Source organism: Lynx rufus, unplaced genomic scaffold (genome assembly GCF_022079265.1).
Source record: "Lynx rufus isolate CCGP_SWC_20201006 ecotype Redwood Valley unplaced genomic scaffold, mLynRuf1.p SCAF_41, whole genome shotgun sequence".
NCBI lineage: Eukaryota > Metazoa > Chordata > Mammalia > Carnivora > Felidae > Lynx > Lynx rufus.
The window spans coordinates 1,726,509-1,798,597 of record NW_025814858.1 but is presented as its reverse complement, the minus strand read 5'-3'; the positions used below and the strand labels follow the sequence as shown (position 1 = coordinate 1,798,597).

The 72,089-nt window shown below is 43.6% G+C and overlaps 1 protein-coding gene across 1 annotated transcript; it reads left to right on the top strand.

The window, feature by feature from the left end:
- The first annotated feature begins 28,127 nt into the window (after window positions 1-28,127).
- On the top strand, window positions 28,128-28,862 carry LOC124525411 (uncharacterized). Its single transcript, XM_047097790.1, has one exon. The coding sequence runs from the start codon at window positions 28,128-28,130 to the stop codon at window positions 28,860-28,862; it is 735 nt and encodes a 244-aa protein (XP_046953746.1).
- Window positions 28,863-72,089: the final 43,227 nt, after the last annotated feature.

Here is a 72,089-nt window from a genome sequence, read left to right as displayed (position 1 = left end):
ACTACTTTGTTTATCCGTTCACATGTCAGTGGACATTTGTATTATTTCCACATTTGGCGTATTTATTTCTTTTTATGAGAGAGAGATAGTGAGAGAGAGAGAGAGTGAGAAGGAGAGGGGAGGGTGGAAGGAGAGGTGGGGGAGAGATAGGGAAAGGGAGATGGAGAGGGAGAGGGAGCTAGAGAGGGAGAGGTAGAGGGGGAGGGAGAGAGAAAGAGAAAGAGAGAGCAGAGGGAAAGAGAAAAAGAATCTTAAGCAGCCTCCATGCTTAGTGTGGAGCTCAATGTGAGTCTCAATATCACGACCCTGGGATAATGATCCAAGCAGAAATCAAGAAATCTACCAACTGAGGCACCAGGTGCTCCTTAGCCTATTGAAAACAAAGCTTCTGTAAACATTCATTTTTTTCTTTTCTTTTCTTTACGTTTCTTTACGTTTCTTTTCTTTTCTTTTCATTTCTTTTCTTCTCCTTTCTTTCTCTCTCTGTTTCTTTCCTTCTTTCCTTTCTTTCTTTCTTTCTTTCTTTCTTTCTTTCTTTCTTTCTTTCTTTCTTTCTTTCTTTCTTTCTTTCTTTCTTTCTGTCTTTCTTTCTTTCTTTCTTTCTTTCTTTCTTTCTTTCTTTCTTTCTTTCTGTCTTTTTTTTTTTCTATGATCGTATACTTTGATCCCTCTAGGGAAAATATTTGAGAGTAGATTTGGCTGAGTCATAGAATAGGTTGCATGTTCAGCTTTTTAGGATACTGTCAGACTGTTTGCCCGGGTAGTTTTATCACTTTTACATTCTCATCAGCAGTGTGTGAGAATTCCAGTTCTTTCATATCCTAGCTAACTCTTCGGAGCCCTGTCTTTTGATTTTAGACATCTTGTAGGCATGAAGTAGTAGTTGATCTCATTGTATCTTATTTATCTCATTGTAGTTTATATTTGCATTTCCCCTCATGATGGTGAACACATTTTCATGTGTGTATCTGCTGTACATATGTCTTTTTTGGTAATGTGTCTTCTCAAATCTTTTGCCTTTTTGTGGATTATTTAGCTTCAGAATATTGAATCTTGCGGACTGCCCGTATGTTCTAGATATAAGTCCCATTTCACATAGATGATTGGTAAATATATTCTCCCAGTCTCAGTCTTGATATTTCAAAGTCTTTGTTCTTTGAAAAGCAAAAGGTTTAGTGTGATAAAATCCAATCATATTTTTTTCTTGTAATGAATCATAGTGTTGGTGGTGTAGCTAAGAAATGTTTGCCTAACCCAAGATCATAATGGTTTCCTACTTTAGGTACTTTAAAAATGTTATCCTACTGTATTCTAGGTTGCATTGGTTCTGATGAGAAATCTTTTCCCTCCCGTTCCCTGGATTAAAGCAATTTGATTGTGGGGTGCCTTGGTGTAATTTTCCTCATATTTCCTGTCCTTGAGGTTCATTGACCTTATTGGAACTATATATTTTTAGTTTGCATCAACGTACCAACTATAAATTCCAATTAGTTTCATTATTTACTCAAATTAGTTTTCTTGTCTGTGTTCCCTGGAGATACAATTACATGTATATTGGATGGTTTGCAGGCATATTTTGTCTGTGTGTTTCATTTCAGACGATTTCCATTGCTATGTCTTTAGGTTCATCAACCTTTTTTTCTGCACTGTCTATATGCCTTTAATTCCATTCAGTAATCATAGACCAGATTTCTTATTTTAGTCATGGCTTTTGTCATGCGAAGTTTGGTTTAGGTCTTACATACCACTTGCATGTCTCTATTTAACATGCCCATTCTGCCCTATAAGTTCTTGGATATACTGATAAAAGTTATAATAACTATTTGAATGTTCTGATGTATAAATTATATCATTTGTGTAATTTCTGGGTCAGTGTCAGTTGAGTTCCCCTTCCTTACGTGTCTTATTCTCCTGCTTCTTTGCATGCCCGATAATTTTTTATGGGTTGCCAAACATGGTCAGTTTTAGCCTGTCAGATGCGGGATACTGTTAGATTCCTAAAATATCCTTGCCTTTGTTTTGGGACATAGTTTAGTTACTTACAAATAGCTTGATCCTTTCAGGTCTTTCTATAAAGATATTTTGGGCAAGGCACAGGCACCACTTAGTTTAGAGATAATTTTTGTCCAGTACTGACACAAAAATCAAGTATTTTCCAAATGGCATGTACCTTGTGAGGTCTTCCACACTGGCTGTCAGGCGGCATTATTCCTGACCCTGTATGGCAGTGGGTATTGTTCCTTCCCCTGGTCTCAGTTTCCTCATACACAAGAGTTTATCAATATTCAATTGAATACTCAAGGCAGACCATCTGTTGATCTCTGGAGTTCTCTCTGTGAACAACTTTCTCTTCTTTGGTACTCTGCTCTGTGAAATATAGCAGTCTTCCTGAATCAGTGACTACCCCCTCCACAATTCAGGGAAAATGGTGGGCTATGCCAGCTTCCTCCTCTCTATACCACAGACTCAAAACCCTGCCTAGTCAATAAGCTAGGGCACTATAGGAACCATTTCACTTATCTCCCAATATCAGGGATTACTGCCCTTCACTGCCTGATGTCTGATGTTTTGAGAACAGCTTCTTATACATTTTCTCTACGCTTTTAGCTGCTCCCATAAGGAGTACAAATCTAGTGTTTGTTATTACATTTGGCTGGAAGTAGAAGTGTTAACACCAATTTACATTTTAGTATTGAGTCTACTTCTCTGGCTTTGTTCTTTTATCTTTCTATTCTCCTTTGATGACACATTTAATGTGGACATATGGAGAATGGCCATTGCTAGACATAGGGAGAAACTAGGGATGAGCTGGCAGATTGGAAGTATAGTTAGAAAAGAGAAAAAAAAGGAAAGAATGAGAATATGCAGTCAAATCTTGAAGAAAGGAATTGATGGCGATTGTCAAAGCCATGTGAAATCCCAGCTCCCACTTTAACACACATCATATGAGAATTGAAACTAATGTCTTCGACTTGGAAACCTTAATCTGCAAGTGAGCTTTACTAATTTTTACTGGTCTTCATAACTCCGTAACAAAGGCCGAGGTTTGGAATTTCTCACTTTTGTTTCTCAGAGAGAAAACACACCAATGTCACCCAGAAAGCAGTGCTTGGGTGAAAACTCGACGTTTTGAATGATTTTTTTTTTTTACTGCTTTGTTCAAATGATCCTTTAGCAGTGTTCGCCTTGGAAGAGAACAAACTGTGGCACAGAAGAAAACACACTGGACATGGAGTAGGAGTCTAGGGTTGTTGTCTAACACGGTCATAAACAAGTTATGGGGAAGGCACTTGACTTTCCTAGGTCTCAGTTTCCTCACCTGGAAATTGGAATAAGGACTCCCATATGAAGGGCCATTGTTAGATTAAATGAGATGATGCATGTGTCAGTTTTACAGAGCCTAACACTTAATATTACATGCAAGCATCTGTGCATTATGTCTTCTAGAGGGAGGGATTTGCATTTTTTTTTCAGTGGAAGGAAAGAGATGAATATAAAACTGACTATCAAATAAGAGGTGGATAGAGGACTGGCTTACTGGTCTACCTCCTTGTACTCTTTCAGCCCTGGGCTCCCTCCAAATTGAAGAATCAGTGTCAGAAGATCTGAGATTCCCCCGTAGGTATCTGACCCCAGACAGAATATTAGCCTGTCTTAGCTGTTCAAATGAGGATAATGATGGCTATCATCTGTGGAGCACTTGTTCCGTGTTGTCAGGTGTTGGATTAAGCACCTTGCCAATACTGTCATTTAATCTTTTTGACCCTTTCTTATTATTTCCATTTTATAAATTAGGCAACTGAGTTTCAGATATGTGAAGGAATTGGTAAGATAACACAAACACGAGTGGTGTGGCTGGGATGGGCACCATCTCTGCTCCTATGCCAACATGCATGCTCTCACCCATGTTACACTGCCTTCCCATGAGCGTGTTAAGGGTTTGGAAACCTAAGGACCACCCCTGATAAAGTAACATGGATCATGTTGGTGCCCTAGCTAAGATCTTTTTCCCTTACCTTACCGAAAACATTTTCATATTAACTGAAACACTAGTTCCTGCACAAGACAACTTTCCTCGAATTTCTCTTAACGCTATACACTGGTCAGAATATAAAAAGCAACGACTTCAGAACTTGAAAGTTAGCAATAGGAGGTGAATGAGGGAAGGGAAGCAAAACAAGAATGACCCTGTGATGGTTATTATTACGTGTCTACTTGAGTTGGCCGTGGGGTGCCCAAGACTAAACATTTTTTCTCAGGATATTTGTAGAGTGTTTCTGGGTGAGATTAGCGTTTGATTTGGTGGACTCAGTAAAGCACTATCGTCCCCAGTGAGTGTGGGCAACATTGAATCTCCTGAGGTCCCGAAGAGAACACAGGGTAGAAAAAGGAGGAATCCATGTCCCACCGCTTCTTTTCTCAGCCTTAGAAGGTGATCCCGCTTAGAGGCAGAGCAGTGGGTAGGGGTAGGGTTGGTTCCCCGGAAGTGCCTTTGGTCCAACCACCCACAGTGGTGTGATTTCCCTGCAGGACTGAAATGAGGGCCCATGTGCGGTTATGGGTCAGGGCTAGCGTTGGAAGGGCGGAGCCAAACATATGGGTGGGCCAGACTGAAACTGTCTCAGGATCTCCTCCTCCATCTCCATCAAGGCTGTTGCAATGTCATGGAGAGAGTGTGACTTCCACACAGGATTTTCCCCAATGGTAATTGGCCCCAATCCGTTATTTCTTTTAGACGTCCATGCTAGGTGCCTTTAGGGCCAGAGCCCAGGCCAGTGTTAGCGTTAGGTCCTAGCTACCTGCATGTAGATTTCCTGGTTTCCCAATACCATTTGTTGAAGAGACTGTCTTTCCCCCATTGTTTACTCTTGCCTCCTTTGTTATAGGTTAATTTACCACATAAGCATGGGCTTATTTCTGGGCTCTCTATTCTGTCCCATCGACCTATGTGTCTGTTTTTGTGTCACTACCCATACTAATTGGTTTACTTGAAGCTTTGTAGTACATCTTGAAATCTGGGATTTTGATACCTCCGGGTATGTTTTTGTCTTTCAAGATTAGTTTCACTATTCAGGGTCTGTTGCAGTCGCATACAAATTTTCGTATTAGTTGTTTCAGTTCTGTGAAAAGTGCCTTTGGTATCTTGATAGGGATTGCATTGAAACTGTAGAGAGTTATGAGTAATATGGACATTGTAATGATATTAATTCTTCCAGTCCATGATCATGGGATATCTTTCCATTTGTTTGTGTCATCTTCAATTTCATCATTGACTTATGGTTTTCACACTGCAGGTCTTTCACTTCTTTGGATAAGTTGAGTCGTAGCTATTTTACCCTCTCTCTTTTTTTGGTGCAATTATGAACGGTGTTGTTTTCTTAATTTCTCTTTCTGTGACTTCATTATTATTATATAGAAACCCTACCAATTTCTGTGTATCAGTTCCGTATCTGCAACTTTCCTGAATTCGTTTATTACTTCTAGTAGTTTTGGGGGGAAAGTTTTAGGGTTTTCTCTGCATATTCTTATGTCATCTGCGGATAGTGACAGTTTAGCTTGGTTACAAACGTAGATGACTTTAGTTTCTTTTTTCTTATCTGATTCCTGTGGCTAGGACTTCTAGTGTTATATGAAACAAGAGTGGCAAAGTAGCATATTTATCTTGTTCTTGATCTTAGAGGGAAAGCTCTCAGTTTTTCACCATTGCGATGTTAGGTGAGAACTTTTTAATATAAACAATATATAAAATAATATTTTCATGTTTTGAGGCATGTCCACCCCCCCCGACTTTGTTGAGAACTTTTACCATGAATACATGTTAAATTTTGTCATATGCTCTTTCTGCATTTATTGGTATAATCATATGATATTTACCCTCCGTTGTTGAGGTGGGATATTATGTTGATTGATTTGATGAGCCATCTTTGTTTCTCTGGAATAAAAGCCACGGACTCATTTTAGTGTGTTGTTGAGTGGAGTTTGATAATATTTTATTGAGGATTTTGAAGTCTATTTGGTTTGATATAGGTGTTGCTACCTGGTTCTGAGGTGTTGTTGTTGTTTGATGTTATTTTTGTTGTCCTTGTTGTTGTTTGCTTTCATTTGCATGGGAAATGTATCTCCATCCCTTCACTTTCAGTCTGTATGTGTCTAGGTCTGAAGTGAGTCTGGGCTAGGCAGCATATGGATGAGTGTTGTTTTTTATCCATCCTGTGACCCTAGGTATTTGGACTGGAGCACTTCAGCCGTTCATATTTAAAGTAATTGTTGACCGTTATGTACTAATTGTAATTTTGTCCTTTGTTTTCCGGTGCTTTTGTAGTTCTCTGTTTCTTTTTTTTTTTCCATACTATCTTTTTTCTCATAGATGAATTTGTGTTGTGCTTTACTTGGCTTTCTTTTTCTTATTTTTCATGTATTTTGTGTTTTGAGTTTGTTGTCACAAGGCTTACATATAACATCCCAAGGAAACAACAGTCTATGTTAATTTGGTGGTCACTAAAATATAAACACATTCCAGAAATTTAAGAAGACTAACCTTTGGGGCCACTGGGTGGCTCAGTCAGTTAAGTGTGCGATATCGAGCTCAGGTCATGATCTCACAATACGTGAGTTTGACCCGCACGTTGGGCTCTGTGCTGACAGCTCAGAGCCTGGAGCCTGCTTCAGATTCTCTGCCTCCCCCACTCTCTGTCCCTCCCTGTTAATACTCTGTCTCTCTGTCTCTCTCTCTCTCTCTCTCTCTCTCAAACAGGCAATAAAACATATATTTTTAAGTAAAATACAATACAAACAGTAACTTTTTTAAGTCCCTCCTCCATATTTTATGTGCATGTTGTCATATTTTACATCTTTTTATTCATAATTCTGTAATATCTAATTATGATTTTCCTTGGTTAACATTTCTTGCATTGCTCATTAGTGGTGATAAACTTCTTTATCCTCTGTTTGAGAAACTCTTTATCTCTTTTTTTGCAAATGTTAATGATAATCTTTCCAGGTAAAGTTTTCTTGGTCGTGGGATTATCCTTTCAGGCCTTTGAAGATACCATGTCACTCTTTCCCAGCATGCCAACTTTCTGCTGAAAAATCAGCTGACAACTTTAGGTGTTTGTTTGTTGAGATCTGTTTTTCAAATCATAGTTAACTTTTGCTTCTCTCTTACAACTTTTGAAATTCTTTATTAATCTTTAAACTTTGACATTAATTATTATGTGTCATAGAGTGGGGCTTCTTGGTTTCATGATGTTTGGAACTCTGTGCTTCTTGTCCTAGATGTCTGTTTTCTTCCCTAGTTATGGAAAGTCTTCAGTTATCTTTTCTTCAAATACTTTTTGTACCCCTTTTCCTCCTTGTGGAATCCCTATTATGTGGATTTTTGCTCACTTGATATTTCCAAAGTATCCCTTAACTTATCCTGATTAGAAAAAAAAATCTTTCTGCTGTTTGTTTGTCCTTCCTCACGCCATCTTCTGATGTGTCCTTCCTCATGCCATCTTCTACTGTTGATTCCCTCTAGTGTTCTTTTTTTTTCCAGCTATTCTCTTCTTGAACTCTGATTTTCTGTGTGTTTGCTGTCTCTTAATTAAGGGCCTCACTTCGTGCTTGTCTTTTCTCTGCAGCCCGGCGAGCATCTTGACCATCATTAGTTCATCTTCTTTATTTAATTGAGGCAAAATGCTTACCTCCGTTTCAGGTCTTTTATATTTTTTTTATTGTTCTTTCTTTTGGAGCATATTTCCCTGTCTCTCCATTTTGCTTCTCTTTCTGCATTTGTTTCTATACATGAGGCAGTGCAGCTACTTCTCCTACACTTGAAGGAATTGTCTTATCCATGATTGTCCCCCTGGGTAGACTCTGTGTGCAAGTTGGTGACATTTGCTGGCTGGCTGAGGCCGTGGCTTGCATGGACGGGGGATCCTGGGGCTTTCTACATAGCAGGCGCCCTGTCAGGATAGTTAAAGCTGAAGTGAACGCAGACTGGCGTGTCCCAGGATTCTGAGTGTTGAGGGTACCCTGGCAGGACAGCTGAAGCTGAAATGAATGCAAGTTGAGGCATGCTGGGGTGCTGTGTACAGGTACCCTGCACAGGGTGGCTAGAACATAAGCAGTCTGGGGGTCAGGATGTCCTTGATCTCTCTATGCAGACAATTCCTGGGCAAGATAGGTGAAGCTAAAGTGCGTACAAGCTAAAGGCACCTGGGGCTGTACATGCAGAGGATACCTTGCCCATATAGTTGAAGCTGAAGTGGATATAAACTAGGGTGTACCAGGACTTTCACGGAGGGTGCCCTGAAGGGGCCGTGGGAGCTGAGGTGGGTTACAGTCCAGGAATGGCTCTTTTTATACGCTAGTTGCTCTTTAAACTGCATTGATTAAGGGGAAAAAAGCATGTCGTGTGTGTGTGTGTGTGTGTGTGTGTGTGTGTGTGTGTGTGTGTGTGTGTAGGTGTGTGTGTGTGTAGTGCAATTGCGGCTGGTGTGTATTGTGGGCCTGGAACTTACTGAGGCAGCAGGCCAGCTACAGCAACTGGACCTTGCTCCGGTCTATGCATTTAAGGTGGATGGCAATGTGGGGCAGCTGGGTGGCTCAGTGGATCGAGTATCTGACATCAGCTCAGGTCATGATTTCACAGTTCATGAATTTGAGAACCACATGGGGCCGGATGCTGTCAGTGTAGAGCCTTCCCTGAATCTTCTGTCCCCCTCTTTCTCCCCTGCTCTGCTTGTATTCTCTGCTCTCAAAAATAAGTAAACAGGAAAAAATGTGGATGTAAAATGTAACCCTGCCACTCTCCCATCTCTATGACCCAGAGAGAACTCCTGTGGCTCCTCTGTCGTTGACAGAGTTCTAATGCTCTCTTGTTTATGACAGTTGTTCTTTTCAAACTGCAGAGGTTTTTTTTTTTTTTTCTTTCTGTTTTCTGCCCAAGGACAGAGGAGTCTGTTTCTGGTCCTTCCCCAACTGCCCTTGGCAACGTTAGGGGTGAGTGTTTCCTTTGTTACTGTCTCACTGTCTTGCTGTTGTCTTTTGATTTTCTATGTTATGTTAGGCACCATCTGTGCAGTCAGTCCTCAGCTCCTCAGGAGGAATTGTTATATCAATAGGTGCACTCCCCAGGGAGCTGGACAAATTGGAAGTACACCTTCTGGCTGGTTCACCAGAAAATGTAGTCAGGGAGTTCAAGCACAAGAGCGCCTCGCTCCAGGGACCCAAAAAAGGTGAGGTTTGGCTACTCATTACTGACAAAATCGCAATTCAAACGACCTAGTGGAGGTGAAACAAATGGGGAACTTATCCAGAGGCCGACACCAGACATACAGCAGACTCACATCAAAGACTCTCTGTAAAGTGCTGAGAAGACCTCCAGGTTTATGTAAGAAAAATGTGGGACAAAAAGATGTAGGTACACACAGGTGGTCACTCAGGTCAGGTTGGTCATTGTCTTGGGCTTGAGGGTGGAGTCTTATTGGCTCAGGGAGTCCTTATTGCTAGAGGGGTAATGTCAGTACCCATGAGGTGATACTTTGCTTTCAGGATCCTGAATTAAGAGATAAGCTGAGAGTGGGGAGGGGGCGCCTGGGTGGCTCACCTGATTAAGCATCTGACTTCAGTTCAGGTCATGATCTCAGGGCGCCTGGGTTCGTGTCCCACATTGGGCTCTGTGCTGACAGCTCAGAGCCTCGAGCCTGTTTCAGATTCTATGTCTCCCTCTCTCTCTGCCCGTCCGCCACTTGCACTCTGTCTCCCTCTGTCTCAAAAATAAATAAACATACAGAAAGAGAGAAGCTGGAAAGAAAAAGGGAATCAATTAGAAAGTTTAAGGTCAATGTGGAGGTAGTTGAAATGTTCTTTCACCTTGGAGGAGTTGAGTTCAAGGCCTTCCTACACAGCCATCTTGAACCGAAACGAGAATAGGGTCCCTCTGAATCCTATTTTGATTGGGGAAAGTTTGGGAGAAATCCAAGGAAGGAGACAATAAAAGAAGGAATCTGCCACTTCTGTGTACAATTCGACATAAACACCAGTACCTCCCCTGATTACAAGTGTGGCATGTACAGACAAAGGCATAGAAAAGGCCTTCGGATTGGAAAAAGTAAAAATAAAAAGTATCTCGATCCTTTTATTTATTTATTTTTCAATTCGTATTTTGGAAAGAGAGAATGAGCAGAGACGGGGAGAGAAAGAGACAGAGCGAAAGATAGAGAGAGAAGCTTAAGCAGGCTCCATGCTTAGCACAGAGCCCCAAACGGGGCTCAATCCCCTGACCATAGGACCATGACCTGAGCTGCTGAACCCAGCAGTCTGGTAGTCAACTGACGGAGCCATCAAGGTGCCCTGAAAACTGCCTCAACTCTTAAATCATGTGATTATCAACATGAAACAAATTCTAAGGAGTATACATCAGTTTTCTAGAACTCAAACATAATTAAATAAGCCCCAGAATACACGGTCAATATATAAAACTCACTTTAATTTTTATACATAAGAAATGAACAATTAGAATATGAACCGTTTTTATTTTTTTTATTATTTTTTTGGTCAAATATCTATTGTTTTATTTTTACTCTTTTAATTTTTTTGTTTTGTATTTTATTTTTTTTTATTTTTTTAATATATGACATTTATTATCAAATTGGTTTCCATACAACACCCAGTGCTCATCCCAAAAGGTGCCCTCCTCAATACCCATCACCCACCCTCTGAACCGTTTTTTTTTCTTTTTATTTATTTATTTTTATATATGAAATTTATTGACAAATTGATTTCCATACAACACCCAGTGCTCATCCCAAAAGGTGCCCTCCTCAATGAGACTGTTAAAAACTGAGAACAAACTGAGGGTTGATGGGGAGTGGGAGGGAGGGGAGGGTGGGTGATGGGTATTGAGGAGGGCACCTTTTGGGATGAGCTGAACCGTTTTTTAAAGAATCATTTAAAATCACAGCAAACTTTGAAATACTTACATTTAACTCTAACGACCATGCACAGAATCTGTACGCGAAAAGCCACAGAAGGCTGATTGGGTAAATCAAGGAAGATATAAATAAATGGAGAGATATGTCATATCTATCCATGGAAGCCTCGCTAGTAAGATGTCAATTATCAACTTGATCTAGAGATTCAACCTAATCCCAGTCGAAATCCCAGGATTTTTTTGTGGATATCAGCAAGCTGATTCTAAAATATGTGTGAAAAGACAAACGAACGAGAACAGCCAAACAGCTCTGAAAAATAACCAAGTGGGAGAACTCATGTTGCACAATTTTAAGACGTAATATAAACTTCCAGCAATCAAGGCAGTGTGATATTGAAGAAAGATGGACACACAGATCAAGAGATAGAACAGAGAATCCAGAAACTGACCCCATACACAAGCATCCTCACCCAGCTTCTGATAATGACATATAGCCAACCCAACAGAAAGAGGGATATAGTCTTTCACAAGTGTTACTGGAACAATTAAGTGTTCGTATGCAATAGTAATCAACTAACTAAGTAATTAATTGTTTAATCAATAGGTTCATTGATTAATTAATTAACTAAAAGAGGCCTTGACCTAAATTCATCAATTATACAAACATTCACTCAAGTGGATCATAGATGTGAGTGTAAAGTACAAAATTATAAAACATTCTTAAGAAAGAAGGAGTGATGTTGATTCATTGAATCATTCAATAAATACTTTTGGAGCATTTAGAACGGGACAACACAGTTTACACCCAGGATCCACTAGTGAACCAAAGGAGCAAGGATCACTGTGCTTTTGGTGCTTAATAGTCCAGTGGGGGAGACTGACAAAGATAATGGACCTAGAAACTATGGTAGAGAATAATGAATGGGGAAAAAAGTAAATACATCTTGGAGAGGATATAAGCATTGGGGGAGGGGGTGTGAAATACTAGACAGGGTGAAACACTCCACACAGTGGGCCCTACTGAAAAAGGTGCCAGTTGAATAAATACCTCACGGAAATGAGAGAACTAGCTGCTGACAGGAAGGTGATCTAGGCAGAAGGACCCATGAATTCCCCAAGGCAGGAGTGTGAACGTGTGTACTGATGGGAAGCAAGGAGGCCAGCATAGTGAGAGAAACAAGGATGAGAAGAAGGAGGAATAAAGAGGTGGAGGTTGTGGGTCACGGAGGAGAAAAAGAGGATGAGGGAGAGAAGGGTGTAAAGACTGCCAGCAATAGACAAGGTGAAGCGAAATCTGGTCATACCTGTTCCTCTGCCTCACATTACCGGCTGCAGTTCTTTTTATTTTTTAATTCACATTTACTAAACTGTGTCTACACCATGAAAAGCTAATTCTCCTTGTAGCAACTAATTGAAGCAAGAAAATGGAACATCCTAAATGATGAATAGCCGTGTTTAAATAAGTTATGGCATGGGGCGCCTGGGTGGCTGAGTCGGTTGTGCGCCCAACTTCGGCTCCGTTCATGATCTCATGGTCCGTGACTTCGAGCCCCACGTCGGGCTCTGTGCTGACAGCTCAGAGCCTGGAGCCTGCTTCAGATTCTGTGTCTCCTTCTCTCTGACCCTCCCCCGTTCATGCTCTGTCTCTCTCTGTCTCAAAAATAAATAAACATTAAAAAAAATTTTTTTAATAAGTTATGGCAAGGTATGTGGCCTTACAATTCATAGCCCTGCTAAACATTTATGACCTAGTGAAATGCTCGTATCACTAGAGGATCAAAAATGGGATTCACAGCTATGTAGCTAATTTTGGTTAATGCATGTACATATACCTCTTCCCTGACGATTATACCACAGTGTCTATTTAGAGGTGCTTACCTCCAGGGGCGCCTGAATGGCTCAGTCGGTTAAGCATCTGGCTCTTGATTCCAGCTCAGTTATGATTCCACAGTGTGTGGGATCAAGCTCCACATTGAGCTCTGCACTGACAGCGTGGAGCCTGCTTATGATTCTCTATCTCTCTCTCTCCTTCCATCCCCCACTTTTGCTCATCTCTCTCTCGTTCTCTCTCTCGGCCAAAAATACATAAACATAAAAAAGGTGTTACATATGCTTATCTCCAGGTGTTTGACTTATGACCATTTTTCTTTCTTTCTTGTTTATTTTCTAAATTTTCTGCAATAAACTTTAAGACCGCCGTAATCATAAAGTAACATTTCATAAATGATTCAGTCTAGTGTCAGTTACATAAATAAAATGTGTCAATTGGTTGGAAGGAAGATGGCGGCGTAGGAGGACGCTGGGCTCACCGCGCGTCCTGCTGATCACTTAGATTCCACCTACACCTGCCTAAATAACCCAGAAAACCACCACAGGATTAGCAGAACGGAGTCACCGGACCCACGTGCAGACGAGAGGCCCACGGAAGAGGGTAGGAAGGGCGGCGAGGCGGTGCGCGCTCCATGGACTGGCGGGAGGGAGCCGGGGTGGAGGGGTGGCTCGCCAGCCAAGCAGAGCCCCCGAGTCCGGCTTGCAAAAGCGGAGGGGCCTGACGGACTGTGTTCCGACAGCAAGCGGGACTTAGCGTCTGGGAGGTCATAAGTTAACAGCTCTGCTCAGAAAGCGGGAAGGCTGGAGGACAAAGGGAGGGTGAGCTGCGGAGCCCCTGGACGACAGAGCTCAGTTTGGCGGGGAACAAAGGCGCTCGCCAGCGCCATCTCCCCCGCCCATCCCCCAGCCAAAATCCCAAAGGGAACCGATTCCTGCCAGGGAAATTGCTCGCTCCACGCAAACACCCAACTCTGTGCTTCTGCGGAGCCAAACCTCCGGCAGCGGATCTGACTCCCTCCAGCTGCCAAAGGGCCCCTCCTGAAGTGGATCACCTAAGGAGAAGCGAGCTAAGACTGCCCCCCCCCTGCCGCCGTGCACCTTGCCTTCCCACCCCAGCTAATACGCCAGATCCCCAGCATCACAAGCCTGGCAGTGTGCAAGTAGCCCAGACGGGCCATGCCACCCCACAGTGAATCCCGCCCCTAGGAGAGGGGAAGAGAAGGCACACACCAGTCTGACTGTGGCCCCAGTGGTGGGATGGGGGCAGACATCAGGACTGAATGCGGCCCAGCCCACCATCTCCAGTTATACACCACAGCACAGGGGAAGTGCCCTGCAGGTCCTCACCACACCAGGGACTATCCAAAATGACCAAGCGGAAGAATTCCCCTCAGAAGAATCTCCAGGAAATAACAACAGCTAATGAGCTGATCAAAAAGGATTTAAATAATATAACAGAAAGTGAATTTACAATAATAGTCATAAAATTAATCGCTGGGCTGGAAAACAGTATACAGGACAGCAGAGAATCTCTTGCTACAGAGATCAAGGGACTAAGGAACAGTCACGAGGAGCTGAAAAACGCTTTAAATGAAATGCAAAACAAAATGGAAACCACCACGGCTCGGATGGAAGAGGCAGAGGAGAGAATAGGTGAACTAGAAGATAAAGTTATGGAAAAAGAGGAAGCTGAGAAAGAGAGAGATAAAAAAATCCAGGAGTATGAGGGGAAAATTAGAGAACTAAGTGATACACTAAAAAGAAATAATATACGCATAATTGGTATCCCAGAGGAGGAAGAGAGAGGGAAAGGTGCTGAAGGGGTACTTGAAGAAATAATAGCTGAGAACTTCCCTGAACTGGGGAAGGAAAAAGGCATTGAAATCCAAGAGGCACAGAGAACTCCCTTCAGACGTAACTTGAATCGATCTTCTGCACGACATATCATAGTGAAACTGGCAAAATACAAGGATAAAGAGAAAATTCTGAAAGCAGCAAGGGGTAAACGTGCCCTCACATATAAAGGGAGACCTATAAGACTCGTGACTGATCTCTCTTTTGAAACTTGGCAGGCCAGAAAGAATTGGCACGAGATTTTCAGTGTGCTAGACAGCAAAAATATGCAGCCGAGAATCCTTTATCCAGCAAGTCTGTCATTTAGAATAGAAGGAGAGATAAAGGTCTTCCCAAACAAACAAAAACTGAAGGAATTTGTCACCACTAAACCAGCCCTACAAGAGATCCTAAGGGGGACCCTGTGAGACAAAGTACCAGACACATCACTACAAGCATAAAACATACAGACATCACAATGACTCTAAACCCGTATCTTTCTATAATAACACTGAATGTAAATGGATTAAATGCGCCAACCAAAAGACATAGGGTATCAGAATGGATAAAAAAACAAGACCCATCTATTTATTGTCTACAAGAGACTCATTTTAGACCTGAGGACACCTTTAGATTCAGAGTGAGGGGACGGAGAACTATTTATCATGCTACTGGAAGCCAAAAGAAAGCTGGAGTAGCCATACTTATATCAGACAAACTAGACTTTAAATTAAAGGCTGTAACAAGAGATGAAGAAGGACATTATATAATAGTTACAGGGTCTATCCATCAGGAAGAGCTAACAATTATAAATGTCTATGCGCCGAATACCGGAGCCCCCAAATATATAAAACAATTACTCATAAACAGAAGCAACCTTATTGATAAGAATGTGGTAATTGCTGGGGAATTTAACACCCCACTTACAGAAATGGATAGATCATCTAGACACACGGTCAATAAAGAAACAAGGGCCCTGAATGAGACATTGGATCAGATGGACTTGACAGATCTATTTAGAACTCTGCATCCCAAAGCAACAGAATATACTTTCTTCTCGAGTGCACATGGAACATTCTCCAAGATAGATTATATACTGGGTCACAAAACAGCCCTTCATAAGTTTACAAGAATTGAAATTATACCATGCATACTTTCAGACCACAATGCTATGAAGCTTGAAATCAACCACAGGAAAAAGTCTGGAAGACCTCCAAAAGCATGGAGGTTAAAGAACACCCTACTAACGAATGAGTGGGTCAACCAGGCAATTAGAGAAGAAATCAAAAAATATATGGAAACAAACGAAAATGAAAATACAACAATCCAAACGCTTTGGGACGCAGCGAAGGCAGTCCTGAGAGGAAAATACATTGCAATCCAGGCCTACATCAAGAAACAAGAAAAATCCCAAATACAAAATCTAACAGCACACCTAAAGGAAATAGAAGCAGAACAGCAAAGGCAGCCTAAACCCAGCAGAAGAAGAGAAATAATAAAGATCAGAGCAGAAATAAACAATATAGAATCTAAAAAAACTGTAGAGCAAATCAACGAAACCAAGAGTTGGTTTTTTGAAAAAATAAACAAAATTGACAAACCTCTAGCCAGGCTTCTCAAAAAGAAAAGGGAGATGACCCAAATAGATAAAATCATGAATGAAAATGGAATTATTACAACCAATCCCTCAGAGATACAAACAATTATCAGGGAATACTATGAAAAATTATATGCCAACAAATTGGACAACCTGGAAGAAATGGATAAATTCCTGAACACCCACACGCTTCCAAAACTCAATCAGGAGGAAAGAGAAAGCTTGAACAGACCCATAACCAGCGAAGAAATTGAATCTGTTATCAAAAATCTCCCAACAAATAAGAGTCCAGGACCAGATGGCTTCCCAGGGGAGTTCTACCAGACGTTTAAAGCAGAGATAATACCTATCCTTCTCAAGCTATTCCAAGAAATAGAAGGGGAAGGAAAACTTCCAGACTCATTCTATGAAGCCAGTATTACTTTGATTCCTAAACCAGACAGAGACCCAGTAAAAAAAGAGAACTACAGGCCAATATCCCTGATGAATATGGATGCAAAAATTCTCAATAAGATACTAGCAAATCGAATTCAACAGCATATAAAAAGAATTATTCACCATGATCAAGTGGGATTTATTCCTGGGATGCAGGGCTGGTTCAACATTCGCAAATCATTCAACGTGATACATCACATTAACAAAAAAAAAGAGAAGAACCATATGATCCTGTCAATCGATGCAGAAAAGGCCTTTGACAAAATCCAGCACCCTTTCTTAATAAAAACCCTTGAGAAAGTCGGGATAGAAGGAACACACTTAAAGATCATAAAAGCCATTTATGAAAAGCCCACAGCTCACATCATCCTCAACGGGGAAAAACTGAGAGCTTTCTCCCTGAGATCAGGAACACGACAGGGATGCCCACTCTCACCGCTGTTGTTGAAATATGGCCTTTTGTAGCAACGTGGATGGAACTGGAGAGTGTGATGCTAAGTGAAATAAGCCATACAGAGAAAGACAGATACCATATGGTTTCACTCTTATGTGGATCCTGAGAAACTTAACAGGAACCCATGAGGGAGAGGAAGGAAAAAAAAAGAGGTTAGAATGGAGAGAGCCAAAGCATAAGAGACTGTTAAAAACTGAGAACAAACTGAGGGTTGATGGGGGGTGGGATGGAGGGGAGGGTGGGTGATGGGTATTGAGGAGGGCACTTTTGGGATGAGCACTGGGTGTTGTATGGAAACCAATTTGTCAATAAATTTCATATATATAAATAAAATAAAATAAAATAAAATGTGTCAATTAATAAATTTATTAGGTCCATTCAACATATCAAGGATAGTTTCAAACAGTCCAGTGTTATGGTTTCAGCAGGCTCCCTTCCCACCCGATTTGACGTTGTCTCAACCACTTCACTAAGAAAGATTTCTAAACTTTGACCATGTTTGAGTGTTTATAAAAGTTTCTGAAAGCATGCAAGACCTCATCCTTGCCTTCAAGAAACTTTCAATATTTGAGGGTAGAAAAAACCCAAACACCAAACAAAGCACAGTGAGACTTCAAGGTCAAGTTTCCTGTATCAGGAGAAGTCCACTGAGCCGAGGTGATCAGGAAAGCGTCTCAGAGGCATAGCACAAAGAATCTTAAAGGATGACCACATTTCTAGTTGGCAGGCAGAAAGGCGGAGGAAAAAGGGGACAAAAGCAAATGTGCGGGAATAAAGGAGAGGCAGGCATTCCGAGAACAGGGAGAACAACCCTGCTGGAGCTTGAGGTTCCTCTACAACAGTGGCCATTAAGTATTTGTGACGATGACAAAGACTGGGTAGAAGATGATGTACCTACATAACCCATCATGTCCATACTCTTACGTAAGGAGGTCTTGGTGACAGCGAAGAATTGGAGTCCATCAGTTACAACCTCAAGATGGTAATAACGAAGCAATTTGTAGAAACAAAACAATGAAAAGATAAAATTCTAAGCAAAATACTCTAAGCATATGAATTAATACCCAATCAACAATCAATTGAAATGCATGACCAACTTAAGACCCCTCTTGTGTTTCTCTGTTAATGGGGCATTATCTTCAGTTGCTCAAGAGGGAAAGAGGCTCATTGTCAGTCCTCCCCTCCTCATCGTCTTTCCTGTGATCCACTCAGCAGCAGGGGCTCTCAACTCCACCTCCAACGTATGCCAAGCCAGCTAGTTTCTCACCACCTTCTGCCTACTCTCCATTTTCGTTCTTAGCCCCATGCTGCCTTTCCCTTCCCACCAAAATCCCACTTCATTCTTCTCACTGCATCCGGAATGCAATCCAAAAATCCTGAACTGAGCAGTTCACTCCTCTGCTTAAGACAACCCTCTAATCTCCACTGTACTCAAAATGACACATAGAATCTGTAACGTGACCACCAGATGCTGGCAGTCCTGCCTTGTCACCCCTCTAATGCCATCTTTCCTCATTCTTCTTTCAGTAGGTGACCGGGACGGTCTCTTCTCCTGGTTGCTCAAATTAGACCCACGTAGGTTCCGCTTAGAATGCATTTTGTGTTCGCTAGTTTCCTTACCAGTTCTTGGTACGGGTCCAAGTTTGAATAAAGGACTTTTCTCCCCAACAAACCTTTGTTGGCCAATCCTCTAATCTACACTTTGTCCCCTATGCCATTCCTTCTCATAACACTTAGTCTTTTATTTAACAGCATTTGCCACAAGGTGTAATTACACGTGTACCATTTGTAGCTAAGGTTTGAAACATCCTGAGTATATGGAGCGTGCATGTTGCATCATCACTGTGTACTTGAACCTAATAGCACCTGACACCTAAGGTGTTCAATATGTGTATCCACGATGCCTGAAATAGGGGATTTTTTGGTATCTCCCGGTGTGCTAGACTGCAATATACATTCAAGTCTTCAATAATCTCTACCACCAAATTTAGTATACATATACAAAAAAGGGAAGGGTCACGTCCTCAAGCATAGGAGAAACACTTTGCCTCGTTGATAGCTTCTATGGTGTAGCTTACATTTTGACCTACAAAAGACCCCACCCTGGAGATGGGTGCAGTGACAACTATAAGGAAATCAAAACAAAATACAGTGTTTATGGAGTGTAATGTGCCAGGAGTTTTTCCACACGTTTTACAGGCATTACCTATAATCTCACCACTATACTGGACATAGGCGTTATACTTCCCCTTTACAAATTGGAAAAGCAAACTCGGAGGTATCATTTGCCTACAATCTAAGATCTGGCTGGTAGAAGAAAGAGATGGGGCCAGGGAATTTAAAAAATCCACAATTTTGCCCAAGGTAACCTCTGGGAAATCAGAAAATGAGTGGCTTTCATAAGTGCAGCTGCCTAGAGCTCTTCAGAGGAGCTGTCTGTGTGGCGCCGGGGCTTTGGCGCCATCACATCTCCAGGATCTCACTACCAGGAGTAACCCCCATTGTTGGGAAGGGCAAGAACACCCATCCATGGCAACTTAAGGTGTTTTAACCCCTGTCAAGATAGTGCAAACCTCCAATTACTTCATTTGGTACTTCAAGGAACACATCAAAGCACACCTCGTGGGATTTTCAAAAATCACTCTGAGATGAGAAATCAAACAACAAAAGTCATAGCAACACGAAGCAAGTAACACTTTCCAAAACACACCTCCTGAAGGGCCAGGCCGCGGAGAGGGTGTGAGCCCACTTTAATGTAGCAGTGCTCTCAGGTGCAGAGCACATAAAACAAAACAAAACAAAACAAAACAAAACAAAACAACAACAACAACAACAATGTTAAAACACACAAGGGATAGAAAACTATCCAAAATGATGAAACGGAAGAATTCCCCTCAGACGAAATTCCAGGAAGAAGTGACCATTAAAGAATTGATCAAAATAGATTAAAGCAGTATAAGAACAAGAATGTAGCATCATAGTCATAAGATGAATCACTGGGCTTTGAAAAAGGCATAGAAGACAACAGAGAATTTATTATTATTTCAGTGATAAAAGAACTAAACCATAGCCATGGTTCATTGAAAAGGCAATGACATAGAGATTGGTTTTCATCACTGATACAAAAACAGATAAGCTGGAACCTTGGATGTCCATTACCCAAGTTAGTAGTTATGCGATTGTAGCAAAAGCTAATTCTAAAAAAAAAGATTACAAAATGAAAAACAGAAAGCTAAAATATGTCAACGTTTAAATACCTAGCATGAGCCGTGCAGCTGTATAGTTGTTTAAAATTCTTGGATATCAAATAATATTATGTGATAGCCATTGTAACACGTGCAAAGTTCACCATGTCGACCTTTGCTCTTCTAAATGTCGAATCATAAGTTATTAGGCCTTATAGAATGTCTGAAAAAATGAATATTAAAAACTTTTTGAAAGTATATGTTTCTAGTGAGTTTGCTCATGTCAAATGAAGTGTGTTATTTCCAACACCTATTCACGTGCACTCTTATTATGGCTAGAGTCCATAAAAAGTTATTGCACAATTGCAATAAACATGATTATCAGTGCAATCTATTTTTTTAATTCCATTTGTTCATTTATTTGAAATCCAGAATAGAGCATGGAGAATGTACCCTGTAGGTTCTGGATTCTCTCCTTGATTCCAAATGTCTTCTTTGGGCTGCTACCATAAAGACAGTAAAACAATATTATCTGTACCATGAACATGTAAAATTTGGCTCACCTCACTAGTATTACAATTTTGCTGTTTAGCGTATGTGTTTACACATACACACGTGTGCACCGGGTGAAGTTAGATGTTTCATACTTCTATCCATATCGTGAGGGATTCAATATGTTTTAAAGAGTTAGATTCCAGTTACCAATTCTAATGTGGGATAACATGCACAGTTCTTGCTTATTTGTCACTTATTGTGCAATTATGAAGTTAACATAGAGCCCAAAGGGTAAATTCTTTTTTAACTACACTTAACTGAACATATATCATTGAAGGTCAAACTTTGGCCTTTCAAAGATGACATGAGACTGAACGCGGAGAACCCAAAAGACTCCATGAAAATGCTGCTAGACCTGATACATGCACTGACCAAACTCACAGGATACAAAATCAGTGTAAAGAAACTGGTTGCATTTCTATACACCAATAGGAAACAACAGAAAGAGAAGTCAAGAAATCAATGCCAGTTACAATTTCATCCAGAACCGTAAAATACCTAGCAAGAAACCTAACCAGAGATGTAAAAGATCTATACAGTGAAAAGGATAGAAAATGTATGAAAGAAAATGATGAAGACACAACAAAATCAGAAACAAAACAAAACAAAACAAAACAAATCATGCCTATAGAGTGGAAGAACGAATACTGTTAAAATGTCAATACTACTGAAAGCAATCTACACATTTAATGCCATACCAATCAAAATTGTACCAACATTCTTCTCCAGACTAGAGCAAGCAATCTCAAAATTTGCACGGAACAACCAAAGAACCTGAGTAGTGAAAGTTATGTGGAAAAAAGAAAGCCAAAGTGGGAGGCAGCCCAGACTTTCGCCTCTCCTACGAAGCTGTAATCATCAAGATAGTATGACATTGGCACAAAAACAGGCCCATGAACCAATGAAACAGCATACAGAACCCAGAAGGGGCCCCACAAATGTATGGTGAACTACACTTTGACAAAACTGGAAAGACAATCCAATGGATAGAAGAGAGTCTCTTTACAAAGGGTGCTATGAGAACTGAACAGCAACATGATGAAGAATAAATTAGATGACTCTCTTACAACGTGCACGAAAATAAATGCCAAATGGATGAAAGACTTAAATGTGACACAGGAAACCATCAAAACACTAGAGGAGAAAAGAGGAAAAAACCCGTTTGACCTCAACTGCAGCAATTTCTTCCTTGGCATGTCTCAAAAGACAAGGGAATGAAAAGCAAAAATGAATGATCAGGACCTGGTCAGGGTAAAAAACTTCGGCACTGCAAAGGAAACAATCGGCAAAATTAAAAGGCAACCGATGGAAGGAGTGAAGATATTTACGAATGACATATTGGATAAAGGGTTACTATACAAAATGTATAAAGAACTTACCCAAGTCACACCTGGAAAATGTACTACAGTGAAACAATGGGCAGAAGACATCAATAGACACTTTTCCAAAGGAGACATCCAGATGGCCCACAGACACATGAAAGGATGCTCAACATCACTCATCATCAGGAAAATACAAATCAAAGCCACACTGAGATACGACCTCACACTAGTCAGTGTGGCTAAACTGAGCAACTTAGGGAACAACAGATGCTGGTGAGGATATGGAGAAAGAGGAACCCTCTCTCACTGTTGGTGGGAAAGGAAACTGCTGCACCACTGCAAGCATGAAACCTACAGACATCACAAAGACTCTAATCGCATTTCTTTCCATAATAACACGGAATTTCAATGGACTAAATGCTCCAACCAAAAAACATAGCGTATCAGAATGGATAGAAAAAACAAAAACAAAAAACAGAAAAAGACCCACCTATTTGCTGTCTACAAGAGACTGATTTTAGACATGAGGACACCTTCAGATTGAAAGTGAGGGGATGAAGACTATCTATCATGCTACTGGAGGTCAAAAGAAACCTGGAGTAGCCAACTTATATCATACAAAGTAGAGTTGAAATGAAAGGCTGTAACAAGAGATGACGAAGGGCTTTCTACATTAATTTCAGGGTCTCTCCATCAGGAAGAGCTAAAAAATTTAAATGTCTACACACCAAATTCGGAGACAAAAAAATATATAACACAATTAATTAAAAACATACAGAACCTTGTTGATACGAATGTGGTAATTGCAGGGGACATTAAATTAAACACAGAAAAAAAAAAAAAAGGAACATCTCCAAAAGCATGGAGGTCAAAAAACATCCCAGTAACGAATAAATGGGTCAACCAGGCAATTTGAGAAGAAATTAAAAGATATAAGGAAACAAATGAAAATGAAATACAACAATGCAAACCCTTCGGGATGCAGCAAGGGCTGTCCTGACAGGGAACAACAACAACAAAACAAAACACAACAACAAAAACAACAACAACATCAACAACAACAACAACAAACATTGCTATCCAGGCCTATGTCAAGAAACAAGAAAAATCCCCAATACAAAATCTAACAGAACACCTAAAGGAACTAGAAGCAGGACAGGAAAGACACCCCAAAGCGAGCAGAAGAAGAAAAATAATAAAGATCAGAGCAGAAATAAACAATATGGAGTCTCAAGGAAAATAGTAGAGCACATCAATGAAACCAAGAGTGGTGCTTTTGAGAAAATACACAAAATTGATAAACGTCTAGCCTGGCTCCTCAAAAAGAAAAGAGAGGGGAACCAAATAGGTCAAATCACGAATGAAAATGGAATTATTACAAAGAATCCCTCAGCAATTCAAGCATTCATCAGGAAACACTATAAAATCTTCTATGCCAACAAACTGGACAACCTGGAAGAAATGGACAAATGCCTCCATACCCACACGCTTCCAAAGCTCAAACGAGAAGAAATAGAAAATGTGAACGGACCCATAACTAGTGAGGAAATTGAATCAGTTGTCAAAAATCTCCCAATAAATAAGAGTCCTGGTCCAGGTGGCTTCCCTGGCGATTTCTAGCAGACATTTAAAGCAGAGATAACAGGGGCGCCTGGGTGGTGCATATGGTTGAGCGTCCGACTTCAGCCAGGTCATGATCTCGCTGTCCGTGAGTTCAGGCCCCGTGTCAGGCTCGGGGCCGATGGCTCGGAGCCTGCAGCCTGGAGCCTGTTTCTGATTCTGTGTCTCTCTCTCTGCCCCTCCCCCGTTCATGCTCTGTCTCTCTCTGTCCCAAAAATAAATAAAAAACGTTGAACAAAAATAAATTAAAAAAAAAAGCAGAGATAATAGCTATCCTTCCCAAGCTGTTCCAAAAAATGGAAATGAAAGGAAAACTTCCAGACGCATTTTATGAAGCCAGCATTACGGTGATTCCCAAACCAGACAGAGACACAGAAAAAAAGGAGAATTACAGGCCAATATCCCTGATGAATAGGGGTGCAAAAATTCTCAACAAGATACTAGCAAATCACATTCAATAGCATATAGAAAGTATTATTCAACACGATCAAGTGGGATTCATTCCTGGCCTGTAGGGCTAGTGCCATATTCACAAATCAATCATTGTGCTACATCACATTAATAAAAGAAAAGATAAGAACCATAGTACACTGTCAATAGATGCAGAAAAATGTATTTGAGAAAATACCGGATCCTTACCTAATACAAACCCTCAAGAAAGTTGGGATAGAAGGAAACGACTTTAAACACCATAAAAGCCATTTATCAGAAGCTCACAGTAAATATCGTCCTCAATGGGGAAAAACTGAGCATTCCCCTTAGATCAGGAACAAGACAGAGATGTCCACTCTCACCCCGGTTGTTGAACATAGTGTTGGAAGTCTTAGCATCAGTAATCAGAGAGTAAATGAAATTAAAGGTATCATCGATTAAGTCAACGATGAAGTCAAACTTCCACTTTTTGCAGATGGCATGACACTATACATGGAATTTCCGACAGACTCCATCAAAAGTCCTCTAGCACTGATACATGAATTTAGCAATGTTGCAGGGTACAAAATCAATGTACAGAAATTGGTTGCGTTTTATACACCAATAATGAAGCAACAGGAAGAGAAATAAAGAAACGGATCCCATTTACAATGCACCAAGAGTCATCAAATACATAGGAATAAACCTAAACGAAGAGGTAAAAGATCTGTATGCTGAAAACTATAGAAGGCTTGTGAAGGAAATTGAAGAAGATACAGAGAAAGCAAAAAACATTCCAGGCTCGTGGTTTGGAAGAATAAATATTGGCGAAATGTCAATACGACCCAACGCAGTCCTCACATTATATGCAGCACCAATCACATTGCACCAGCACACTTCTCCAAGCTGGAACAAGCAATCATAAAATGTGTATGGAAACACAAAAGACCCTGAATAGCCAAAGTAATACTGAAGAAGAAAACCAAAGTGAGAGGCACCACAATGCCAGACTTTCGCCTCTACCACTAAGCTATAGCCATCAAGAAAGCATGGTATTGGCACAGAAACAAATACATAGACTTAATGGCATAGAATAGAGACCCCAGAATTGGACCCACATACGTATGGCCAACTAATCTTTGACAAAGCAGGAAAGAATATCCAATGGAAAAAAAGACAGTCTCTTTAACAAATGGTGCTAAGAGAAGTGGACATCAACATGCCGAAGAATGAAACTAGAACAGTTTCTTACACCACTCACAAAAATAAACTCACAATGGATGAAGGACATGAATGTGAGACAGGAAACCATCAAACCCTGGAGGAGAAAGCAGGAAAAATCCTCTTTGACCTCAGCGTCAGCAAGTTCTTAGCTGACACATCACCAAAGGCAAGGGAATTAAAAGCAAAATGAACTATTGGCATCTCATCAAAATAAAAATCTTCTCCACAATGAAGGAAGCAATCAACAAAACTAAAAGGCAACTGACCGAATGGGAAAAGATGTGTGCAAAAGTCATACTGGATAATTGGCTAGTATCCAAAACCTGTAAAAAGGACTCACCAACTCCACAGCAGGAAAGCAAATAAACCAGTGAAGAAACGGGCAGAAGGCTTGAATAGACACTGTTGTAAAAAAGACATCCAGATTGTCAAGAGACTCATGAAAAGATGCTCAACAGCACCCCTTGTCAGGAAAATCCAAAGCAAACCGCACTGAGATACCACCTCATGACAGTCAGAGTGGCTACAGTGAGCAAATTAGAAGACTATAGATGCTGGTGAGGATGTGGAGACACAGGAACCCTCTTGCACTGTTGGTGGGAATGCAACCTGGTGCAGCCACTCTGGAAAACAGTGTGGAGGTTCCTCAAATCATTCAAAATAGATCTACCCTAAGACCCAGCAATAGCACTGCTAGGAATTTACCCAAGGGGTACAGGAGTGCTGAGACATAGGGACACATGTACCCCAATGTTTATAGCACTACTTTCTTTTTATTTATTTATTTATTTATTTATTTATTTATTTATTTATTTATTTATTTATTTATTTATTTATTTACTTTTTATATATGAAATTTATTGACAAATTGGTTTCCATACAACACCCATATAGCACTACTTTCAACAACTGCCAAACTATGGAACGAGCCTAGCTGTCCATCAACTGACAAGTGGATAAAGAAGTTGTGCTTTATGTATACGATGGAATACTACTTGGCAATGAGAAAGAACGAAATCTGGCCATTTGTAGCAACGTGGATGGAAGTGGGGGGTATTATGCTACGTGAAAGATGTCAGGCAGAGAAAGACAGATACCATATGTTTTCATCCATGTGTGGATCCTGAGAAACTTAGCAGAAGACCATGGGGGAGGTGATGGGGGGAAAAAGTTATAGAGAGGGAGGGAGGCAAACCATAAGAGACTCTTAAATACTGATAACACTCTGAGGGTTGACGTGGGGTTGGGGAGAGGGGAAAGTGGGTGACGGGCATTCAGGAGGGCACCTGTTGGGATGAACACTGGGTGTTGCGTGGAAACCAATTTGAAAACAAAGTACTTTTTTTTCTTCAACGTTTTTTATTTATTTTTGGGACAGAGAGACAGAGCATGAACGGGGGAGGGGCAGAGAGAGAGGGAGACACAGAATCGGAAACAGGCTCCAGGCTCCGAGCCATCAGTCCAGAGCCCGACGCGGGGCTCGAACTCACGGACCGCGAGATCGTGACCTGGCTGAAGTCGGACGCTTAACCGACTGCGCCACCCAGGCGCCCCTAAAACAAAGTACTTTTAATGAAAAAGGAAATCCAGGGGTTGCTCTTACTGAATATGAGGAGAGCGTTCCATTTTCAGCACTTTATGAACGTGAGGTCGTACTGGCCTAAGCTGCTTAGATAAAAGTTTGGTTTGTGTGTTTAAGAAAAGGAGTTGAGTAAAGACAGAGGCCTCTCACATGTATCACGTTGACCTTGGCACGTGTCTCTTCTGATTGTTACCATGACTTATCACTTTTATTGATTCACATAGTTTGGTGTCATCCTTTCATGAGGAAGTGGATTTCAATTGATCATGGTAGGTGGTCCTTGTAATATTTTGTGAATTATTTGTGTATGTGGTGATGATGGATGGACCATGCTGGGTGCTTTCAAAGCACTTACACGGACGGTGTAACACGTGTTCTACCCTTGGAATCCCATACGGTCTTTTACTACCTTGTGTATGACTTACCTGAAATATCATGAATTGGTAGGTACCGAATAGGTTTTAGTGGCACTGAATGCCCTAATGGCCACTCACGCAGAATTCGTTGACGCTTTGCTCTGACGCACACAATGATTCGGTCTTCCCTAAGCTGCGTGAAAGTGAGCATGGATACTAACTAGGCAAAGTGTTTGCTGCTGCTGTGAAGAACAGCTTCCTGAACTGTGAGCTATAGCAAGACATATGGAACCCTAAGTAAGGCACAGTATATCTGTATTCTTTTAAAGAGTAGAACAGTTACTTCAATTTGGCTTTCGGTGCGTTGCATGAGAAGACATTTAATTAGCTAAAACCCTCTTAGCGTCATGTTTAATTGCAAGTTGTGTGTACTCTCCACCACTAAGTGTCATCTCATGTTAGATGGAATTAATGGAGGCTGAGGCACCAGTGCGTTCCCGTCGAGGACAACCCTCTTGAACGCGTCAAGAACTATGGGCCTTCTCAGGTAAGATTACGTGCAGGTCTTTCTGGAGGGCACAATCTTAAACACAGCCCAACCTAAGGCAGCTTTGGGCAGCCGGCAGTGATAAGATAGGCAGACATTGTGACCTCACAAAGCGCCTGGTCTCCTAGCAACTGCGGTGTAACTCTCACAGCCTGCCGCCTGATTTGGCTTCATGGTAGGAAATTCATCAGGGCCCGGCGGCGGCGGCGAGACCTGGCAAGCGCGGGCGGCCCCTAGCGGCCTCACATCCTGAGCCGCATGAAGAGGCGGCGGCGCAGGCCCCGGGAGGCCCTGGCCCGGGCCCCTCGGGGAGGAGCCTCTAGCGCTGCAGGAGGGGCCGCGCTGGAGGCGCCTGAGGAGAAGGTGGTGTACACAAAGGGGCACCCGCCCCACGAGGCCCGCCTCCAGACGTGCCGGCCAGCTGCCAGGAGGAGGCGCCACGGAGCCCGGACGGTCGCGGTCCGCCAGAGAAATGTGCTGCCCCCGCCACCGCCGTCCCGCGCGGACAGCAGCCACCGCAAGCCCGCGGCCCCCGGGCCCTGCTCCGGGGGCCGCACCCTGGAGGAGAGTGGGAGGGCGGCCACCCCGACGCTGACCACCTTGCCCACCATCCACGTAGTCGGCGACGTGTGGGTCGAGAGCAGCCTGGCAGAAGCGCGGCGCCACGCGCGCCAAGTGCTGGGAGTGAACCTGGCACCCGTGGTGAGACTCTGCCGCTTCCCAGTGCCTGGGCTTGAAATGCGGGCCACCGCCGCGCGACCTCTCAGCCCCAGGACGGGTTGTGCCTGGAGGGATGAACCAGTGAGAGCCGGGCCCGCGTCCCCTAGTGCACTTTACGGGCGAAGAAGCACCAGAGGGTCCCGGCCCGCGTCCCCGGGATGCGGCGCCGCCTTCTGGGACTCCGGGGCAGCTGTGCCCTCTGCTGCCTCCCAGCACCGGGTCTGCGGAGGGAGGAGACCCCTGGACCGCAAGGGAGGTCCCCTTGCTTCCTAAGCCCAGATTGAGAGGTCTCTAGGACTGTAGGGGCAGATCCATGTTCTCTCTTGTTCCCTCATTGGTCTGAAGTCGTCAGAAGAAGCCTTTCCACCCCCACCCTCTCCAAAGGAATTTGGTTCCATGCTTGAGTAATAAAGCTGGAGTTTCTTTGCTGTTCACCCACCTCCCGGCTCCTCCCGCCAATTTCTTTCTTTCTTTGTGTATATATATGTACATATCTTCTAGGATGTTTTAAAGTACATATTCTTAAAATGTTTAGAAGAGACAGTAGAGAAAATATGGTGTGACTTAGGCGTCTGCACTCAGATTAAAATAAGATTACTGAAGTATAGTATACATTCAAAAGGACATATATTATCTTTTTCATGTTTGTTTATTTTTGAGAGAGAGACACCATGTGAGTAGGGGAGGGCCAGATAGGGAGCCACAGGATCGAAGCAGGCTCCAGGCTCTGAGCTGTCAGCACAGAACCTGATGCGGGGCTTGAACTCACAAACCATGGGATCATGACCTGAGCCAAAGTTGGACACTTAAGTGGCTAGCCACCCAGGCACGCAAAAAAGAACATATATTATTAAAAGTATTCTGAGCACAGCTTGATGCAATTAAGTTCAATATACTTGTGGAATCAGCACTCATTAAAAAAGGTACCAGGACCCCAAGGGACCACCTGTGCCTCTTTCAGTCACGGTCTATCTCTCCTTTGGGACGGCAATTATTCTGACTTCTTACAGAATATACCACTTTTGCTTGTTTTGGGACTATATAGAAATGGAATATATAGAATGTGTCCTACACCTAGCTTCCTTCACTCAAACTTATGTTAGTGATATTCATGTTATTGTATATATAGATACTTTCTGCTCATTGGTGTATAGAATTTCATTCCATGAATAGTTTACAATATTTCTGCAACTCTTGGTGGACATTTAGGTAGGTTCTGGCTTAGGGTAATTATGAATAAAGCTTCAGTGAACATTATAGGACATGTCATTTGGTGAACATTTTCTACAATAGTATTTATTTATCTAGGAGAGAATTTGCTGGGTCACGTGTCATCCAACTTATCAGCTTTGGTAAGATTCCTCCAAACTGTTTCCAAAATGGTTATACCGATTTAAACAATCTTCTTTCTATACTAGTGCCTGCATAGTGCCTGTGAGCTCTGAATACTTGATAGCCTTGCTAACACTTGCTAATATGGTCTTTCTCATGTTATCTATTCTGGCAGGTGTACAGATTTTTTTTTTATTTGAGATATATCAATCCAAGTATTGTATACAAATAGTTAAAAAAAAAAACCCACAACATCCGAATTGCAGATCAGGACTTGCAATAAAAAATCAAAAGCTTTTTTCCCCATGAACACCTCTTCCCCAGAGGCAACACTTTCTTTTGTCTTTTTTTCTTTTTTTTTTTAAATCAGGGCTTTTTTTTTAATTTTTTTTCAACGTTTATTTATTTTTGGGACAGAGAGAGACAGAGCATGAACGGGGGAGGGGCAGAGAGAGAGGGAGACACAGAATCGGAAACAGGCTCCAGGCTCCGAGCCATCAGCCCAGAGCCCGACGCGGGGCTCGAACTCATGGACCGCGAGATCGTGACCTGGCTGAAGTCGGTCGCTTAACCGACTGCGCAACCCAGGCGCCCCTTAAATCAGGGCTTTTTTAAACAGACCATTTTTTAAGGACAATTTTAGATTTAGAGACAAATTGCACAAAAAATACAGGTTCCTCACCCCCGGTTGTTTCTATAGTACCTTGCACTAATGTGGATACATTAATAATAAGTGTTGGATGAGCCATTCTTGATTGACACATTATCATTTGAAACATTATCATTAACTAACAGTTAGGGTTTATTTTGTGTTATATAGATTCATAAGTTTTGAGAAATGTATAATGGTATGTATCTACTATTGCAGTATCACACAGAATAATTACACCACCCTAAAGTGCCCTGTGCTCCGCCTATTACCACTTCCTCTCTCCCCCTAAACCCTAATAGCCACTGGTCTTTTTACTGTCTCCGAAGGCGTTTTGTTGTTGTTGTTGTTGTTGTTGTTGTTGTTGTTGTTGCTGTAGAGGTGTCGTTGTTTTTTCTTTTGTTTTGTTTTTCCAGAACGTTATCATAGTTGGAAACGTAAAGCAAATGGCTTTCTCGTATTGGATCCCTTCACTTAGTAATCCACACTTAAGTTTCCTCCATGACTTTTAAGTAGCTCCCTTTCTCCCTCTTTCCTTCCCTCCTCTTCTGTCTCTCTGCCTCCCTTTCATTAAGGGAGTTTATTTTCTAAAACAGCTTTTAAAAAACTGGATTACAGAAAAAGACTGGAAAGTGCAGAGTTCCCCTGTTCTCCCTCCTACCCCCCAAAACATAGTTTTTCCCTATTGTAAACTTCTTGTGTCAGTGTAGTGCATTTGTTACAACGGATGAGCCCATATGAAAACTATTATTAACTAACGTCCGAAGTTTACCTTAGCATTCACTGTGGTGTGCAGTTAGGTGAGTCTTGACAAACGCACAATGCCATGATTCAAAGCATTTCACTGTCTTACAAGATGTTTCACTGCCATAAATATTCCCTGTGCTTCATCTATTATTCATCTCTCCCTTCCCCCCTGAGTTCCTGGCAACCACAGGTCTCTTTCCTGTCTCCATTATTTGAGGCAACACTTTTAACTGTTCCAGGTTTATATTCTTTTGTTAGGAATCTTCATGAATATAAGTCATATAGTATACTGCTGCTTATTGATTTGTCAGTTTTAAGCCCCGTCTACTGACTTCCTATGTGAAGTTGACGTATAGGTCGCTGAAGCCACCTGTCTTCTCTCTCCTCACCTTCCAATATATTCCCGAACTTCTATCTGTATACTGTTTCAGTCAGGTCCAGCCAGCCGGTGAGTCACTATAGGTATTTTAAACAGTTACACACGTGATGGGAAATCCCAGAAGCCAAACAAAGGATGGCGAAGCAATCAGGAATTAGTATCGTCAGAAAGCTGATTCCACCCCCAGAGCTAGAGAAATTCAGAACCATACCTAGCAGGAACTGAGAACATGGGAGAAGAGGCTCTTGGAAAGAAGCTAGAATTTGGAGGAGATAAAATCACTGCTAGGAAGTGGAGCAGGAGAGAGAAAAACCTCTGGGCTCATACCTTCCTCCCTTTCTCCCATCAAACACCATTGGTCAAACCACTCTGGAAGCCAATTGGCAAGGAACCAGGAAACAGAGTCTGTAGGAGAAGTGCAGGAACTGGATCTGAGGGCAAAAAGACATAACGGATGAAGTTACATATAGGTACTAGTTAGGGTTCCCCAGAGACTCAGTATCAATAGGAATTGGTTCACAGGATTACGGAGGCTGAGAAGGGCAGACCCAGGAGATCCAGTAGTTTAGTTCCAGGCAGACTCCAAAAGCCTAAGAATCAGGAGAGCTGATGATGGATGTTCCATTCCAAGTTTGAACCTGAAGTCAGGAGACCAATATCGCCGCTTGAAGACAGTCAGATAGACAGAGTGGATTCTCTCTTACTCCGCCTTTTGTTCTATTCAGGTCTTCAATCGATTAGTTGAGGCCACCCAGTGTTTGGCAAGGCAATATGTTTTGCTTAGTCTACTGATATACACATGTTAATTGTACTAAGAAATGTCCTCACAGACTCACTAGAAATAATGTTTAGCCATATACCTGGGTACCCTGTGTCTTAGCACAGTTAAAACATGAAATTAACCATCACACGATATAATTTTATGTTTGTATGTATGTATGCATGTATGTATGTATGTATGTATGTATGTATGTATGTATGTATGTATGTATGTATGTATGTATATGTACGTATGTATGAATGTATGTTATTTGGAAGAGAGAAAGAGAGAGAGAGATAGAGAGAGAGAGTATGCTCAAGCAGGATAGGGGCAGAGGGAGAGAATTCTGAGCTGTCAGTGCAGAACCTAATGCTCATCTTAGTCTTATGAACTGTGAGATCATCATCTGAGCCAAAATCAAGAGTTGGATTCTGAACTCACTGAGCCACTCAGGAACCCCACAAGATGTAATTTTAAAATAGAGAGCTATTTCCCTTACCTGTACTATCATTTTTCATTCCTTACATTGTAAGATAAAGGTCTTCCTTAACCTTGCTGCACTTTATCTCTGCCTCCCATCAGCTTTGGGCTTCTGTTTGTCATTGTTGTTAACACTGCTATTATGCTCTGCAATCAAGTCTCTTTAGAGGGTTCAAGGTTGATTCTAAAACTTGAACACTAATAAATGGTTTAAATTATTGGGATTATTAATTAATATGCAAACATTAGAATTACTACTCTTTTCCTGGAGTCCTTGGACCTGCTGAATGAGGACATCTCTGGCATCAAGGTGAAATGGATCCTTTCTCTTTGTATCCCATCAGTGCTTTAAACCATGCCATGTTTCACTTGGCTCATTCAGACTAAGACCGACTTATGGATATTTTCTGGTTCTCATGAATTTTCTAATTGCACTTCTTTGTTTTATTGCACTCTTTCAGTGTTTTCAAATCATGCCACTTTATGACATCTTCCTGCTAACCTCTTAGCGGTCTCTCACTGGACCCTTCTCTTTTCCTGCCTCATTTAGGTGGTGACTCAGTAGGTCTGCTTCCTAGCTTCCTTTCTGTGATTTTCCTTTGCTACGCTCCCAGTTTGTTTCCATGGTTTCATGGTAATATGGCTATCTGGGAAGTTAGGGAGCATGTAAAAGCGGGAATCTTGAGCCAGACGGCCCGGGGTTAGACTTTACTTGTTCCACTTACCAACTGTGTAAGTTGGATGTTGCATGAGTTATTTGGCTTCTTTATAACCCTCTTTCCTCCTCTCGAAGATAATCATGGTAATTTTGTATACTTTATAAGTTTGTTGTGTGCTTCATATGTAAAAATATATGAAAATAACCCATATCAGTGTCTGGCACAAAAATAAACACTCTGTTAGTGTTGCCTATTATTAAGTATAATTTCTCTTTATTTTTTCTCTCCTTGTTTTGCTGGAGTACACCTTCAGATAACCTCCTGATGAAGAATGAATAGAATCAATTGTTCTGAGTCTTTGCACGTCTGAAGATATCTTGAGTCCACTCGCCAATTTCATTGATAATTTTGATCCGTGTAGAAATCTAGCTTCTTTTTTTAATTGATTTATTTTTATTTTTTTAAAGTTTACCTCCAAATTAGTTAGCATGTAGTGCAACAATGATTTCAGGAGTAGATTCCTCAGTGCCCCTGACCCATTTAGCCCGTCCCGCCTCCCACAACCTTTCCAGTGACCCTCAGTTTGTTCTCCATATGTATGAGTCTCTTCTGTTTTGCCCCCTCCCTGATTTTATATAATTTTTGTTTCTCTTCGCTTATGTTCATCTCTTCCACTCATAGAATTCTAGCGTCTAATGGCCAGTTGCCCCTTCCATCGATTTTCCCCTAATCACGACACCACTGGAACTGCAATATCTGCTCTTTAGAGTGTTTTTAACTCACTATCACTTCCACCTTCTATTTTTCAAAATCATTCAGTCCGTCTGGCCTATGCTTAAGGAAAAGGGAATAGAGGTCCCCCTTTTGAAGGGCTTAAAAGAGTATTTATGAACATATTTTAGACTGCCACAGCCTGTCTGCTGGCCTCCTATTATTCACTCTCATCCTGCATGAAAAATATCCTCACCCTACCCCAAGAATCCTCCCTCTTAAAGACCCAACCCTTGTAACATCAGCTCAAAGTCCAGGATATTTTTATCTAAATTACGTCCAGGTGTGAATGAGTCCCCTTGGGCGCACTGGTCCTCGACTACACTTTCAATCTGAAGACCTATGAATGAAGACCTATGAATTAAGCATACAACCAACACGGGCATGTGATAACCAGAACACACACACACAAAACACACACACACAAAACACACACACACACACACACACACACACACACACACACACACACACACACACACACACACACAGAAAAAACAAACAAACATGCCAATAAAACACAAACATTGCTGTTCCAAATGAAAGGAAGGAGGTAATCATGAATGAGTCACTGTTCCATAGCAATTCTGAAGTTCAGCTGGCACAGGTAGGCAGTCCTTTCTTTCGGTCTTAAGGCCTGGGAATGATTTTCCAAGGCCCTAGCTCCTCCAGGGTTCTGGCTTTCAACCTCCAAGTCATTCTTCCCTTCTCATGAAAGGTAGCCTGTGTCTACAGCCTTATGGTTGTCTCGACCTACTTACTGATTGTAGGAGTTTGTGGGTCCAAAGCCTTCTTTCATTTTACTCTCTGGGATTAAGTAAACCCGTCTCTACCATGTACTTTTTCAAACATTTATAAGGAAAAACACTCCTAAACTTCAAGTGATATTGTAACAGAGAGAACCCTGTGCCCCACAGTTTACTCTGCGAGGGTATGCTTATGAGATAGAACACTGGTATGCTCCAAGACCCTTCTTCATTTAGGAAACTTTTCTACCATCTTTTCCCCGACGTCATCTGCTGAGTGATGTTGGTAGTAATTTCACCTTCAATAAGAGTGACATTATTGATGGTATCTGTGCTAACAAAACATGAAATTGTATTTGAATGGCATTGAGGAAGTGCAAGTAGTATCGGTTAGGGACGTGTTCAGCTGTCACAGAAAGGCTGCCACCAGTGGCATAATCAAAGAGAGTTTTACTCACAAAGAGGCTGTAGGCTGTGCTCCATTAAGGCAGCAATGTCATCTGCAGCAGGCTGCATGGAATGGCAGAGCTGCCAATTTCTTTATGACCTCCTACAAAATTTTGGGAAAAAGGGTAGCAGCCATTAATATAATAATACCAATGTTTTTACCACTTACCGTCTTCAAGATGCAGCACATGTGTGAGCATTTCAAGCTCACAGCACGTCGGTGAGGTAGAATTGTTGATGTCTTTTGGAGGTCATTCGTTTTCTTCTTAAGTCAAAAATTAGCTGTCATATTTCTAGGGCATGTGGCTTCACCAAATCCCCTCCTAGGTTTCCTTTGCTTATCAATGCATCAAGCAAACTCATAGGTATTCTAGAATTTAATACTTGTGGGCCATGGAGAAACCAGTTCGGCCTTATCAAGTCACATTAAATACTCAAGCCATTCAGTATACTCTCAGATGAACCCTTGGAAGGTGCTCCTGTATTAGCGTTGTATTTCTGTTGGCAAGAACCTTGCCTCCTAGGAGGCACGGTAACTTTCATATCTATTAGTAATGCCGACGAAGTACAAACCAAGAGTTTTCTTTGCCTTCTTCTTGACACGTTATAATGTATACTAAGTTACCACGTTTCCTTGTTTTAATTCTTAGCATCATATACCCACTGCAATATCATCAGCGAACAATGATGGCCCCGAATGCAGCATCGTCAGCTCTGGAAACTTCAGATATGGCCACGGTAACAGTTAGAGTGGACTCCATCCAGTTCTTGGCCACTTGGGCTTCTCTGATTCTCTCTATTTATCTACCTCCCACCCCACACCCCCAACCCCAGCAGCAGTCATTTTCTGGTTAGTCAGAGAATCTCCAGCAGATACAGATGCAGATGCAGATCATTTCTCTGGATAAACTTTATGGTTGACTGTGGCCTGGGTAGCAGGACTGGTTCAGACAGAAACACCTGATTTGGGTGCCATCAAGCAGTATCTGTGCCCTCCCTGAGAAATGGGACAGTATGCATTTCAAACACTTCAAGGCTCCACTTCTCCCTGCAGACTTCTGTGTTTTGTTGCTTTCATCCACCTACCAAAGCAACCCAAACTTTATGCTAAAGAGAGTGGGGCTCGTGTGTCCTTTGCAGATTGGAATGCTGTTCCTAGTTTGGGTTATCTTAACAAAAACGGGCACATTATCTAAAAATGTAGAATTCGGTGTGAATTCGGAATCCGTACCTGTAGGTAGCCCACCGTGATTCCCTTGATTAGGGAGAGGTATCAGACCATACTGTAAGAAACCCTGCCTTCGAATGCTACAGCTCTATGGACTTTCGAAGCACTATTTTTAACCTGGTTATCCAAAGTCGTTAAGTCTTTGTGAGTATACATTCAGAGCTTTTTTAAGTTCTGGATCGTAGTCTCCAATTTTTTCATGACCTTCCTAACCCATTGATTCCCAGAGTTCTCTTTATTTTTGAATCGTTCTCTTGGGCATTGACCAACCTGTCAAATAAAACATTTCCTCAATTTGAATATGTGAACATTTAAGAGCAGTCACGTGTTCAGTGCCCAAATATTTTATTATTTCCGTTAGGAGTTTATTCTCTCTGTGGACGGCGAAGAAACAAATGCCGGTTTTTGTTTTTGTTTTTGTTTTTCATTTTCCCCACATAAGTAAGTACATGTGCAAGGCAGAATGCTAGGTACCTGTCAAGTGTAATAGGACGTTCAGGAGTGTAAATGAGATTTCTCTCATCAAAAAAAGAAAAAAAAATTATTTGATGAACTAAGATATGCTAAGCTTTAAAAATGAAAGGAAAATAGCCATGAACTCAGATAAAAGTTAGGCAATTAAGTACTTTTCCCTAGAGCATCAAGGAGTTATGAGAAATACCATAATCTGTAGAGTTTGTACTAAAAAGCTCTACTGACACGATGATAAAGCTCACCTTTAAAGCTTGCTTTGTGTACTGATATTATCCCTTTCTTCTTGAAATCTAAAGAAGTTTTTCTCTTTGGCTGTTAACATGAAATGAAAAGACACTTTCCCCCTATCTTTTCTTCTGCTGAGAAAAGATTTAAGCTGAGCTTCTTCCAATAGTATTTTATGTATTCGTTGCTTTTTAATCTTCATCCTTTGTCCAAAACAAGCCTTGAGATTGGGAATGATGTGGACTATTTCTAACCCAAGCTCACAGGACTTAACTTCTCATAAAACCCATCATTTGAGGAGCCATTGAACTCGTATCATGGAGTTCCTTGTGCAGCCCATGGGCAGGATTCCACTGAAACAATTGATAGCCTCGTGGAGACCCTGTCTCTGGAAGGAACTAACAACAAATAAGGATTTGACCTGATAGGCTGATTTTACTAGGAATCTAGGAATCAAGAGGGCCAGAAGTGGGATGGTAGGAGAGGGACACTGGAGAAGTGCTGAATACCTAGGTTCCCTTGAAGCCAACTGAGCAGAGGAAGGTTCTGTCCTGGAGGAGCTTGGCTCAGCAGGGATCAGCTCCCAATTGTTACGGACTTAGTGAAAACACACTCATGAGAGCCTACAAGAAGTATGCTTCCAGAACTCGAAGAGGTTTCGTTCCTTTCTTATGTCTTTCTTTATGGAAAGTGTCTTGGGGGTGCTTACTTCCCCTTTGTGCGTCCACAGTTCTTCTTCCCACTACTTGTGTTGTCATGAACCTCCTTACGTAGCCCTTGCTCCCCTCCTAGACCATGTGTTCCTCATGGGCAGGATTCACCTTAGCCATCCGTCTGTCGTTACTACAGTGCCAGCCATGGGCAAAGGACCCTGGATATAATGAATGAATGCAATGTATTTATGGAGTTTCAGTTCCCAATTTTTACAGAAGAACTAGCTGTCTCACTTCAATTTGATGTGTAACAGCAGCAGTCTATACGGGGGATTGTCTCTTTTTACAAGCACCTGCATCATCAACTTTTGATTAACTCTCACCCTTTTGTGATCAGATGAATTGGATGGAACCTTTGCCATCTCTTAGGATCTTATTTGCAACCCAATACCACTTAAATTCCCTATCCTACCGTAAATTCTTGCTTAGCAAGAAGCAATATATTTCAGTGACTACCCCTGGAGCCAGGCTCCCAGGGATCTCATATCCTATTTTGCTCTATTTCCAGCAGCAGACCTTTGGACAACTTACTTTTTCTCTTTGTTCCTCAGTTTTCTCAGCTGTAACATCAGGCACAACCTAGCACCTTCACCATAGAGCTCTGAAATGAATTCAGTGAGGTAACAACGGTAAACCACTTAGAATAATGCATGGAACCCCCTTCACTGCGAGTCAGTAAACACTCGCCTCTATCAGTGATGTAATTACGTTTTTGACAAAGTCGCTGCTTGCTTACTTAAAACCTTCACGTTGGCTGGGTTGAATGTACAGAACAGGTGAACTATGGAAGGCACCGTGTGAGAGTCAGGCTTACTTGGTAGAATGAGGCCCAGTTCCCTGATGCTGGGGATTGCAAGACGATACTCAAGGGCACAGAGAGGCACAGAGAGGCACAAGGCCCTCGGAACAAACCCATAACGAGATGATCAGAAAGCCATAGGAAAACAGAGGGAACAAACTAATTTTACTTCAGTTCCCACCATACACCAGTACAGTTCTCTGCAATTCACACATGTTTCCCTCTCAAGCAAACATAACAGGCCTGTGGCAAAGGTATTACTATTCCCACTTAACAGGCAACTAGGCTAATGCTTAGACAGTTTAAATAACTTGCCAAATATCACATCTATGTGGCAGAGCTAGGATTTGAACCAGCATCGGTCACATCCCACTGCCTCTGCCAAACTTTAGAGACATCTTTGGAAGAAGTGAAATACGTTAATCCTAATCATGCGCTGAATCACATAGGACTGGATACTATAGGCCCATGAAATCCCAAGGCGGAAAAAAAATTAATTTACGAAGGCTATTTTGCTTACTGTTATATTCCACAGAGTGCACCGCGTAAGTGTTCGCTATTTGTGAAATGACTGAGTTATTGAGGGAATGGACAGAAGTGTGAATACCTATGCTCATACGATTACACCGTGTAGTTTGGTTGAGGATCTCGGGACACTCTGCCTTAGCTCTGTCTTAACACATCAGAGTAACGGGAACGTTAGAGCTGTCATAGCAGGTGAAAGAGAAGGTTACTTATCATACCACTTGTCCCAAATTACTCGTCGGCCAGTTTAAAAAGCAGCACACAGGGGCGCGTGGGTGGCGCAGTCGGTTAAGCGTCCGACTTCAGCCAGGTCACGATCTCGCGGTTCGGGAGTTCGAGCCCCGCGTCGGGCTCTGGGCTGATGACTCAGAGCCTGGAGACTGTTTACGATTCTGTGTCTCCCTCTCTCTCTGCCCCTCCCCCGTTCATGCTCTGTCTCGCTCTGTCCCAAAAATAAATAAACGTTGAAAAAAAATTTTTGTTAAAAAAGCAGCACACAAACATAAGACAGTGAGAGACAGCCAGGAAAGCTCAGAGAGAGGGAGAGAGAGAATCCCAAGCAGTTTCTATGCTGTCCGCACAGAGCCTGATGCAGAACTGGAGCTCGCAAACCATGAGATCATGACCTGAGTCGAAAGCAATAGAGTCACATGCCTAACTGACTGAGCCATCCAGGTGCTCTCACCTTTGTTCAGATAGTAATTCCCAGGTTTTTACGAAGATAAATGACAGACCTCACAACCAACAACAAAACTGATTAGAACGATGTTTCAAAACTAAGGATTGCAAGATTGCAGTAAGGATGTAATATGTGGGAATAATCGGGGTGGGTGGGAGGAAGAAAGGGCCAGGGGGCAGATGGATGGTCTGTAAATGGACGCTGGCATTCTAGCAAAGGTGGACAGTTGTTACTTCCACTCCTTTCCTCCAGAACTTGTTGTCCCCAGCATGCGGTGTCCACTGACCATATGCTTCAGAGCTGGAGGATGGATAAGCTTCCCATTGTAATCAGGGGGAAACATTCCACCCACAGAATTCACTAATTCGCCTGTTCCATAATGTTTACCCTCTTACTGGCATTGCTGAAGGCACCTACTTTCTCCACACCACCATAGAACAGGTGGATTTTCCCTTGTCAGCCTTTGCTCGCTTGCTTGTCAGCTTATTGGTCCCCCTGTGGCTTTATTCACCACTCACCGAAAACTGACTGAGGGACTCTGTGTGCCAGGCTCTGTTCTCGAGGTATACCCCTGCCTCCGTGGTGGTTGTGGGTAATTCTTGACTTCTGGGTTTCCAGCTACTACATCACGTGGGGCTCTCCATCACCCTCTGTTGCTTTTTCATTGTCATTGGGCAGGTGTCTACCTGCTTCTTCTCTCTAATTATGTACATGGTAGAAATCAGTGCTTTGGGGGTTTGGATGACTGCAGTGAACAGACTCCTGGACGTGTCTTCTACCTTGGGGAATTGTGCATATTTGTGTTTCAAAATCTAGTTTATCCTAGAGGTAGACATTTGGAACAAAGCAAACACAGTCCAGACGGCGCTCAAGAAACAAAATTGTTGGATGTGTCCCCGAGCCTGGTAGCAATGCAGGTGGGCTAGAGGTCTGCAGATGTGGAGCTAGACTGTTGTTGGATGACAGCTTCACTGTGCATGTTCAGCTAGGAAGTGGTACAGCTGGAATGAGAATTCTCCTAGTGTGATTCTTGGCCTCATGTTTTCCTGCTGACTCATCGGCCTGGGAGGGCTGAGACCTTTTGGAACTGTGTTGCGTTTTGCTGCAGAATCAAACACTAGCTAGGTTTCTCAGGTACTTATAGAATGGGCTGTGACAGCAAGGTGGGGTGGGGGTCAGGGAGACCTGGCAGGAGGGAGGAAACTGAACAGGCAGGAGAGGGGGACAGACAGAGGCTATTTTCTTCCATTTTGTTCTGGGAAGACCTTAGTGAGAATGTCTAGTCCTGAGTACTGGTGAAGTTTATGTACTGGCCATGGAGTTGGGCGGGCACCTCAGAGAGGTTCCTGAGTCTGTGGGAAGTGTGTGTGTGTGTGTGTGTGTGTGTGTGTGTGTGTTTGTGTCAGAGAGAGAGACAGAGAGAGAGAGACAGAGAGACAGAGAGACAGAGAGAGAGACACACAGAGACAGAGAGACAGAGAGACAGAGAGAGAGAGAGAGAGATGGAGAGAGAAAAGTCCCAGTAAGGGAATGTGATATTTATTCGGATTGCCTCTTCAATACATTTTCAAAGGATTCAAATCACAGGGAATTTTTCTTAAAACTAAATGTATGTACTGAGATTAATCCTAATAACATTAATAAGAAAATAAGATCTAGAAGTTGATGTCCATCAATTTATAAATAAATCCTTCTGGGGCAGAGGGGTCACCATGGTGGAGAAGTAGGGGGATCTGTACATCCCATGTCTCTCAAACAAAGTGCTGAAGCCAAAGCATTTTGAACCCCAAAATCTGCGAGGAAAACAGACTGAATACCCCCTGAAGGAAAGGAGACACCTTGAGAGATGACAGGTGGCTGATTGTGAACTGGGGTACATAAATTGGGCCAAGTAGGAATGGAGGGAAGAGATCCCCTTCTGCGGAGAGACAAAAGTAAGAGAAAGAGTGGCTGCGGAAGTGTACGGGTGTATGTGGATAAGAGGAGAACCTCGGACTGGGACTGAGAGGGATCTTATCTCTAACTGTGGGGCTTTCTTGGGTCTGGGGCTAGGCTCCCTGTTTGCGCACCTGGGGAGGAGAGGAGCCAGCATTGGTTTCAGGGGTAGAGCAGGGGCAGAGTCCACAGAAGGAGACAGTAGCCCCTCCCTGGTGGGCTGTGCAATAGAACAAAGCCTGCCCGCATCCACCACCCACCCCCGCCCAGATCAGTGGCTGGTGGTAGGGCGCAGTCTGCAGTAGGAGAAGGTGGCCCCCTCCCTGGGGGTGTCGCTGTGGGACAAAACAATGCCTGCCTGCACCCAGCATGCCCAAGCTCAGCATTGAGGTCAGCAGCGCAGTGCACAGCAGGAAAACGCGGGGCTCCCTGAAGCACAGCAGCCCAAACAAAGCCAGGAAGACATTTGGAGCTGCACAGAGCGGCACTGCCCCAGTGCCAGAGCACACGGAACGGGTGTGTGAATCCTCGACCAGCGCTGTGCCAAAGGAGTCAGCCGAGCAAGAAGGACCACCCTGCGTGTGCTCTCGGCACAATGAGGACAACTGGAATGGAGTACACCAGGTCATGGAGAAGACGCTGGGCATCACCACTTCACCATCACCACCACCACCACCACCACCACCACCACCACCACCACCACCAAGGCGGGGCCTCAGGGATCAGTCCGAGGGTCCAGAGTGGAGGTGGGACCAGCCTATCCCAAACCACGCCCCTCTGTGCTGGCTACCTGCTTGTCTGATGGAGCAGGATAGGCGCTGTGGAACCAGGCAGCTCCGTCATCCGGACCCGTGATGCTGCCTAGCCTGGAGTAATTCCGGGACAATTCTTGTTATTTAGGCGTATTCTCCCTTCCTATCTCTTCCCTCCTTTAGGTTGATAACTCTGCTTGTTGGTTTGTTTAAGCAGACATTTATAATCCATTCCGTTGATACATTTCCGACCTACACTTATATACTTTCCTTTCTCTCTCCCTGGGATAATCAAGCCATCTAGTTTCTCTGTGTGGCTAAACTTATCTTCCTTTTGTTCCCCCCTCCTTCATTATTTTCCTTTCTCTCTGTCTGCATTAAGCCCTTTAGCCTCCCAGCCTGGTCAATATATATATGTTTTTCCTTCCCCACTCCTGTCATTTCTCTCTTTATATGTGTTCTTCCAACAGCAACGTCTCTACCTTGTTCTGTACTTGTAGCTGGTGTTTCTGGTCTGTTTGTTTGTTTTCTTTTGTTTTTTAATTTCAGACTGTTTTTCTGTGTGTGTGTGAGCGTGTGTGTGTCCATTTATTTCTTTTATTTGCACGTTTCCTTACATGTCTCTGGTTCCTGTTTGTTGGTTTGTTTGTTTTCCTTACCAGGGCTACTTCAAGGAACAAATAAAAGCACCCCTAGTGGAGGGTCAAAAACAACATTACGAGTAGAGAACTCAAAGAGCCAATGTCACAGCAACAGAGAGCAAGTAACACTCTCCAAGAAACACTACCTGCAGGGCTAGAACCTGCACAGGACGTGAGCCCCCTGTCATATAGCAATTCTTGCAGGTGTAGAGCAAATAACAGCTTGTAAACCTCCTAAGAGAGAGAAAACTAGCCAACATAATGACACAGAAGAATTCCCCTCAAAAGAAGTTCCGGGAAGAAGTGGACAGCTAACAACTTGATCAAAACAGATATAAGCTACATATCAGAATTTAGCATAACAGCCAAAAGATGAATCGTTGCGACTGGCAAAGGCGTAGAAGACAGCATGGAATCAATTATTGCGGAGATCAAGGTAATAAAAAGTAGTCGTGATGAATCCCAATGGTATAAATGAGGTGCAAATTAAAATGGAGGCAGCCACAGCGCGGATTGAAGAGACAGAGGGGAGACTAAATGAATCAGAAGGTAAAAATATGGGGAAAAGGAGGGGAGAAAAAGATAGAGAAAAAATTGAGGATCGAGAGGGGAGAATTAGAGAACTAAGTGATGAAATCAAATGGAATATCCATATCACAGGATTTCCAGAAGAGACAGAAAAGGGGTGTGAAGATGACCTTGAACAAATCATAGCTGAGAACTTCCACAAGCTGGGGAAGGACACCGGCATTGAAACCCAACGGGCACAGAGAACTCCCTTCAGATGTAACCTGAGTGGATCTTCTGCACAACATAGAAGGGTGAAACTGGCAACATACAAGCATGAAGAGAGAATTCTGAAAGCAGCTAGGGATGACTGGACCTTAACACACAAAGGTAGAGAAGTATTGGGATAGGAGCAGACCCATCTACTGAAATCAGACAAACCATAAAGGAATAGGGGAATCTTCAATGTGATGAATAGGAAAAATATGCAACCAAGAATCCTTTATCCAGCCAGCCTGCCATTCAGAATCGAAGGAGAGGTAAAGGTCTTCCCAAACAAACCCAAACTGAAGGAATTCACCACCGCTAATCCATCCCTACAAGAGATCCTAAGAGGGATTCCTTGAGGGAAATGTCGCAAGTATCACAAAGTACCACAGACACCAGTACAAGCATGAAAACTACAGACATCACAATACCTCGGAACCATCGCTTTCCATAATAACACTGCATGGAAGTGGAACAAATGCTCCAACCAGAAGACACAGGGTATCAGAATGGATAACACAAAACCAGACCCATCTATTTGCTGTCGTACAGGAGACTCATTTCAGACCTGAGCACACCTTACTATTGAAAGTGGGGGGATGGAGAACTACCTTTCATGCTCCTGGGAGTCAAAAGGAAGCTGTATTAGCCATCCTTATATCAGACAAACTTGACCTATATTAAAGTTTGCAGCAAAAGATGTTTAAGGGCATTATTAAATAATTACAGTGTCTGTCCATCAGGAAGAGTTAACAATCATAAGAACTATGCAGTGAATTCCGAAGCACACAAATATTTAAAACATTTAATCACAAACATGAACAATCTTATTGATAAGAATGTGGTAATTGCAGGGGGCTTTAATACTCAACTTACAACAATGGACAGAAAATCTAGACAGAATCAGGAAAGAAACAATGGTCCTGAATGATACGTTGGACCAGAAGGACGTGACAGATATTTTAGGGCTCTACATCCCAGAGCAGCAGAGCATACTTTCTTCTGGAGTACACGTGGAACATTCTCCAAGACAGACCACAGACTGGGTCGCAAAAAGCCTTTAATAGATATAACAGCATTGAGATGACACCATGCACACTTTGAGATCACAATGTTTTGAGCTTGACATAAAGTACAGGAAAAAGTCTGCTAAACCTCCAAAAGCATGCAGGTGAAAAAACATCCTACTAAAGAACGAGTGAGTCAAGCAGACAATTAGAGAAGAAATTAAAGACATAAGGAAACAAACAAAAAAATGAAAATACAACAATCAATGCTTTTTGAAAAAAATTTAATTAAAAAGATGGTAAAAGGGTTACGGAAGCTGAGTTTTGCATATTTGAGACAGCATGGTATGTACTAAGGAGTGCGAGTGCTTGGGGTAAAGGCCATTTCCATAACTTTCTTAGTTCCGTGACCTTGAGCAATTATAACATCTCCTTCAGCCTCAATTTCTTCTTCTGTACACAGGGTCAATTGAGATGCTTTATGAGGTAACGTGCCTGCCACAGGGAAGTGATTGGTAGCTGTAAGTTCATTGCTTTGCCCCTCGTATTCCCAGGACTCCTGCCAGGGAGCCTGGAGGCCTGCGTGCTGGCCTGAATCTGCAGCACTTTCAGGCAAGTTGTTCACTTTCTGATGAAGGCTTCCCGTTTCACTGAGCCCTTGATTCACCCCATGTGTTCTGGCATCTGCTGCCCTGCGTGGGTTCCCTCCTCCTTTTTAAGACCCTTACTTGGTGTTGTGGGATACAGTGATCACACCACCTGAGCATCAGTTATTAGCAATAAGCGTGACTCCTCTGAGTACCTATGGTATTCTCATTATTCCCACATGAAGCTAGTTTTCTGCAGCTCTGATTATCTGCTAAATTATACCAAGGCATAGTTTAGAAGATTCTTTTGTTGTTGCTGCTGTTGTTGTTGCTGCTGTTGTTGTTGTTGCTGCTGCTGCTGCTGTTGTTTTTGTTGTTTAGAAATCATTGGCTTCAGGTTCATCTAGTGTATCCAGTAACATCTGCAATAACATTGAGATAAACTTTGGTTTTACCCTTTTTCACTTTTTAATGCCAGTGGATTTTGTTTTTGTTTTTGTTTGTCAGCCTCCCTTTGGGAAGTTCTATTTCTCCGTCTTCTCGCTCATGTTTCCTAAATAGACAACTGATTGTTTACTAGTTGCTGTCTCTGGGAGGTTGTTGCTGTTTGCCAGGTGTTAGTGTTGGCATGCCAGGCCTGGTGTGTCCATTCTTTCACAGATTTTTGTTCCAGGTCTTCATGACAAAGACAACAGAATGAAGAAGGTACTGAGTTGAAGCAGTTAGAAATTCACTTCAACTAGGACTGCCGGTGGCAGTGTGCACTGCCTTTAGAGCAGGAGACACAGAAATGAACCACAAGTGAGCCAAATGAGTTGGGTATAAGAAAGAAAAATAATTGCGGCACGATAGTCCAGTTTTCTTTGCTGTTATGTGAACTATGGGATAAATGTGTAACATACTACAAACCCTTATGATTTGGGCTGCTTATTTTTATTTTAATGTTTGTTGGTTGGGTGGGTGGTTGATTGACAGTGTGTGTGAGGAAGGGGAGGGGATGAGAGAGGGGGAAGAGAAAATTCGAAGCAGGCTCTGTGCAGAGTGTGACCTGGGGCTTGAAACCACAAATGGCGAAATCGTGACCTGAACTGAAACTAAGAATAGGTCACTCAACTAACTGAGCCACTCAGGCTCCCCTTGGCGGCTTATTGTATTTGCACATTGGGTCTTCGTGTTGGAAATACCATAGGGAGTGGTGTACATGCATGATCTAACGAAGGTGCAGCTAGGTTGATCTGGCTTATTTTTTTTCCTTATAACACTTTTTCAGGAGTAATATTTCGTAAGTTTATTAGAAAGACAGATTGAAGATTATAATTGGGAGGAAATCAGATAAGGAGTCATTGCAGTTGACCAGGAGAGGTGAACATGACAGCAATTAGTGTGGAAGCAGGAAATGGAGAGATGAGGACAGATGTGGTAGTTTTTTGAAAATGCTTTTTGTTGTGTAATTAACATTATATAAAGTAACTATTTGGGTGCATAGTGCTTTGAGTTTTAAAGATTGTATAGACTCATGTAAATGTCACCCCAATGATAATACAGAAGAGTTCTGTTCCTGGGGCACATAGGTGGCTTAGTCACTTAAGCATCCCACTCTTGATTTCGGCTAAGGTCAAGATCTCACTGTTCTTGAGTTTGAGCCCCTGCTCACGATCTTCCCCTTTGATTCCCCACAGTATCTGTATTTGGACAATAAATTATATTGTTGCCCTAACAATAATCGAACCTGTGTCAGAAGATCCATTTTGAAGATTAAAAGCATTAAAAACAATACCTGCTTATACTATGTGCTCAGTAAGTACTAGTTGCTATTATTAGCTGTGACAACTAGAATCCATGTTTTAAATATCCAGTTTCATGCATTACCCCAGCAGAAAGGATTGTTACTGTTTTCTTTGAACTCTGAAAGTGACATGTTTTGTTGGAAAATGGGGAATCGCCACAGTGTGAGCAAATTTAATACAGTTTTGAAAAATTTCTCTTCCACCTTAACCTAGCATGGGTGAAACAAGCAGCCTGAAAAAAATGGCCATTATGTTTCATTTCACTAACAGGGTAATCACCACCCAGGACATGCTGGATTTACAGAGAAAATACCATGGGGGCTGTTAATTTGGGTTTTGTGTTTAATGTGCTGTTCTTTCGAGTCTGATCGCTAGTTTTCTTTCTTTGGGCATTACCTTCCTTGTCCTCTCCTCATGTCATGTCTAAAGTCAATTGCTGTCCCTTCTTCATACATTCTTGTGCTAGGGGATAAAGAAATTATACAAAACTGAAAAAGCTTTATTTGCAGTAATGGTTTCATGTGCCTACTCTTAAAAACCTTTGACGTGTTTGAGATTGGGTAAAAAAAAATAGTGGGTTAATTGGGATGTGACTTTTCTTCATATATGCATCTTGATCAGAGTTTCTGCTAAACTTATGAGGTAGTCATGCTAGACAGGCGCAGAGGTGGGACGGACCTCGACTCCTGGCCCTGCCACAGGCTAGCTGTGTGACCTTGGGCACTCCATTTGTTTCATCTCTCTGCGTTTCAGTATTTAGCACGCTTAAAAAGGGGGTAAAGATATGTGCTGCTTCCCAAGGTTAAGCATGAGGCTCAAATGGGATGATGAGTTAGTGTGCTCTAAGCCAATGTTGGCCAAGAGTTCCTTTCTTTAAAAATTGGTTGATGTGATTGGGACTCCTTTTGTAAGATCCATGAGCAGAGGCTTGGAGGCAAAGTTGATAAAAATGCTGCTTCTGTTTGTGTGTTTCTGAGTTGCCTGTGGCTGTAGTACTTGGCTATCTAACCGGGTGCTTCTTCAGCATGCATGAAATACTTCAAATGGGCGACAAGACGGTTTCTCTTTTAACCTAAACTTCAGGCTGTTGGAAGCATATCTGTGGAAGCCTCTGTGTTCTGACAGCTTGAAGGCTCCATGAGAAGTCAAGTGTGCAAGGGAGCCCAGCTTTGAGCCAACCAGGGAAAGGATGGCATAGCTCTCAAAGGAACATGCACCTTTCTCAGGTGATAGAGTAGAGAATAAAATGTGTCCCTTTAAACTCCACATTCCCCTGCTCTTCAACTTCTAAGGAAGTCTTTGGTTACCAGCAGTGTGGGCTCTGGAGCCAGCATAGTATTTTTCTTCTTTTCGTTTATCCTGGTTCACGATTGGCTCCCCTTTAACTTAAAAATTGTTTTTATTATAGAAAATTTCAAATATGTAAAAGTCAAGGAAATACTATATTATACCCCCATGTCCTTAGGACCTAGTTGTAAACATTATCAACTCATGTCTAATCTTGTTTCATCTGTATTTCTACCCGTTTTGTCCTTGCTCCCCTCTTCCCCTGGTTTATTTGAAGCAAATCCCACACGTTGCATTTTATTAAAAATATCATCCAGTTTGTTTTTATTTTTAAAAAGTTTTGTTGTAGTATAATTGGCATAACTTGCAGGAAACTAAAGTGTGCTATTTGATAAGTTTATACATCAGTGTGGATGTGTATACACACAGACCAAAAAGTATATACACACACATATCCATGAAACCACCACAGTCTAGATCGTGAACATACCCATCACCGAAAAGTTTCCTTGTGTCCCTTGGTCATCCCTTCCTCTTGTTCCTCTCTGCCACCCATTACTGATCTGCATTCTGTCACAATATGTTAGTTTCTATTTTTCAGAGTTCTAGATGAATGAGGTCATAAAGTAAGTACTTTTTTTGATCCAGTTTTTTTTTCCAGCCGTGGCTTACTCTTTCTCTCTTCTACCAATATCATCATGCTGTGACTAGGTACCATTTAGGAAGCTGCAGGACCCTTTAGCAGATATTATAGTAGTCCCGGTGAGAAATGGTGGTTTGGACCAGCGTGGTTACTACCATGGAGATGATAGCTGCCACAATTAGAGATCTGCTTTGGAGGTAGAGCTAATCAGACCAGCTGGATTTGGGGGTTAGGGCGGGGGTGGGGGTGGGGGTCGGATCCAGAATTACGCCTGAGGATTCTAGCTTGAGCACAGGAAGACAGTGTGATGAAAGGGAGGAGACTCAGTGAGGAGCAGCTATGTATGATGTTTCCTGATTCAGTCCTTCCCTGGATGTCCTTCGCTTCTTCAAAACTGTCATTATTATCATTGGTGGATTTGAAGCAGTACTTGAACGGCAGATGAAAAAAACTGTATTTGGAGCACTTTAAGATATTTACAGGATTACTGGGTGTTATCAGGGATGATATTAAATAAAGGCTAGTTGGCATTGTCAAATTCAAAATAATGAATTTCAGTATTCTCTTTAGGTGTTGGTAGTATCATCCGGTCCAGGCAAGGAGAGACTAAGAAGTACAGAGGCAAATCACATTTTTAAGAGCTTTTAAAATCTGCTTGAGGTGAAGTTCACTCCACTTTTTTCAGGGCTCCCAGAATTTTTTTGTGTGGTGGTTTTATCATTGAAAATGTTCTACTCAGTCTGATGCTGTGGTGATAACATCTGCACGCATGACTAGCTTTGTGAATTTCATCGTAAGGTAGGATAGCCTGTCTTCCTTCTACAGGGTTATTAACATGTCTGGTGTTTTATTAGAACTTGGACTCCCTTTGGGTGTGTGGCCTTAGAAAAACTGAGTCAAGTGATATCTTTGGTTTTGGAGTTTTAGAAAGGACACGCCACCTGGATTATTAAGTTTTGGGGCACCTTTGGGAAACCTGATTAGTTATAGAATTAATATTATATGATAGTAACATCAACTACACGTTTATTGTTTATGACTCGCCGAGTGCTTTGTATGCATTATCTTATTTAATCTCCACCTCAGTCCAATGAAGTAGGTACTGTCGTCTCCATTTTGCTGGGGAAGAACCTGGGATGCAGATGAGATACCTGATGAGACCTAGACTAGTCTTACAATCAGTGTTAGCGCTGCAACTTGGACCCAGGCAGGTCGTCTGGCTGCACAGCTCATGCTTTCATTAAGAGATAATATTTTCATTAAGAGATGGTACTCATGGTGGCTCAGTTGGTTAAACCTGCTTGGGATTCTCTCTCTGCTGCTCCCCTGCTTGTGCTCGCATTCTCTCTCTCTCTCTCTCTCTCTCTCTCTCTCTCTCTCTCTCTCTCTCTCTCTCTCTCTCTTTCTCTCTCTCTCTCTTTCTCTCTCTCTCTCTGTGTGTCTCAAAACAAAGAAAAATGTGTTCTTTAAAAAAAAAGATAATACTTGAGGTGGATCTTGCAAGATAAAGAGAAGTTTAATGGACAGTGGGGACTGGCGTGTAAGGTAGAAAGAATGTAGTATCAATGAGGGGACAAGAGAAACTTATTGTCCTGGGGGCTGATGATGAGAAATAATGTTGGTAATGCTGGTATGACCAGAAAGATGTAGGGCCTAAAAAACTACCTGGTTTGTTATCCAGAGCAGCTTTTTCATTCATAATATTAATGAGGTCTTTAAGAAGTCTCCTTGAAATGTTGAATAAGTGCAGGAGATCCCATTTCTGTTTTCTCAGTTCCAAGGATCTCAGATAGGGAGCTTCTGAACAAGCTGATCTCAAAAGCATTTTCTGATTTCAGCCAACCTTGGTTTTGCCATCCAGGAGTATCTTCACTGCTCTCACCTTTTCTGCTCAGCTCTGAGTCCCTTTCGTGTTAAAAGAGATCTGCTTGCTACTTTTAAACGGAATAGTATTTCCAAACCTGTCCCCACTGTCAGTAGTTGAAAGGCTAATAGTCAGCTAGCATCTGAATACCATTGGAGTGTTACCTCACTTATTTGGTTCATAAAAGCATGATGGTTGTAAACAGGAAAGTGTATGATGTGGTGGTTTAGCCATGTTTTGGAGGCGAACTCTTGTTTCCTGCTTTAAAAATGCATTTTGCTATTTCGTAGTTAAGAATCAATTATAATGAGAAGGTAGTAAATGCAAAATAACAGGTGCTTTTAGGTTTTAATGCACAGTGCTGTTGCTGAGTATCAGTGAAACAGCTTTGTTTTTGGTTTTGTTTTGTTTTTGTTTTTTAAATGAATAGGTAGTTTGTGGATGTGAATTTCAAAAGGTACACGTGTTCATCCTGTATCTCAAATCCCTTCTTTCCTCCTCAAGCAACTTTAATTGTTCTTTAGTGGCCCCTTTTATAAAGGGAGTCTATGCTTGTATTAGCATGTATGAGTGTGTCATTGTTTCTAGGATTTTGTTATGGAAATGCTAATTAGTAAGAGTAGAGAGAAATTTATCTCTTGCCAGTCATGATAGCAAGGAGTGTGTGTGTGCATGCGTGCCTGCACACGCAGGCGTGCACAAGTGAGCTGATAATCTAAATAAGTGTTTACTTTTCACCTGAAAAATAATAAACATGCACATTAAGAAAGTTCAACCCATACTGAGGAAAAAGATTAGTTAAATAGAAACAGACTAGGCCCACTTTGGGTTTAACAAAGACTTCCAGCAGCTACTATAGTTAAAGAACTAAAGGAAAATCTATTTGGATTTAACAAACACTTCCAGCAGCTACTGTATTTAAAAACTAAAGGAAAATGTATGCAAAGGTACAGTAGGAAACATGATGTGAGTCCACCGAGAATCACAATAGACACATGGAAGTGATTTTTAAAAAAGTGAAAGCTATGGAACTGAAAAATACAATAACTCAAATAACATTTCACTAGATTAACTCAGTAGGTTAGAAATAGAAGAAGGAATCAGTGAACTTGAAGGTAAGTCAAGGGAAATGTGCCAAGCCAAAGAATAGAGAGGGGAGAAAAATGGGACACCAATCAGTAGAGCACTGTGTGACAATATCAGGTGCTCCAACATAATTATGTAACACATGTATAACAGGTGTCCCAGGTGGAGAGGAGGGAGAAAAAGGGACAAAATATTACTGAACAAGTGGTTTACATACCAGATTTGATGAAAATTATCTGAAAGATCCAAAAAGTTGAAATAACTTCAATTTGGATGAACACAAAGAGGAACACAATTGGACAAGTCATAGTTACACTATTGAAAAATAAACATAGTATTTTGAGAATAGAAAGAAGAAGCCTCTTATCACATATAGGGCAAGAATAATGTGACGAATGGCTGATTTCTCATCAGAAACAATGGAAGCCCGAAGAGGGTGTAGTGATAAATCCCAAGTGCTGAAAAAACCATCCACTAAGAATTCTGTGTCCAAGAAAACTCTCCTTTAAAAATGAAGATGCAGGGAGGGGAAGATGGCGGTGTAGGAGGACGCTGGGCTCACCGCGCGACCTGCTGATCACTTACATTCCACCTACACCTGCCTAAATAACCCAGAAAACCGCCAGAGGATTAGCAGAACGGAGTCCCCGGAGCCAAGTGCAGATGGGAGGCCCACGGAAGAGGGTAGGAAGGGTGGCGAGGCGGTGCGCGCTCCAGCGACTGGCGGGAGGGAGCCAGGGCGGAGGGGCGGCTCGCCGGCCAAGCAGAGACCCTGAGTCTGGCTGGCAAAAGCGGAGGGGCCTGAAGGACTGTGTTCCGACAGCAAGCGCGACTTAGCGTCTGGGAGGTCATAAGTTAACAGCTCTGCTCGGAACGCGGGAAGGCTGGAGGACAAAGGGAGGGAGAGCTGCGGAGCCCCCGGACGACAGAGCTCAGTTTGGTGGGTAACAAAGGCGCACACCAGCCCCATCTCCCCTGCCCATCCCACAGCCAAAATCCCAAAGGGAACCAGTTCCTGCCAGGGAAATTGCTCGCTCCCGCAAACACCCAAACTATGCTTCTGCGGAGCCAAACCTCCGGCAGCGGATCTGACTCCCTCCGGTTGCCACAGGGCCCCTCCTGAAGTGGATCACCTAAGGAGAAGCGAGCTAAGCCTGCCCCCCCCTGCCGCCATGCACCTTGCCTACCCACCCCAGCTAATACGCCAGATTCCCAGCATCACAAGCCTGGCAGTGTGCAAGTAGCCCAGACGGGCCACGCCACCCCACAGTGAATCCCGCCCCTAGGAGAGGGGAAGAGAAGGCACACACCAGTCTGACTGTGGCCCCAGCGGTGGCCTGGGGGCAGACATCAGGACTGACTGCGGCCTCGCCCACCATCTCCAGTTATACACCACAGCACAGGGGAAGTGCCCTGCATGTCCACACCACACCAGGGACTATCCAAAATGACCAAGCGGAAGAATTCCCCTCAGAAGAATCTCCAGGAAATAACAACAGCTAATGAGCTGATCAAAAAGGATTTAAATAATATAACAGAAAGTGAATTTAGAAAAATAGTCATAAAATTAATCGCTGGGCTGGAAAACAGTATAGAGGACAGCAGAGAATCTCTTGCTACAGAGATCAAGGGACTAAGGAACAGTCACGAGGAGCTGAAAAACGCCTTAAATGAAATGCAAAACAAAATGGAAACCACCACGGCTCGGATGGAAGAGGCAGAGGAGAGAATAGGTGAACTAGAAGATAAAGTTATGGAAAAAGAGGAAGCTGAGAAAAAGAGAGATAAAAAAATCCAGGAGTATGAGGGGAAAATTAGAGAACTAAGTGATACACTAAAAAGAAATAATATACGCATAATTGGTATCCCAGAGGAGGAAGAGAGAGGGAAAGGTGCTGAAGGGGTACTTGAAGAAATAATAGCTGAGAACTTCCCTGAACTGGGGAAGGAAAAAGGCATTGAAATCCAAGAGGCACAGAGAACTCCCTTCAGACGTAACTTGAATCGATCTTCTGCACGACATATCATAGTGAAACTGGCAAAATACAAGGATAAAGAGAAAATTCTGAAAGCAGCAAGGGGTAAACGTGCCCTCACATATAAAGGGAGACCTATAAGACTCGTGACTGATCTCTCTTTTGAAACTTGGCAGGCCAGAAAGAATTGGCACGAGATTTTCAGTGTGCTAGACAGCAAAAATATGCAGCCGAGAATCCTTTACCCAGCAAGTCTGTCATTTAGAATAGAAGGAGAGATAAAGGTCTTCCCAAACAAACAAAAACTGAAGGAATTTGTCACCACTAAACCAGCCCTACAAGAGATCCTAAGGGGGACCCTGTGAGACAAAGTACCAGACACATCACTACAAGCATAAAACATACAGACATCACAATGACTCTAAACCCGTATCTTTCTATAATAACACTGAATGTAAATGGATTAAATGCGCCAACCAAAAGACATAGGGTATCAGAATGGATAAAAAAACAAGACCCATCTATTTATTGTCTACAAGAGACTCATTTTAGACCTGAGGACACCTTTAGATTCAGAGTGAGGGGACGGAGAACTATTTATCATGCTACTGGAAGCCAAAAGAAAGCTGGAGTAGCCATACTTATATCAGACAAACTAGACTTTAAATTAAAGGCTGTAACAAGAGATGAAGAAGGACATTATATAATAGTTACAGGGTCTATCCATCAGGAAGAGCTAACAATTATAAATGTCTATGCGCCGAATACCGGAGCCCCCAAATATATAAAACAATTACTCATAAACAGAAGCAACCTTATTGATAAGAATGTGGTAATTGCTGGGGACTTTAACACCCCACTTACAGAAATGGATAGATCATCTAGACACACGGTCAATAAAGAAACAAGGGCCCTGAATGAGACATTGGATCAGATGGACTTGACAGATCTATTTAGAACTCTGCATCCCAAAGCAACAGAATATACTTTCTTCTCGAGTGCACATGGAACATTCTCCAAGATAGATCATATACTGGGTCACAAAACAGCCCTTCATAAGTTTACAAGAATTGAAATTATACCATGCATACTTTCAGACCACAATGCTATGAAGCTTGAAATCAACCACAGGAAAAAGTCTGGAAGACCTCCAAAAGCATGGAGGTTAAAGAACACCCTACTAACGAATGAGTGGGTCAACCAGGCAATTAGAGAAGAAATCAAAAAATATATGGAAACAAACGAAAATGAAAATACAACAATCCAAACGCTTTGGGACGCAGCGAAGGCAGTCCTGAGAGGAAAATACATTGCAATCCAGGCCTACATCAAGAAACAAGAAAAATCCCAAATACAAAATCTAACAGCACACCTAAAGGAAATAGAAGCAGAACAGCAAAGGCAGCCTAAACCCAGCAGAAGAAGAGAAATAATAAAGATCAGAGCAGAAATAAACAATATAGAATCTAAAAAAACTGTAGAGCAGATCAACGAAACCAAGAGTTGGTTTTTTGAAAAAATAAACAAAATTGACAAACCTCTAGCCAGGCTTCTCAAAAAGAAAAGGGAGATGACCCAAATAGATAAAATCATGAATGAAAATGGAATTATTACAACCAATCCCTCAGAGATACAAACAATTATCAGGGAATACTATGAAAAATTATATGCCAACAAATTGGACAACCTGGAAGAAATGGACAAATTCCTGAACACCCACACGCTTCCAAAACTCAATCGGAGGAAATAGAAAGCTTGAACAGACGCATAACCAGCGAAGAAAGTGAATCGGTTATCAAAAATCTCCCAACAAATAAGAGTCCAGGACCAGATGGCTTCCCAGGGGAGTTCTACCAGACGTTTATAGCAGAGATAATACCTATCCTTCTCAAGCTATTCCAAGAAATAGAAAGGGAAGGAAAACTTCCAGACTCATTCTATGAAGCCAGTATTACTTTGATTCCTAAACCAGACAGAGACCCAGTAAAAAAAGAGAATTACAGGCCAATATCCCTGATGAATATGGATGCAAAAATTCTCAATAAGATACTAGCAAATCGAATTCAACAGCATATAAAAAGAATTATTCACCATGATCAAGTGGGATTCATTCCTGGGATGCAGGGCTGGTTCAACATTCGCAAATCAATCAACGTGATACATCACATTAACAAAAAAAAAGAGAAGAACCATATGATCCTGTCAATCGATGCAGAAAAGGCCTTTGACAAAATCCAGCACCCTTTCTTAATAAAAACCCTTGAGAAAGTCGGGATAGAAGGAACACACTTAAAGATCATAAAAGCCATTTATGAAAAGCCCACAGCTCACATCATCCTCAACGGGGAAAAACTGAGAGCTTTCTCCCTGAGATCAGGAACACGACAGGGATGCCCACTCTCACCGCTGTTGTTTCACATAGTGCTGGAAGTTCTAGCATCAGCAATCAGACAACAAAAGGAAATCAAAGGCATCAAAATTGGCAAAGATGAAGTCAAGCTTTCGCTTTTGCAGATGACATGATATTATACATGGAAAATCCGATAGACCCCACCAAAAGTCTGCTAGAACTGATACATGAATTCAGCAAAGTTGCAGGATACAAAATCAATGTACAGAAATCAGTTGCATTCTTATACACTAACAATGAAGCCACAGAAAGACAAATAAAGAAACTGATCCCATTCACAATTGCACCGAGAAGCATAAAATACCTAGGAATAAATCTAACCAAAGATGTAAAGGATCTATATGCTGAAAGCTATAGAAAGCTTATGAAGGTAATTGAAGAAGATTTAAAGAAATGGAAAGACATTCCCTGCTCATGGATTGGAAAAATAAATATTGTCAAAATGTCAATACTACCCAAAGCTATCTACACATTCAATGCAATCCCAATCAAAATTGCACCAGCATTCTTCTCGAAACTAGAACAAGCAATCCTAAAATTCATATGGAACCACAAAAGGCCCCGAATAGCCAAAGGAATTTTGAAGAAGAAGACCAAAGCAGGAGGCATCACAGTCCCAGACTTTAGACTCTACTACAAAGCTGTCATCATCAAGACAGCATGGTATTGGCACAAAAACAGACACACAGACCAATGGAATAGAATAGAAACCCCAGAACTAGACCCACAAACGTATGGCCAACTCATCTTTGACAAAGCAGGAAAGAACATCCAATGGAAAAAAGACAGCCTCTTTAACAAATGGTGCTGGGAGAACTGGACAGCAACATGCAGAAGGTTGAAACTAGACTACTTTCTCACACCATTTACAAAAATAAACTCAAAATGGATAAAGGACCTAAATGTGAGACAGGAAACCATCAAAACCTTAGAGGAGAAAGCAGGAAAAGACCCCTCTGACCTCAGCCGTAACAATCTCTTACTCGACACATCCCCAAAGGCAAGGGAATTAAAAGCAAAAGTGAATTACTGGGACCTTATGAAGATAAAAAGCTTCTGCACAGCAAAGGAAACAACCAACAAAACTAAAAGGCAACCAACGGAATGGGAAAAGATATTTGCAGATGACATATCGGACAAAGGGCTAGTATCTAAAATCTATAAAGAGCTCACCAAACTCCACACCCGAAAAACAAATAACCCAGTGAAGAAATGGGCAGAAAACATGAATAGACACTTCTCTAAAGAAGACATCCAGATGGCCAACAGGCACATGAAAAGATGTTCAGTGTCGCTCCTTATCAGGGAAATACAAATCAAAACCACACTCAGGTATCACCTCACGCCAGTCAGAGTGGCCAAAATGAACAAATCAGGAGACTATAGATGCTGGCGAGGATGTGGAGAAACGGGAACCCTCTTGCACTGTTGGTGGGAATGCAAATTGGTGCAGCCGCTCTGGAAAGCAGTGTGGAGGTTCCTCAGAAAATTAAAAATAGACCTACCCTATGACCCAGCAATAGCACTGCTAGGAATTTATCCAAGGGATACAGGAGTACTGATGCATAGGGGCACTTGTACCCCAATGTTCATAGCAGCACTCTCAACAATAGCCAAATTATGGAAAGAGCCTAAATGTCCATCAACTGATGAATGGATAAAGAAATTGTGGTATATATACACAATGGAATACTACGTGGCAATGAGAAAAAATGAAATATGGCCTTTTGTAGCAACGTGGATGGAACTGGAGAGTGTAATGCTAAGTGAAATAAGCCATACAGAGAAAGACAGATACCATATGGTTTCACTCCTATGTGGATCCTGAGAAACTTAACAGGAACCCATGGGGGAGGGGAAGGAAAAAAAAAAAAGAGGTTAGAGTGGGAGAGAGCCAAAGCCTAAGAGACTGTTAAAAACTGAGAACAAACTGAGGGTTGATGGGGGGTGGGAGGGAGGGGAGGGTGGGTGATGGGTATTGAGGAGGGCACCTTTTGGGATGAGCACTGGGTGTTGTATGGAAACCAATTTGTCAATAAATTTCATATATATATATATATAAATAAATAAATAAAATCTTAAAAAAATTAAAAAATAAAAATGAAGATGCAGAAATTAGGCTGTTTCAGTCGCCCTGCTACTCTTCGCTGGTGAGGGATTCACCACGTGCGGAGAAAGGGTCTTGGTGGCCAGACAGCAGGCGCAGGTTTTCACAATTGTGGTCGAACTTGGAAGCTAAAGAATTGTACTTCTAGTGTGAAATGGCGGCTGTGCTGTTGAACTCCATCACGGGGAAACCCGCGGAAATGCACTGGGGAGGCAGTGTGGGGTGTGTCTGTACACTCTGGGAGGAAGCCAGGTGACGTCCCGGAGGAGGAGACTGAGCAGGTACCCCGAGGGTCTGAGCTGACTGTGCTAAATTCTGCCCGCTTGGCTGCACACCTGGATTTCACACATTGGTCCTTGGCACATTGAAGCTCTGTGTGGCCAGCGTCGTGGGACACCTGGATCAGAAACCGTGGCGGTGGGGACACCCTTCCTGTGCACGTGCCGTGTGCTGGGCTCCGGGCTGAGCATGGCACAGAGGTCATCCTCACTTTCAAACTGATGATGGGCACGCTGAGACATCAACTGCCCTCCAACGTCACCCGCGCACTTGAAAGTGGCTGCAGTGTTGGGCCTCGTCTGGGGCACCTGCTTCCCGGGATCACTGGCTGTGCTGTCAGGCAGTCTGGGAACAAAGCCTGGTGTCGGCACTAACGGGTGACAGGGGCTTGGACACCTGCTTGGCCTCTCTGCACCGCAGCCTTCTTGCCCACAGGTGACGCCATAGGGGTTCCGTTGGGAAACAGAGACGGTGTGAGTCTGTGGGCTCTAAGGGGTTCTTTTTCTTCTCTGCACCCCCACCCCCTTCCTGGGTGTCTTGGCCCTTAAGGAGATCAGGAAGAAATGGAGACTTTTTGCCGTGGGATATGATGGCTTACCAGGGCAGGATTCGGAGACTCGGGAGTTTGGCCAAGAGTTTGGGAACGTGCCGACCAAGGGGTGCAGGCCACCTTTCGAAAATGTTCGGCCTCTCCAGGCCACCCTGACAGCGGTGTGAAATCCAAGAACAGGCACAAAGTCATTATCAGGACTTTCAAAATAAGATCTTCAAGGAAGTAAATAAGACTAGGTCTCCGAACAGAAGGACCCCATCCCCTTCTCCACAGCCTTTGGGGTCTTTATGGCCAGATAAAGGGGTTTGCCTTTGGGCAAGCTTGACCTACCGCTGCCCATGGACCGTCCAAGTGGCACAACCACACAGCTTGGAATCCCTTACCGCCCCTGTCACGCCACACTGGGTGCCCCCGCTGGCCGTGCTCCGCCTGACCCCTGCATTCTCAGATGCTCGAAGACGACGGATGGTGCCGGCCGCTAAGAGGACGGAGTGTTTCCTCTGTGCGCCAGACACAGGAGGCCAGGCGCATGCTCCTGCCTCAGCTTTGCCACTAACCGTCTGGTCCACCTCCGTGAGTCCTGTCCCCCGGCGAGACATCTTCCCCGCCCCAGAACTGAGCCGTCTGATCACAGTCAGAGCACCCAAAGCATGCAGCCCTTGTCGGGCGGTCACGGCCACACTGCCTGCAGCCACACATGTGCTGCATCCAAGGTGCCACGTGCATTCGCTCACTTCCTCCCGTGGCGAGGGTGATACCGCTCAACAAATGTTTTATCTTTTCTATTTGCAATAATGCCGCCGGCATGCACGACTGAATGATGATTTGGGGCAGCTTCATTGCTTAAAGGAAAATGTTCAGTGATTTTCGGTCCGATGGGTGAAAACACAGGTACTTAAATGTTAAATGTTCCTCGTCAGGTCCTACCTACGTTTTGAGTTAGCCTAGCAAGTGGCTTTCTTACACTGTATAAAAATACACCTGCTGGACCCCCATGATCCCTTCTTATAGGGTCCTCAGCCTCGGCACTGCTGATGGTGGGGGCCAGACGGTCTCTCTTGGGTGGGGGGAGGTCATCTGGTGTGCTGTGTGACGTTTAGCAGTGTCCCTGGCCTCCACCTGCTATGTGCCAATGGCAACACCCAAAAGTGTCTCCAAACATTGTCAGATGTCCCCCGGGGTGAGGGGGAAATTCACTGCCCATTGAGAACTGCTCCCCAGCACCAACTCCCCCAAATGTAGATGGAGTGAAGCATGATTGCTATGATAGAGATTTTGGTTGTTTCCGTTTTTAATTAAAAATTCTAACCTCAACAAAGAGATGCCATCAAAATGTCGACAAAATTGACTTCTTCAAAACTTTTGCTTTCCTCCCATTTACTTTATCTCCTTTGAATGTGATTCTCTGACGTTTACAAGCATTTGGTCAGCATGGATGCGGGTAATTACCTGCGAACCTCAAGCCGTCCGTGATCGGGAGAGGACACCTTTGCTTACGGGGTGGTGCTGAGCAAGGCTGTCTCATCTTGGGTAGACGGATGTTGCCCTTGATTACATTTGAAGAAGCAAGGACACCTGTGATTTGATTATCTGGATGGAGCAGGTGTACCATAGGTGATCTTATTCTCTCAAACCAAGGACTTGTTGCGATAAGTAAAAAGAAGAGTAACGTTTGGCTGAAGGCAGTGTAGTGTGATGGAAATTAATGGCACTGCCCGAGTAGATGGCCGGGCACATCTTTCTCTGGCTGCTGTGTTTTCTTAGGCATGCATTTGTGGTAACCTGCGTGACCCTGACTGCTCCATGGAGCCCTCATCCCTGCCCCTCTGAAATAGATTTGGCACATGGATGAGATGGAAATGCAGGTGCTCCTATGTGCTAGGTGTTGGCCACTGAAAACTCACCTATGCTCACAGAGGGCTTAACTAAGATTGCAGAAGAGAACCACACAGTCCTGAATCTGCCGCTCCTGTATTGCTCAAACCCAAAGAATGACCAAGATCCCGAAGTACTGGGAAAGCCAGAGGAGGGGAAGGCATCCGTGGTTCAGCAGAATGCCCGCATGAGTGTATCTGGCTCATTTTCTCCCACTGACCTCGTCTGTGAGACTTTCTCTCTGTGGACACATCTGGAGCCCAAGAAAGACAATTTGGAGTGTCCTGTCTCTTGCAGGAACTCGCGGAGAAGGCTCGGTGTGGGCAGAAAGGACTCAGCTCAACCTGGAGGAGTGAATCTAAGCTGGTCCCTGTAGACGAGAAAAGTGCCACCGAATATTTGTCACCCAGATGACAGCCGCCCCAGGCACCATGTGGGGGACACGGGTTAATGCTGGGGGCATGAATGAATGCATGGGCAAGGCGGTGAGGAAATCAGTAAATCGCCTGTGGTGTTCATTTCAGTGAAATCCACCCTGGAAAAATGAAGGCGATGTTAACAATAGCCAAAGAAGAGCCGCAAAGGCATGCAAGTTACTACGGGCTAAGCACCATTTTCAGGGCTTTCCACAGGGTTACTCACTTAAGCCTGGTCAGCGCCCTATGCGCCAAGCACTAGCAAGATCACATTCTGAAGACGGAAACAGCGAGGCACAGAGAGGCTGCGTCACTAGCCCAAGGTCACAGAGCTGGGGAATAGCAGTACAGGATCGAGAATCCCGGGGCGTCCCCCACCCGGAGGCTGCGCTCTAACCCTGTTCTGTATTTCCTTTCTGTTAACGGGATATGGGGGCACGCGGGTGGCTCAGTCGGTTGAGCGTCCGACTTCAGCTCGGGTCATGATCTCACGGTTGGTGAGTTCGAGCCCCGCGCCGGGCTCTGTGCCGACAGCTCGGCGCCTGGTGCCTGCTTCCGAATCTGGGTCTCCCTCTCTCTCTGACCCATCCCCACTCACGCTCTGTCTCTCTCTGTCTTAAAAATAAACAAAAACATTAAAAAAATTAAACTGATATGGCATTATTTGCTGTACCTAAACAAGCCTGGGTTCTGCACAAACACGGATTGATTTGTTTACTTGAGTCGTGAGGTCTCCTCTTGGAGGTTTATCACAATTAGCTGGGAAGTGTCTGAAGCAGAGCCAGTGTATGTTCCCTCAGCCCCCTCTGGAAACTCACTCGGGAAAGCAAAACCGAAGTGTACAGACGGGCAAGCGGGGTTCGGTCTGCTAAAACTCGGTGTGTGGGCATCTGCATATCCCTGCGGAACATGACGAATGTATTTCCCACGGAGGGTACCGCCTGGATTCGGAAGCCTTGTTTGGAGCACGTAACAAGCCGGGTCAAGAAGCAAAACAGCTTCCAGGGCAAGATACGCCGTGGCCTCCGGGCCGTCGGCAGCAGTTGCTATAGAAATGCCCGGGCACTTGTTCTGGTGAGCAAGATGGGAATGAGATTAGTCACGATCTTTACTCCTGGTTTAGGGCTCCATTCAACACAGTGTCTCCATAGAAAGGAAACCAACCATCTCCATAAAAGTTAATCCACGATTAAGGGGGTGGAAAACGCCAGTATATTTATAATGATACGAGAATCAGGAATGGAACATAGAGGCCTTCTGTATTTCGCTCTTTCTGCTTAAATAATGCAGCAATGGGAGAGTTTTTTGTGGGAATGTGTAATTGAATATCATTGAGTGAGGGAATTGGAACGTTTCACCCGCTCTGCTGTTGAATGACACACTCTCAGGCCAGCAGCGGACTTGTGCCAGGGCCGAGATGAGGTCTCCCTGGGAGCCCAGTGGGGAAACGGAGGCACAGTGAAGGTTGGGCACAAAGGGCAGGAACGAGGACCGTTTTGTAAATCCGAGACCGAGGCACGGGCCCGGCGGCATGAGTGCGGAAGGTCTTCCGGCTGAGGGCAGGGGTGAGACGCACCTGTGTAGACAGTCCTTCCACACTCCGGGGTCCCTCCTTGGTGGTCAGCATGGGGCCAACCCTTTGCTGACACTATCTGGCCCCACAGCCGGGGTTTGAATCTCATAGTAGAAGACTTTTCATTTTAGGTAGAGTATTCCCAGCCCCCATCGAATCTCCCCAAACCCCCTGAGTTTCCTATCGTTGCTCCTGCACACATTGCTGTAAACATCACACTTTGGAACACCACTCGTAGTTGCCACACGCCTGAGCGTCGGGGTCCAGGCAGGCCCTTCCTGTGGTCGGGGTTTCCCACGGCTGCAGCCAAGGAGCAGCTGGGCCGCCCAGCTCCTAGGGAGCCCAGCTCCAAAATGTGTTCAGTTGCTTGTGGCCCCAGCTCCTGGCAGATGGCCCTCCCTGTGGGCCATTCACAACCTGGCTGTTTGCTTCTTCAGAGCCAGCACAAGCCTATTGTTCTACTGGGAGTCTCTGATGTCAGAGAAGGATGAGATGCTCTTATAAAGGACTTTCCATCACTGGGTTAGATCAGGCCCACCCAGGTCGAACTCTATTTAATTATAGCCAGCGAAATAGGGATCTTAACTGCAACCAACATCCCTTCACCGTTCTCAGGTGATATGATGTGCTCATGACAGTGACCTCCCATCCCCTTTGCCCTATTCTGCTGGTCAGAAGCAAGTCCCTGGTCGGCCTGCTCTGGAGGGGAGGGGATTTGTACAAGGGTGGGACTCATCACAGGTCACCTTCGGGTAGGTAGGTCTGCCACACCCTCTCAGCCCCGGCTCCAGATCCTTTCAGGGCACAGCGATTGGAGGAGGCCCGGAAAATTAGAAGTGTGTGTGTTTTGTTCAGCTCTGGGATTCCCAGCACCCAGGCCCGGGGGCCCCAGATGGTCCTTCAGCCTCCTTTCATTTTGATTCCCTGCTTAGGTGCTCCAAGGAGGCAGGGGCTACATGTCCCATAGAGGGGGCCCTGGACCACTCCCCCCACCCATTCTTCCATCCGTCTGGGTGTCATGGCTGACTGTGTGCCTACAGTGTCTCGGTCCCTACCCTGGCCCGGAACACCACACTGGCCCCCAAGTTGCTTATAGTTCAGTGCATGTGGTGGCGAGGGGGGACCAAGCCTGTCTTAGTTTCTGTTGGCATTACCCATGTCGCCTGGCCTGGCTCACAGAAAAGAGCATTCTATTGGTTGTCATAGCTCGGAAGTTGAGGGATGGCCTGTCTTCAGGCACAGCTGGCTCCAGGGCTCTCAGTCGTGAAAAATACGCAATCAATAAAGTTCTTTTCTGTCCCGTTCTGCTCTTCTGGTGGGTACACTGAGCCTCCTCTGCTGTGGGCTCTTAGCAAACATCACCCAGCATCTACAAACTCCCCTGACAGATTGTGACATCCTCACGCACACACTAAGTTCACACACTCCTCAGCGGGGGACAGTGATTCACATCACCCCCCCCCCCGTTACCTCGTTTCAGCCAAGGTTTCGCTTTGTACCCTGTCACATGCTGCCCTCCACTTGAAGGTGCCAAGTCAGTTTTAGGGACAGAAAGCCAATTCAATGCATTAGCTCTATGACCAGAAATACAAGCTGCAGGCATGGCTGGATCCAGGAGCTCTCATGATATCACTGGGGTTCTAGCTCTCTCTGTGTCTTTGCGCTGTTTCCCTCTCCTTCTCCAGATAGGCTGTCTCTCCGCGGAAAGGAAAGATGGCTGTGAGGGACGATGGCCCTGAGGCACCAGGACCACGGCAGGGCAAATTTGCACAGAATCAAGGAGACTCTCACTCTCAGGGTGATGCCTGAGAGCTATGTCCCCCCTTACACTTTGTGTCCAGGCTACCCCCCTCCCTCACCCTAGAGCCAGCCCTGTGCACACTTCAGCAGTTGGGCAGAAAGAGCTCTTGGTTCAAGCAGTTTCCATAGATGATAAGGAAACTCTGGTAACAAGTTTGACTGGCCCTGCCTGGGCACACGATCCCACTTGCAGTACCGTTGATCAGACAGGACCCCTGGGCCCCCGGGAGCCAGGTCTTCTGCATCACGTTCCCTTGGGAACCACAAGTACTGGAAGGTCAGCCCCCAAATCACAAGCTGGACGGGCAAATGTAATACGTGGTCTCTGGGGTTCCACCCGAACCCGCGAGCACCTAAGTGTACCCTATCTTTTATTACTTGGTACTGCTGCGTGCTTACAGATCTCAGCCCTTCAGTCAAACTTGGAATCCGTGAGGATGAGAGAGGTGCCTTACACCCCCACAGCGCTGAACACAGAGCCTCGTGCCTCTAGGTGCCCACGGAACCTTCCTACTATGACTTGATTCTGCACTGGGGCTGCTGAGGAAGTAGACTCTTACACTGCCTGGTGGGAAAGCTTGACAGCCCCCCCCCCCCGACTGACTAGGCTAATCCGCATCAGGGATGGGATGACACTGTTTCCACGGGTGGCCTCTTATGGGTCACATGTGCATGTGAAACGTGGCCTCCTCGCGGAGCTGCGAGAACCCAACTGTCTCTCTCTCTCTCTCTCTCTCTCTCTCTCTCTCTCTCTCTCTCTCTCTCTCTCTCTCTCTCTCTGTGATCCCTGCTTCGAAGAGCTTGGCCCGGGGGGAAACGCTGGATTCTACCTTTGTGCTTTGGGAACACCAAAACCGGGCCTCATACATCCCAGAGAAACCTGCTCCTTCTAGCCAATGGGAAAACTGGGTGAATGTCAGCGAGCATCGAAAACCAAGGGGGAGTCTAAAGCCGACAGAGGGGGCTCCACGGCTGACATATTTCCTGCCCTGCGTCCTAAGGGAAGGATGGACTGATGCCGTCTGGCGGTCGATACCTTAGGCTTTTTTTCTGTCTCAAAATCTCAGCTCAAACGCACCCTCTCTTTTCAATTGTTATAAAGCTGAACAAAGTTTTCCTTTGCTCTAACTTTCTCGTTGATGGTCTCTGCACACGATGGAGCGTCTCTTCTGTCGGACAAGACCTCCCCAAACTGTGTTTGCTGCCACATAGTCCCCAGTGGTGTCTTAGGTGTTTTGGTTGTCTGTTTTTTCACCAAAGGGGTGCCTTGTCTAAAAGGTCCAGGAAAAGTGGGTTAAATGAAGCAAAACCAGGGTTTGGAAATAAGAGGTTGGCAAAAATAGTAGGAAGCGCGCTGGCAGGAGAATTAGAAGTAGCCGTGGTTCAGACGTGTGATAGTGAGGAGGACACTTCAACATTCCACCGTCCCCCTCGGTCACCGACTTCTATCCTGAACTTGCATCGCTTACCAGTCAAAACAAGCTTTTGCCAACAGCCCCACTAACTCAATCACATCTGAGAATCAAGTTCTGTCAGGCCGGCAAGAGAGACGCCAGGGTCAGCCTCTCCTTGGCTCCTGGGCTGCGGGTGTGCAGGCCACAGGAGACTCGGGTGTTTTCCCTTTTCTTCTTATCAAAGCTTTCTCTCCAGGAGATGCTCTGGAAATGGAGCCCTTATTGTGTCAATGCCTCAAGGTGGAGAGGTGTGCTAGGTGCAACTCGTGATTGGGTAGATTAGCATTTTGGAGCCACAGAATATTTGATTTCTCTCTTTGGGGATGACACTTTAAAGTCCGGATAACGTTCTGGGTGCCTGCCCTCAAGCTCACGCTAACACCCGTGGTCCTTCTGCATGTGGAGTGATCCTGGAGCATCTATCTTTCCTAATGTTCTCCCTCTTCTGCTCCCTCCCTCCTCCCCCGCTTCCCCTGTCCTTCTGCCTTTCTTCTTCTCCTCTGCATTTCTTTTTCTTTCTTCCTTACTACCCTACCCAAAAATGGCCAGACTCAGGCACTGATTGCCAAAACAAGGATGGATGGACCCTCTGAGCCGGCCAGCAAGCACTGGGTGGAAGAGTGCAAGAGCGCTGGCCGGTGGACGCCTCCCACGCGAGACAGAGACCCACAGGCCAATCCAGTCCTGTATCTGAAGAAGAAGAAACCTAGTTTGCGGAGGCCCAACATGTCACCCAAAGTGCCTCATAGTTTTTACATAACAGGATTCTCAACTTCATAAAAGTGGCATTTGAAGCCGCCAACAAAATTAAAAATACCAGCTCTAAAACCGAGAACGATCGTGACTCCCTCACTGTGCCACAGTGGAGTGGATCTGGAGAAAAAAACAGGAAGTAGAATGGAATTCTCGCGGTGTTTTGTGCCATCAGGGTAGATGCCATCCACCTTCTTCATGGAATGTGGTTATCCTGGGAAGCAGTATGCGGTCCCAACGGTGCCCTTAGCATCTCCGCGAGCCAGCGCCAGCTCCCCGCAGGTGGATTACGCGGACAGGACACGGCAGCCCCTTCCTCCCCTAGCTGTGCATTTACCCTTGTGCCCCGCACACAACTTCAGATCCCAGCAGATACCAAATGGAATGCCAACATTCCTCAGCAGCTTGTTTGGGGAAAGCCTAGGACTTTTAATCATATTGTCAAAACCCAAATAAGCCAATGTATCAAGTTGTGTCTCCACAGTGTGGCCTAATTACCCGAGAATCATCCCCGCCACAAAAATATCATAGCTTGGAAAAGCACTTTTCTTAATCACATCAAACCCAGTTGGTACGCTTGCCTTGCTCATTAGAAACCAACAGTTAATAAGAGGTCCCCGATGATTTAGGGGAGAAAAAGAAATCTCTCACCCGACTTGTTTAAGGTAAAGCTAAGGAAGGGCACTGGAAATCTGGGACCAGGGCTGTGGGAGGAACCATCATTTGTTGTGACTGCTAAGGACAGTCGGAGCTGACCCACCGTGGACGGTTCTCCTGTTCTCCCAGGCCCATTAGGAACAAGCAGGACAATCGACTCTTTCTCCCACACAGTTCTGCTTCTAGCTCCAATATCTGTACACAGGTTTTCTGAGCATTAAATGTAACTGAACTTCACCTAAGACAGGTTTGGGAAATTCATACGAGTGAATGTGTTTTAAAAATATTTCATAATGAGGAAACGTTGGGGCACCTGGGTGGCACAGTCAGTTGAGTGTCTGACTTCCGCTCAGGTCATGATCTCAGTTTGTGAGTTCGAGCCCTACGTCAGGCTCTGTGCTGACAGCTCAGAGCCTGGAGCCTGCTTTGGATTCTGTGTCTCCCTCCCTCTCTGCCCCTCCCCTGCTCATGCTCTCTCTCCATCTCTCTCTCAAAAATAAATAAACATTAAAAAGAAATTTAAATAGGAATATTTCGTAATGGGGAGATATATATGATATAATGTTAAATTCAAAAGCAGATTGGAGAGACTGCCCATCAATGGCATAAAAAATGCATTCTTACCCCACAATTTCTTCCAAACCTACTGGAAACAAAAAGAAAATAAAAAAATAATAATAATAGTAAGAGAAAAACAACTACATTATCAATGAAAAAGGAAATGGACCGAAACAAAAACATGACACTTAGCTGCCACATACTTTGATATCTGGACAGAGGCAGGGAACACAGAGAAAGCTCACAGACTTCCTAAGACGGGGGTCCCCATGAGGGGGGGGGTGGAATTCATCCACCAAAACCCACCAGCAAAGACAAGTCTTCCGAGTAAAACTTGAATCTCAGATAAAAAACAGACAAACAAAAAAAACAATGAATATCTTTTTGTATAACCATGTGCCAGATATTGTGTGGGTCATATTTTCACTAACAATTGTCTGCTGTTCACTTGATATTCTTGAACTGGTGTCCTGAATTGTACTAAATTGTGTCAGAACATCAAAAGAAATCCGGCTGACCCATCAGTGAGTTTTGTTTGCTTTGCGCGGTGTTTTCAAGTTTCTAACTTACCTTCAATATATGTAAGTAAGGAGACTTCAGTTAAAAATTTAGGTCTCTGTGGGGGCGCCTGAGCGGCTCAGTCGGTTCAGTGCCCGACTCTTGGTTGTGGCTCAGATCACCATCTCATAGTTTGTGAGTTCGAGCCGGAATCAGCCTCTGTGCCGACAATACGGGGCCTGCTTGGGATTCTCTCTCCCTCTCTCTCCCTCCCCAACCCAATCACCTCCCCCCTTAAAATAAATAAAATAAACATTACCAAAAAAATTTAAAAACAGTTAGATTTTTGTTTCCTCCCGACACATCTGATGATATGCCCACATGGACCCCGATTCCCATCTGGCAAGACTAGGCCTGGGGTTTTCACTGTCCGCTCTGGATGCTCAGGTTTATTTCTTTGCTCTTATCCCACATAAGCCACTTAATTCACTCATATCACTGCTTAGGTCCTGGAAGCTTTGCTTTGTTTGGTGTTTGTGTTTGTTCATCTTTCCCTAGCACCTGAAGAGGCGGGTTGGCGTTACATGTAAGAATGTCCCTTTAGTGACTGGCTAGACAGCCGAGGGTCACCTTGGCCACGCGCTGAACACTTCTCAGTACCCGGCCATTGTTGTGTCTGGGCTTGAGCCACCAGACTTAGAGAATCTGCTGGAAGTCAGGAAAAGCAGGATGTGCGGCCGAGGGCCTTACCCAGAGCCCTGTTGCTGCCTTGGAAGACGGGATGAGCTGACAGGTCTCAGCACAAAGAAGAGAAAGCCAGGGGAGAGAATGGGTGGAATCTCTTAGAAGAACCAGTGTGGCCCCTGGAAACAGTTTCCAGTAGCGCCACAGTCCTTCAGCCTTGTGTTTTATCCTTCTGGTTTGTTTATTGCCTTACGTGAAATTACAAAAAAAAATACCATTTTTGCATTCAAATAGCCTACAATCATCCATTTTTTTGCAGAAGGTAATTGTTCTCTCTGAGAGAGCACATAATTAGCCCATAAGCTGAAGGAAGATGCAGGATGGTTAACTTCCCTGGGTGAGAGTTCAGGGGAAAGTTTTGTTTTTTTTTAAGTTTATTTATTTATTTTGAGAGGGGGTGCCGGGATCAGGGACGAGGCAGAGAGATGGAGAGACAGAATCCCAAGCAGGATCCGGGCTGGCAGCACAGAGCCCATCGCAGGGATCGAACTCATGAAGCCGCGAGATCATGACCCGAGGCGAAACCAAGAGTTGAATGATCACCCCACCGAGCCACCCTGGTGCCTCCAGGTGAAAGTTTTTAAAACCTTTCTTTGCATTTTTCTGTATGGCTTGAATTTTATATAATAAGATGTATCGTTTTTACCAAAATATTAAAGCCCTTAGTCTTAAGTGAACAGAATAAGTTACGACTATCCAAACATATAATGTACGTACCTAGAAAAACTTAAAAACCTAGCTACCCCAAAATGTTAATAATGGCTGTCTCTGGGTGACGGGATTATGGATCGGTTTTGGTATCGTTTCGCATTTTTTGGTGAGTGTTCCATACTGTCTGAAATTAGCATGCATTACACTTACATTTAAAACACGTAGGGGCGCCTGGGTGGCGCAGTCGGTTAAGCGTCCGACTTCAGCCAGGTCACGTTCTCACGGTCCGTGAGTTCGAGCCCCGCATCAGGCTCTGGGCTGATGGCTCCGAGCCTGGAGCTGTTTCCGATTCTGTGTCTCCCTCTCTCTGCCCCTCCCCCGTTCATGCTCTGTCTCTCTCTGTCCCAAAAATAAAAAAATGAAAAAAAAAACGTAAAAAAAAAACAAACACGAAAATGGTGTTTCTTCACAAGAGACTGAGAACTGTTGCCACACTGAGATTCAGGCACAGCCTCTGGGTCTGACCTGGCTGTAAAAGGTGGTGAGCAGGGAAAACTTCTCGGTTCTCTTTGTTTCCTTTAATGATCCTGCTGATGGCTAAGACGCCCATGTCGCCCTAAGAACCCATTACCCATTCTAAATGGCCCCACATAGATCAATAAATATGTCCTTTTTACGAAATTACTTCAGCTGTCTTCCCACCTACCCTCTTTTTATTTGGAGAGACCAGAAAGCTTCTGAAGCCGTCCGCCCTCCTGAAGTTAATGTATTCATTAGCTATTCATTATAATTGCCTTCCAAACGTGTCACTAATCTTAGTCTCCTAGTTACTTAATGGTTTTGATTGGCTGGAGAACACTTTTATCTGGGTTAATTTACTATTCACAGTACAGCAATGGAGTATTCATTTTGCTACCCAGATTACAGCGGTACATGGAGTTATATATCATCCACAGGAAAGCTACATGGGAGGTTAGTGTTAAAACGCCTTTCAGGCATCTTAAAGTAGAAAACAACATTCCTCCTGCCAAAACTTTGTCACGCGCCGCATTTCCTGCCCGAACTTGAAGCTGTCCATGGCCCTTCTGTGAATGGATGTGCTTCTCAACGCCCGGGAAGTACTCGCCCTGACCCCTTAGAGCGGCTCTCTCTGATTCCAGCAGGTGTGGGATCACAGGGAAAGCGTGTCCCGAAGGAAGCAAAGACGGGAGCAGCCAGAG

Bases quoted from the DNA above. Each gene is read 5' to 3' on its own strand.
- LOC124525411 (XM_047097790.1), top strand. From the start codon at position 28,128: ATGAAGAGGCGGCGGCGCAGGCCCCGGGAGGCCCTGGCCCGGGCCCCT.